Source organism: Phyllostomus discolor, chromosome 2, assembly GCF_004126475.2.
Source record: "Phyllostomus discolor isolate MPI-MPIP mPhyDis1 chromosome 2, mPhyDis1.pri.v3, whole genome shotgun sequence".
Classification (NCBI taxonomy): Eukaryota; Metazoa; Chordata; class Mammalia; order Chiroptera; family Phyllostomidae; genus Phyllostomus; species Phyllostomus discolor.
In genome coordinates, this window is record NC_040904.2 from 151,940,179 (window position 1) to 152,012,267 (window position 72,089).

The following is a 72,089-nucleotide window of genomic DNA, read 5'->3' on the forward strand; positions in this document are numbered from 1 at the left end:
AAACAAGCCACATGTTTGATATCTGGTTTCCTAGGCAAGAATTTCAGATGTTGCTCAATAAAAACTGGTTATACAAAATTAGTGGATTTTCCTCTAAGTGGAAACTCTTTCCTCTTTCTAACCCTCTGAGTTGAAATTACAGTTATGGCAATGCCCCTGCGGGGCCTATCCTTGTTGTATAGTTTAGTGAAGAGGGGTTATCCATTTTAGGAAATGCACTGCACTTAGAATATTTTCACAGAATTATTTTAAATGCTATACATTTAAAGTATTTTCAGAGAGCAAATACTCCAATGCTGAGCCATCCAGTGCAGCCATACCTGTCTCCAAGATTTGGTCCAAGAAGAGAGAATTCCAGCCCATCCTCAGTTTTTCTGTGTCCTCCTCTCATCAACAAAGGTATATATGAAGCTTCTTTTCTGTGGCAGGACTTTACCAGAGTCTGGAGGTGCGAAGTACCAGTAAGTAAAATAAACAGGTCCCCTAATCTTCTGAAGCTTGCAGGTTAGTGAGGGAACCAGACAATAAGACAAGCAAGTAACTGAGCCAGCAATGCAGTTACAGAGTGTGATATTTCCCATGAAGAACAGAGGCAAAGTAATGAGCTGCAGAATGATAGTGGAGGGAAGGGTGTCTCCTTTAGGTTCTTTAACAGCTGGGAAAGGTGTCTCTGGGAAGAAAGTTGAACTGATCCTGATGAAGAAGAACAAGCCAGACACATGCAGAGCCAGAACTAGAGCCTTCTGACCTCGGGCCGACAGGTGTGGAAGCCCTAAGGCAGCTACACCTACGCATGCTTTCTAAGCTATTAAGAGGAAAGAGATAAAGGGAAGACTTCTAGACACATGAAGCAAACAAATCAACAAAACTAAAAGAAAAAATAGACAAATCCAAAATCCTAGTTGGAAATTATAACATGTAAATTACCATAAAACTTAGCAACTTAAACCAGCAAGCATGTTTTGTATTGCAGCATCTCTAAGGCAGTATTCTGAAGCAATTCGGCTGGGTGGCTCTAGCTCGGGGTTCTCACGAGGTTGCCGCCAAGATGTCAACTGGGACTACAATCATCTGTAGGCTTGACGGGGGTGGGGGAATCCACTTGCACTCTCACGGCTCCATTCCACACTGGCTATAAGCAAGAGGCTTGAGCTTCTCCCATGTGAGCTTTTTCACAGGGCTTCTTCAGTGCCTTTAGGACACGCAGTTTGTCTTCCAGAGCAAAGAATCTAAAGGAGAGAGGAAGCCTCAATGCCTTTTCCATTCAGTCTCAGGAGCCACACACCGTCACTTCCAGCATATCCTACTTATTAGAAGTGAGGACACTGATCCCAGCCCACACTCAATGGGAGGGAAAGGAGGACTATCAAAGAACTTGTGCCCTTTAAAAAAAAAACAAAACAGCACAGATGTGCTCATTTAAATACATCCTTGTGAGATGCCTAAGTGGTAAGACAAAGTAAGCAGTGGGAAATGCTAGTTTAAAGTGAAAGGAAAGAGGCCTGGGCTAGAGATACAAATGTGAAAGTCATCAGTATAAGTGGGGAAGACATAAATTTGAAAGTAACCAACACAAGTGGTATTATAGACTGGGTAACTGAATGAAATCATTTAGGGAGAACGTGTACCAGAGGAAAGAAGGTCCAGCATGGAGCTTTGGGGGGCCACTCTAACCTTCAGTGCCCAGGTAAAGGTGGAAGAGCCAGTGAAAGACAGAGCAAAGGAATAGCCAGCAAGGTAAGAGGAAACCAGAAATGTGTGTTACCATGGAAGCCAATGGAGACTGCTTCAGTGATAATCATAATTAGTAAAACGAGAATAATGACTGACAGCCTGTATTGAGCACTATTGTCTTTGGCATTGTTCTAAGTACTTCATACATATTAACCTTTAGTCTTAATAATAGAGGGTAGGAGCTTTTTTATTTCATATTTGTAGTTAGGAAAATTGAGATACAAAGATATTATTTTTTCCAAAGTTTCACAGAGAATTCAGTGGGAAGCTGGGAGAAGGAAGTGGTTGCTGGGTTCATCCAAACCCTAATTAAATCCAACTGTCGGCCTTTTCAGTGCCTGCACTCCCACAGCCAAAAGGTTTTAGATCGTCTCTGTTCCTATCTTACTCAACCTGACAAGCATGGAGCAAATATCTGCCCGGAGCCAGGCACTGTCTGAGGCACTGGAGATGTGGTGGAGAATGCAATATTTAAAAGTCCCTGAACTTTGGAGTTTACCTTCTAATGGAAGAAGTAGAGATTATAAAATAAATAAATAAAATATATAGTACATGAAATAGTGGTAAATGCTAAAGTGAAGGAAAATAAGGTTAGGACAGGAGAAAAAAAGTCTTGGGTAATGGGGGGCAGTGGGGAGGCAATTTTAGGTAGGATAGTCAGGGAAGACCTAAACATAAAGATAACATTTCAATAAGACCTTTCAGTGAGGGTTGAGCCATGCAGATATCTGAGGAAAAGTTTTCCAGGAAGAGGTAAAGATCATTTTAAAAGCCCCAAGGCAAGAATGTGCTTGGCATGTGAGTGAATAAAGAGCAAGGAGGCCAGGATGTTCCAAAGAAGACGGCAGAAAAGAATAGGGTCACATAGGTAGGGTCTGATAGTTATAGAGTGAACTTTGACTTTTATTCTGAATGAGCTGGAAAGATGTTAGAATGTTGTAAGCAGAGAATTTACATAACCTGGCTCAGGTGTTAAGTAGATCACTCTGGCTGCTGTGTTAACAGTTGACCATTACAGGAAAGCAAGAACAGACGTGGAGCGAAAAAATAAACAAACAAACAAGTAGAGACCATTTAGGAAGCTATTGTAAAATCCAGGCAATAACAATGATAGCTTGGCCAGATTATTAACAGCAAAGGTAAAAGTGCTTAGACGATGGTAATACAAAGGGAGAACCAACAGGATTAGCTGAAGAATTGCATGTGAGATGTGAAAGAAAGGTAAAAAGAAGTCAAAGATGACTTTAAGGTTTAAGGTCTGAAAAACTTGGAGAATGAAGTTGCAGTTAATTGAGATGAGAAAGACTGCAGGAGAAGCAGGTTTGGGAGGGTGAAAATGATGAATTGAGTTTTGGATATATTAAGTTTGAAGTATCCTCATGGGAAAGTTGGACAGACTCCTAGAAAGCCTTGTACACAAATACATCAGGAGTTCAAGGAAGAAGACCAGGGTAAGACATTAAATTGGAAGTAATCAGACCACATGTATAAAATTTAAGACCATGAGACTGGATGATAGCACCAAGAGAGCAAAAGTGACAAGAAAAGGAAAAATTTCACAGCTGACCCCTGATCCTCTCCAAGGTCTAAGTTTAGGGCAAGAACCAATAGCCACAAAAGGAGCCCGGCAGCAGCTCCCAGAGAAGTAGGTGGAGAACCAGCCGAGTGTGAAGTCGTGCCTGCCGGGTGAGGGAAGGGTTCCAGCAGAGCTACTGAGAGGTCAAACAAGAGCATTGACCTTTTGATTTAACAACATAGAGACATTGGTTGATCTCATTAAGAAGAGTTTTCTAGGAGCCTGGAATAAAAGCCTAACTGGAACAGATCCAAGAGAGAATGGGACGAGTACCATAGGAGACACCAAGTACAGCCTGTTCTTTCAGGGAAATTTGCTATAAAAGGAAGAAGAGAAGTGAAGTTGTAAGTAGAGAAGTGAGGCCAAGAGAAGTTTGAGTTGTGGCTGTGTTGTTGCTGTTTGCCACAGGAAAAAAATGATGCATATTTGTAGGCTGCTGGAGACGATCTAGTGGGGGGAAACACTGACATTGCAAGAGGGCAGGGCAGAGTTGCTGAGGCAGTGAGAAGGTGGAAGAAGGTGGGAGCTAGAGCATACATGGAGGGGCTGACCTTACTGTCATGGGCCCCAGGGTTAATGGATGGGGGTTGGACACAGGTCTGAGTGATGGGTCGATTCAGCTGAGTGCACTCATGGAAGTTGTCTTCAGATGGACAGTTTCCTGTAAAACTGGAAAGTAAAGTAGAAAGTGGGGTCATCCATTAGAATGAGGATGAGAAGGTGTGAGAGGTTGGAGAAGAGAAGACAAAGGATAAAATACTTGAGACTGGTAGTAGATACACGAGAGCACAGGTGGCAAACACAAGGCCCATGGGCCGAATCCAGCTCTCCACCTTGTTTTATCCGGTCCGGCCTGCATTTTGTTCCTACCTGGCAGCAGTGCTGAGCTCTTGCTTAACTGTTAAGGAATAGTTACATTTATATAGTCCTAAAGTTACATTTGGCCCTTTGAAGGTAACTAAGAAGCCGATGTGGCCCCCGGTGAAAATGAGTTTGATGCCCCTGCACTAGAGGAATGTAATATAACTTTGGGACAGCATTAAGGACCCACCATTGTTAGTGACCACAAATTTAAAGTGAAGTCAGTCCGTATGGCTCTGCCTTTTTCTCCAAACCCTTTTAGCTTTACCAGTACTGGGTACAGAATAGACTGAAGAGCAGTTTTAGTGGGATGATGGGAAAAGAAGCCAAACTGTGACAACCTGGAAAGGAAATAGGAGGCAAGAAAGTGGAAATCTCAGATTTAGACAATTTGTTCCAGAAGTCTCAGTGTAAAACATGGCTTAGAAATGATGCAGTATTTGGAGGGGAATGTGGGACTGAGAAATGCAAGATCTTTCTTTAAAGGCAGGAAACACTAGAGCATGTCTGTACATTAATGCACTTGCCAGGGAGAGAAGGAGTTGACCATGTAGAAGAGAGAGGAGCTTGTGGGAGAGGTGAAGTCCTTCAGGAGGTGAGAAGAATATAGAACACAGACCACAGGGCAGGAACTGACCAACCTGCAGGTATGAGCAGGTTGGTAGGGAAGATTGGCAGGAAGATTAGATGTTCTGCTCTTGAGGGCTTCTATTTACTTAGTGATAATAAGATAAGGTCGTTTGCTGAGAGGAGGGCAGGTGTAGGAAGTTGGAGGTAAGAAGAAAAGGTATGAAATAATCTTTTGAAAAATTTGTATTGGATTTATTGGAGTGAAATGGACCTATTTGAGTATTAGTATTATTTCAAGTGTACAATTCTATACACAAATGATGTATTATAGAGTTGCACGCATAAAATAATCTTAAATATGGGTAAGTGCATTTCCTACGGCAGCACAGTGGGATCCGTTGCCATTGCCGAGTGCCCATTTAAGGTTGTTATCTAGAATTTACAGTTAAAGCAGTCGATTTAAAATTAAAGTTAAAGGAGTCAGTCTAGCCCTATGATTTTCTTCCACAAACAGCTACACAACAGTGTAGAGTTGGGTTCACCAGGGAAACTTTCAAGTCTGCGGAGCTTCATCCATGAAAAATATCCTATCTCTAGAGCCAAGGTAGGGTGGCAGAAAGGTGACACTGTATGTGTTACTCTGGCTGCTGATCCCTTTAAATGAGTTTCTATTTTAAGAGCCTGATGTCAATAGTGCTTGATTTAATCAGCTTCTTACAGAGTAAAAGGAAATTGGAAATCTTCATGAGAAGGGAGACAGTTCTCATTAGAAACTTAAACTAATGGGCTAAAGGCATCACAGGGCAAAGGAGGATGAATGGCTTATCTATTTCAAAGGACAGTTTATGACCTTGCAGGACAAATTCTTTGGCTTGGACCCTGTTTACTGGGTCTTATTAGGCTATGCTGGTTGCTTATCTCAGGATCTCTCCTTCATCCCAAGCTCTCATTTGTAGCACTGGCCTGCAGAATCATCCCTGAGGTCAACCCTGATCACAGTACAAGGACATTTAGGAGCTCTAGTTCCAGATCCGATGGACTCTAACCTCCTTACTCAGGCATGTTTGGCCTTTTATATATGGCTGGTAATATGGTTCATTTCCTACCACTCTGCCTATACCAGGCTGCTGTAGACCCCTGGTGACTCATACTTCCAAGCACATCTCTACCTCAAATGTCCTTCATTGTCTTGTCCACCTGGGAAGCCTCTATTTTTCCCTCCAGGCTCCTCAAACATTACCTCTTAAAACTGTCTCTAGTTCCCTTCATCCTTAGCTTCCCCATCAGCACTGAATATCTGGCTCTATATGCCTTACCTCCATTGTGCTATCATTTATGTATTTGTCTATCACAATATTCTTTGAGAAGCTGTGTCAAGTTTATCTCTGTAGGCCCACCACTTAGCTCAATGCCTTACACATCATAAGTACTTTGTTTAATAAACAACATAAGATCCAACTTGTAGGGGGGAAATAATGGTTTTAGGAACAGAACTCCTACATCTTCTCTAAAATCAAGCCCTACACTTGTTTCAAGATCTGTAGCATTTGGGAGGTGAGTATCATGAACTAGCTAAGTTTGGAGTTCTGGTCAGAGAAACCTGAATTTGAATCTCAGTTCTGTCACTTATTAATTGAGTACCTCTTTGTGCCTCAGTTTCCTCATATGTTTAATGACAAAAATAAGAGAATCACCTTCATAGTGATACTATAAAAATTAGATGAGGCAGTGCATGCAGTGCGGTTAGCTCAATGTTTTCAGTGCTTGGCACACATGGGTAATAAACATTAGTTATCATAATCACTATCATGAACTGCAATGATCTGAAAGCTCTATTCTTGCTAACTTGCCTATTCCTGAACACTTGTCTTGAAATCTTAAGTATTTTATTTTCTTATTAAATGCATCTCTGCCTTATATCCCCCTTCCCCTACACCTTCCAAACAACCACTCAACCCCAAGATATTTGGTCTTCTAGGGGCAGGCCCCTGGCACCTGGCTAACTGAGCTCTAACCACTGCTTCCTTGAGGTTCCCGATTACACATTGCACTGTGTGCTTCTGCAGTCACCTTCATCTCTGGAGGTGCCCCCCCCACCCCGATTCCAGCCTCTTCTGGGCTTCTGTCCCTCACTGTCAGTGCACGGGTCTCAGCCTGCCTTTCCTCCTCCATTGACTGCGAATATGTGCCAATATCACCAATACCTGCCCCACCCCAGCTTTTCCAGGTCCCTCTGTCTGTACACGGAAGTGTCACGATCAGCTTCCTTTCCCAGGTCTGGCCATAACATACATTTTACATTTGCGTGCACAATTTTGCCAAACAGCACTGATCAGTCTTATGACTGCACACAAGAGTGTGCTGACCCAGTTAAATTCTTTTTCTACAAGGATCCCAGATATTCTCCTTCAGTATCTGAAAGGTCTTCGATTTACCAGATGGCTGACAGTTCTAACCAAATCACACATATTAAATTACACTACAATTTGTTAGTTTCAACCAAAGCTATCTAAATGGCCAATCAATTCACCCCAGCCAGAACTGTGGAGAGAAAGCATTCCACCTCTGGTGGATGGTCATTAAATATGCTATGGCTTTGGCTTTTTAGTCAAATGAATTTCCCAACCAGAAACTTCATCCCTATGCAATTCTCCACCCAGCTACAAAATAATTTGAGGAAATTAGTGGGTTTGTAACAGATGCAAATATGTGGAAATAAGGAGAATCCCATATTCTAAATTGTTTCCCAAACCACATATTGAGAAATAACCACTCTGTTTAACCTAAGGTCTTGGTCAATTGAAACAACAAATTTAGCAGAGAGAAGAGAGCAAGAGTGAGAGAGTGACAGCGAGAGAGAGAGAGAGAGAGAGAGAGAGAGAGAGAGAGAGAGCGCGCGCGCGCGCACGCGCGAGCAAGTCACCCCTGGGACCAATCATTCCTGGCTAAACAAATTAGCCTTAAAACAGAGCTACCATAAGTCAATTAAACAAGGCACTTACTTCCATATCATCAAATGGATAAAAAACTTTACCTGCAAGACTATTTTTCATTCATTTTTACTCTCATAGACTTTTACTATATTGTGTAAGTTTGTCTGGACTTATAAGAAATCATTTCATACATAATGATTATGGTCTATTTATACAATTATATTTCAGAAAGAAAGACATAGTTCTAGACCCAGGGGCTTTCGTAATGTGAAATACAATCTTTTGAGTACCGAAGATACATTTCCTGCAAAACCAACAGCAGGTGATGCCTTCTATTTATTTTCTAATCAGAGAAGTCATGAGACAATAAACTACTCCACTCCTCATATTAGTGGTTAGTTAATCTGATGTGGGAGAAGAGGTGAGGGCTGGAGGGAGAAAAATCTGTTTACAACATTTTGAGTGATGGTTCATTCAACAATGACAATCCCTTTCCCCCTTTCCTCTGCATTATAAAAGCAGCAGAGATGAAATGGGACTGAATTATTCTTCTCTAACTGGCAAAGGCTTCCAGGCAGGCAATCCGGAAGAAGTGGAGGGAGGAAGAGCCCAGCTCTCCTAGGGCTTCAGTTTAAAGCCTGTGGGGACTGGAGTGGAGACTCACTGCACATCTGTATTCCAGCAACCCACTCCCACATGAAGCTTGGGAATCCCAAGTGCCTGTTACTAAATATAGTGCCTGCTTTTCAGACTGACAGGAGAGCTCCTGCTGTGTCCCTGGAGCTAAATCTGCTTCACACACTCCTAATATGGTAAGCCCTGCAGCCTATCAGCCGGTGAGCCTAGAGGGAGCCAGCACTGTGCAACACAGGCCCTAAGGTTAACCCTTTTGTGGAAGGCAAGATGGAAGCTAGACTGACCGCTGGTCACTGCAGATTCTCTGGTTACTACAATGACAAGTCAAGTCAACGTGATCTGAAAGCCAGGATCCAGTGCCCATTCCAAATAGCACTGTTTGTGGACAATAAGCACTAGATCAAGGATGCAGGGCAAAACAAACTACCTACACCCCGTGGGTCACTGAAATAAAACAGGAAAAAAATAATAAAAGGAAAAGCATTCTCAGAAGGGTGGGAACATCAGTAGAAAACAGGACATCAGGGGGACTGACAATTGCATGCCACCCCCTCCCACCGCCTGCCTTGTCGGCTCTGTCACGGCAGCTGCTGCCCCAGCAAAAAGGACAACAGGTGTCCATGTTGGCTTTTTACAGCAGAACCAAGCAGTGAGCAGGGAATGGCTCCTGAGGCCACTTGATATTCTTCCTGGCCTGCTTGAGAGCCCACCACCCCGAGAACTGGCCATTTGGTGTTGCAGAGTGTTTCCCAAGAGCCCAAGGTCTGTGGCTCTTGCAGGAACAGTAAGGAAGAGCCAGCCAGGACTAGATAATAAATTATAGGGAAGCCCCTAATAATGCTAGAGAGGGGACTGAGATATTAAAAGTATCTTCCTCTTTTTCCTTGGGAAAAAAAGAAAAACCACTCATTGTAGCAGCTTCCCACCAACAGGGCTGGTGGGACTGGCAGGTTCCTTTTGGAGAGGAGGTGATGTATCAACACAAAGTCAAGTTTTTAGCAGTCTTCATCATGCTACCTGTTGCTAGGCTTCTCGGTGTGCCATTGGCTGCCAGAATTTGGTAGGTGGGTTAGAAGTCTACGGCAGGCTAGAGAGGGTAAGGATGCTTTTGAACAGCATCAAGTATTTATTCCTTAGGGATCAAATGTGGGAAGCCTTGGATGTAGGCTGGCTCTGCTCCTCCCTGTTTTGCGGTGATGACAGTGGTAGCAGGTGGCCAAGAGCGTGTGCGGATTTGCCTTTTGGAACGCTGCATCATAGAAACTGCTTTTCTCATTTTATTTTGCCAAGGCCAGAGTCCCCCAAGAAGCGCATTGTAGGAGATCTGTAAGTTAGATATTGGTTGGGCTTTTCTGACAAAAGGCATGGACAAAACTCTGCTGGCTACCATCTCCCTCCCAGTGATAGAACGGTTGTGTGCATGAAGTGAATTTCCCGACTCTCCAGTCCCACCCAGATGTGTGTCTGTTCCAACTATCACTCGCCTCTCTGAGGAGGGCCAAGAACCCCACCCTATGTGCTCAGGGTGGCTTTCAAATAGGATAGTTTGATGGGGCCCTGCAAAGTCTCAGGCTGCGGACAGGTCTTCTTCTGCCATGCTCCAGGCAGCTGTGGAGGAAAGTCCCACTCCTGACACAGGTGAGACCTTTTCTGACACAGGCCAGACCCTCTGTACTGACTTTTTGCCTAGGTAATGAAAGAAGAGAGAAGTCACTTACTGCTTCAGCTTGGTGTCTTTTGGGTTCTCAAGCCACTGGCTGTGCTCTGCCACCTCTGTACCTGCTCCCCTCCCCTTGAGCCCCAAGTCTGGCCCTTTCAAGCCACATCTTCTAACCCCCTCTGTGCCCTCTTGGGAGGGGTGGGTGAGCAGGACCTTCTGCTGTCTTCACCGCCCTCAGACCCCCTCCCTGGTTTGCTTTTTAAGCTTTCTTGTTGCATAAACTCACAAGTGAGCTGCTCAGTGCCCCTTAGAACCTTTGGTATCGATTCAGACAAAACTGTCTTAATAAATGTTTCCAGATACAAAAACCAACTTAGGTGTTTGAGGGGCAGAAACAAATAAACCTACAATTAACTCTTTCTTTCCCTTGTGATTTTTAAATGCAATAATCCTAATTCTCCTTCATCAACATGGCTCCTCTAGCTACTACAAAAAGTGTCAGAAAATGTAGAAAAAAAGGATAAAAAATAACATATAAGATCTCAACTTGTACCAACTGATATACCTATACACTCTATTACAAAGGGAATAAATGATGTCCAAGGGACAGAAAAGAAACACTAGGGGAAAATTTAAAAAGCATTACTTCATTTTAAATAAAATAGAGATGAAAAGTTCTCTATTAGAATTCATATTACTGCCCATATTTGCAACCTAAATGAGAAGAAATGGAGGAAGGTAGAGAATTCCCTTGAGTTCTTACTTCAGTGGTCACAGTTAACTTCACTAATTCACAAACAAAAGCTACGACGTAACTCCAGCCCACCTGCCCTGCCCCACCCCACCCCAGTGTGGGGAGATACTTTAGAGCAAAAGTTAATCCTGCTTTGATGCTTTGCGTCTCAGTAGTGTTAGGTCCTAAGAGAAAGTGGACCATGACCTTCACATGCTCATATTCACAAATGAGTTACATTAGAAGTTAATATTAACCAATAGGATTCACTTCATTCAACAATTACATTTTGAATTCTGCAACATGCCCTTCTCTGTTCTTGCTGAAGAAGATACTGTGGTGACCAAGACCAGTCCCCACCCTTTGGAGCTTTGAGTGGAGCAAACAGACCCAAACAAAAACAGAACAAAACTGATCGTCATCAAAGCCATGAAGGAAAGGAATAGGGTGAGATGGTGGGTAAGAGAACCTGTGTGAGGGGCACTACTTTAGTAAGTGTGGCCTGAGGAGAAAGACCTCTCTGAGAAGAGGATATTTTGAGTGAAGAGAGGCCGAGACTTGCAAAAGCTCCAACAGAAGAACCGGTTCCAGAAGTTGGAGGCATGGAAACAACCCCGAGCACAGCTTGAACCTCGTAAAACAGGGGGAGAGGGAACTGAGATTGGCCAGCAAGGAGGGATCACGATATTTATTCTAATTTCAGTAGGAAAGCATGCAAGGGATGTTAGCAGGGAAAGAATGTGATCTGATTTCCAGGTGAAATGTCAACAGTTTCTAAACAGAGCTCTAACAATAACTGCGGCTTTATCTTCCAAGAGATGCCGATGCGGATCTCTGGATACCTGCTGGGTGTCTGCACATCATCTTAGCAACTCAGGAGGCTCTCACAGCATCAGCCTCTTGAAGTTTGAAAATGTCTGCATCACCAGGGACCTGCGTTGATCCACATCCCAGAATATGCCAGGTAGGAATGCTCTTTTCTTTCATCTCTGGGTCAGGGACCAGCAGGATCTTCCTCTCTGTTTATACCCAAGAAAGTAACTAACTCCTGCCACCAACCTAGATGATGAGCTACCCACGGAGTTACAGAGGAGTGGGACCCTGGCCCTGATGCCACGTTCCCCACTCCAGGCTCGCACAGAGAGAGCTGGGCAAGGGAAGACAAGTCTGAGGTTCCGTGTCAGACCTCAGGCCCAGAAACAGACTGTTGCTAGTAAAACAGCCCACAAGGAACACGATTTCAGCAGCTGTGCTTTGGATGGATTCTCTTCCTTCTGCTTTTGGCTACCATGCCGATAGCTTTTTTAGATTCTGGCATCCTTAGCACATAAATGAAAATATCTACCCTGGATTCTTACCTGATCACTTTGGGTGGGGATGGAGGTAAAAAGAAAGGAGGTCAATTATATTTAATATGGAATGAGCTGAAAATATATTTTTGTAGTGGAGACCCTCTCTTCAAGGTTGACCACCCAAACTTTTCAGACTTACAAATAGAGGTGACATGATTCCCATGCCATAGAAGGGCCTCAAGGACCTCAATAAAATATCACTTAATATTGATGAGGGTTTTGGTTTTTTTTTTTTTTCATGCATGCCTTCCTTAGTCTCTGGCTCCAAAGAGGGTTAGTTGGAGAGACTTATGAAGGGCTGTCCAATGAGTAAGAGCCTAAATCCCAGGTCTAATTAGTAATGCTATTCAGCTTAAGATGAGCTGACATGCCCTTTGCAGGGCTTTGCATTGGTAAAGCACATGGATCGATAATAGTTTAAAGGTGGTTTCTCTCTGTTCACACATGCAACACAACAAAAGGAGAAGTTTTGTCTAGGAAGCACCAGAAAGATGTGTTTCTTCAAAGTGGGTAAAGGTGTAGGCAACAACCATTTTCACAGGAAACATCATCTGATCCATTACATTTTTTAAACACAGATTTATTGGGTAGGATTGTGTGAATGTATGCCTTTGGAGAAGTTCTCGAGGGTTGTCTTTTTTATGGGAAAAAAAATTCCTCTCAGCCAAGGGCAAGGAAACTATTTTAGTCAATAAAGAAATGGCTACGGCCTGTAATGTAACCCATGAAATAATTGTAGCCAGAGCCAGCCAATGCAATCATTGCAAAGGCTTAGGCCAGCACTAGCCTGTGACAAGGGGCCCCCTAGATAGCTGTGCTTTCATCTTCACAGCTCCTACTGCGGGAAAATACCATCGGATGACTTTCAAGCCCTAAATTTCTTTATGATTTATTAGGAAGGAATGAGAAAATTATAGACAGCCCTAAAAATTGAATAGAAGAGGAAATTCTTCTCAGTTTACTTAGAAAGGAAATAATTAAATTCTTTTGAAATGATCTTTTATCTTAAAGCACAAAAAAAGGGGACTTGGGGAAGGAAGAGACCAGAGCTAGGACACAAGTGGTCAGACCAAGTCTCTATAGGCCGATTGATAAAAATGGGTTAGATTAAAAGCCGGGATTGAATTAGGTCACCTTAGCACTTTGATCAGAGAGACCATTGACCACGTGTGACATTGCTCAATATTTGGCTGTTACAGCTGAAGGAAGGAAGAAGAATGCATTGCTGTAGTAGCCACTGTGGACTCACATCCAGACAAAGCACCTGATGAGCGGCGGAGTGTTAGGCATGGTCATTGTGCCCAAGACCCTGCATTTCCCTTCCTCAGGTTCCTCTCTCTGCCTCTCTCCACCCTGTTCTGTACCCGGGGGCAAGCTGTCTGTGCTTGTGGACAGCTAGCTGCCTCCTGCTTGGGTTAGAGACCCAAGCCTGCTTGCTTGGGAATTTCTCTGCTCTGTCCCTTCACCTCTCCTTATCGCCAACAGGCAGCATCCTGCCTGGTCACTGCCTCCAGGACTCCAGATCTCAGTGGGCTCTGAAAACAAATCACCTTCTCCTTGCCTTTCAGCCCTGGGAGTGATAATGGCTCTTTGCTCCTGCTAATCTCTGGATGATGCTTCACTGTGCTGTTCATTCCCTTCCCTCACCCACACCACTCCCAATAGCCGGTTCACTGCTTTCTCTTCACTTAAACCACTTGAGTGGAACTGGATTTCCTGCCAGGACACTGGCCCACACCATCCTGAATACATGTTCATGAAAAGACTGCAACTCTATTCTAAAGCAAATGGTTGTGTTACACCATTGGTACCTCATCTGGTGTCAATGCCTTCACGTGAAAAACAATGTGACATTAGTACAGAACCCAGATTCACAGTACATTTTTGTCTCTAGGCATTTTCAGCTGGAGGCTCATGGTTTTTAAATGCATGTCACAGGAGTCTGGGCCAGTGCCCTGAGACAGCGGCTGGAAGATCCACATTACTGGGGACCCAGCAGGAAGGGGCAGGGTAGCAGTGGTTAGCTGCAGCAAGCTTCCCTATTGGTGTCGGGAGAGCTTATGGCTCTAAGAATAGCCTCCAATTTATTTTTTTTTATTTTTTTAAAGATTTTATTTATTTATTTTTAGAGAGGGAAGGGAGGGAGGGAGAGAGAGAGAGAGGGAGACATCAATGTGCGGTTGCTGGGGGTTATGGCCTGCAACCCAGGAATGTACCCTGGCTGGGAATCGAACCTGGGACACTTTGGTTCCCAGTCCGCGCTCAATCCACTGAGCTACACCAGCCAGGGTTGAATAGCCTCCAATTTATAAAGGAATCAAAATATTTTATTTTCTTCCTGGGTATGAGTAGGTGGCCAAGATGAGAAGAAGACAGCAGAGAGAAAGAGGAGAAGAAAGCAGGTGGGGAAAGAGAGGATGGGGGGAAGGGAAAAAATGGGAAAGAAGGGGAAGGGGAGGGAAAAAGAGAGAGCCACTAATTCTTTCTTCAATTTTAGCCATGGCTAAATAAAGTCTCTTATTGAAAATTGAATAATATTACTTGCAGAATTACTGCCAAGATTTTTGTCTCGAGAAGGAGGCCAGCCTACACAGACACTGAATTTACAGCCTGGGGCTCAGAGGCCTCTCCCAGGCCCCCTCTCTAAAACACCCCTGGTCCTCCCTAATCCCCTGCCCCACGGTGTGTTCTATTTTTTCTCTTGGTATGGAACACTACCTGTCACACTCCATGACAGGACTTAGGTGTCTGTCTGTTGCTGGCTGTGCCGTCTGGCCTGTGTGCTCCACGAGGCCAGGTGTGCTGTTGTTCGGTCAGCAGGACGCAGTAGAGGGTGGGCATGGAGACCAAAGGGACAGGATACACGTGGGCATCCAGCAACCTGCAGTGGCCAGAGGAATGAGTGGCAGTGACCGAATGAACAGCTGTGATTACATTTTGTCTCAGAAAGTCTGAATTGAGGACACTTTCTAATTCAAAAACCAATCTCCAAAAATTCCTCTCTGAGAAAACCCGATTCAGGGCTTGATTCACATGTTGTTCGTGGCAGAGAATGAAGTGTCTCTTTTCTCGTCATCAGTGCTTATTTTCTTCCTATGAAAATAAGAAAGAAAGGACTCCAGATGGAGAGCCCCACATTGTTGGCGGATTTAGAAAAACTCCCCTGGAATTCGTATGGGTGATGCAGTTTGGTGCAGACTGACAAGTGAGTAATCTTCCATCTTATCGCTTTAATTTCAGGCTTCAGAGATGCCCAGCTCTGTTGTTCAAAGTGTTTTATTAAAAATTGGTGAGGAGAGAAAAGAAGTCTCTGAGGGCCTGTCTGATTTCATTACCTCTGACAGAGCACACAGACGGAGCAGAGCCCCAGAGGGCCGAGGAGGGCCGCCCTTTGAGGTGCTGGGTGATGCGCAGGCCTCTGGAGCCATGGATACTGAATCCAGATGTCCTCGTCTGCTGGCATCTCGCACAGATCCTGGACGCTCAGTGTGTAACCTGGCGTCGACTTCTCAATCATCAAACCCCCAGCATTCTAGTTGGAAGATGGACACCCACAGATCCCCAAATTTTCATTGGTTTCAGTAATGTAACTTCTACTGTTGCTCCTCTCATTAGCAAAACTCTGTTCTCTAGTGGTTCTCTCTGTAAGTTCTATTCCCCTGTGGCTTTCATGGATAGCCTGAATCCAGCATTCTGCAAAGAGCGGGTGCTACCATTGAGATTGCAATCCAGACAACAGTTGAATCCTCCAAGGTCCGGATACAGATCGCACAAGATCCTTAAAGGCAGGGACTCACCAGATGCCACCGACTAAAATGGAAGAAGAGACTGGCTTGTATGTTCCGTAAGAAGAAGCCCTCCGTCACGTAAAGATAGCCACAGAGCCAAGCAGGCTGCCTTCTCCCACACATATTTTTCTGGTTGCTAAGGGAGGTCTCCAGCCTCAAAAGTGGCCCTGATGAAAGATGCCCTGTGAAGCTTGGGGAAGGTGTCGGATGAACACAGGAAGTGAAGAGCCCCGGACGGGCCACCAGGATCCCCACTCCAGATCACTCTCCTCCTCCACCATGGACTTTCTCAGCCCTAGAGACAGGTTACTATCAACTGAGAGCTTTTTAAAAGTACTGGTGCCTGGGCAACCCTCCAGAACAATTAAAATAGGATCAGATTAGAATCTCTATTGCCACCCCAAATTTTAGCAGAATGTGTAAGGTTATAAAAAGTTTGGGAAAACCTTAAGTGCAGAAAATTCAAAGTTAATGCAGAGAGTGAGTGTCTTCAGTCCCCCTCACCACCCTCTCCCTCTCAGAGGGCGGGCGTGGCATCGCCTAAACCAAGGGTTCATGGCCAGAGAGGAAGGCAGAGCTAGGACAACACAGGAGTGGGAGGGCCAGCCCCAGAGCTCCGTCCCAATTTCATTGCTGCCTGGGACACCCCTGCACAGCCAGCCAGGGCAGAGAGACTGCCCAGTTTACCTAAGTCCCCAAGCCCCTGTCTTTGATTCTTTGTCAGGGTCACAGGCCACCACCAAAGATAAAAGGATTCCTCCCTCCCACTACCAATCCCTTCCGACTTTATCTACAATTCTGTCCCTGCTTAACCTACTTCCTGTGATCACAGGAGAAAGGAGGGTAGGTAGCTTTTTATTTCTGATACAGTCATTTCCAACTCCAGATAATCCGACTTAAGATTTTTCAAATTTACAATGGTGTGAAAGCGACACATATTCAGTAGTAACTGTCCTTGGGATTTGGGATTTTGTTTTTTCCCCTGGACTGCGTGATGCTCGCTCGTGGTCATCGGGAGGGTAAACAACCCACACTCCACCGTTCACTGGGCTGCCAGCACTCGTTGAAGGTCGTGCTTTGTGTTTTCTCATCGCATTGTGTCTACAAAACACTCATTTCTGTCTCCTGCTTCTGGGGAGAAGAGGAAGGCAATTACCCTTGAGAAGAAACTCAAGATAATTGCTCAACTGTAGGCTAATGTAAGTGTCCTGAGCACATTTAAGGTAGGCTATGCTGTTCAGTGAGTTAGGTGTATTAAATGCATTTTCAATTTTCAATATTCACAGTTTATAAGGGTTTATCAGGATGTAACCCCATCACAAGTCGACATAAGCATTATATAAGTTACCATAAGCAATATCACTATGTTAAGGGGCCATAGTAGACTTGACAATGTTGACCTAAATAACGTCCAAACCTGTAAAAAATTTTATAGGCTTGTATATGAGCCAAACTAATGACAGTTGGAGGGAAGTGATATCTGAAATGCTCCAGAGAATGAAAGTGCTGCAGTTTGTTTTATGCCTTTGGAATCAGGAGTGAATTAAGGAAGATCACATGAAGGTGGGAGAAAGTAAAGTGGGGTTGGATTACAACATAGTTAAGATTATGGGTTCTCTTGAAGGCAGTTTTTCTTCTGAGGGGCCTAAAAGAGGCATTTCAAAGGTGTGTTAATCTAGAGGCACAGAAACAATGGACAGGGCCTGCTTAAGTCAGAGAGGAACTTTTTACCGAAGAAATTATATACGTAGGACATGACTACCCACCATGACCTGCCCAGTGAGGAATGGATCATCAGAGCAGCCTGTGAGGCTGCTTCCTGCAGAGCCCCTTTCCACCACAGCAACGACCCGACTTCCCTTCACAGCACCACTGTCCCATCCGGTGGGCTTGCGCAGTGCACTCTCTGTGCAGCTGTAGACAGTGACCCTGAGGAGGCCATGACTAGACAAGCAAGCCACAGGCACGGAAGTGCAAGTGACTGAATTAATACACACACATGCACGCATGTGTGCACACACGGCCCATAAGCCACCATCATGGCAAGGAAAGGAAAACAGCACCACCAACAAAACCAGGAGAAGGACCCATTTTAACCTAGGCAGTGATCACACAGTTCTTTGAAAACTGTGATTTCAGTGGCTTCTTCTTCAGGCCTAGAAATTATGCTTCCCTTTGAAAAAGCTGATGTAGCAGTTAAATGACACATTCAGTACTAGAATTCAGTGTTCTGTTTCACTGTAGGATAGTAACAGAGACTGGATACATGTCCCAGTGTCTAATTCTCAAGTTACATAATTAGTAACTCCACATTGTGGAAAAAATAACAAACAAAAGAGACAGTCCTGCTACAAGACAGTGTCTCATAAGGAGTCAAAGCTGAAGTTATTCTGCAGGTTAATACATTTTTGTTTCAGTTCCAAGACTTCTTTAACCCCAAGTTGTTATTATTTGCTTGTTTCTTTGCTTTTATCATCGCCATTATTATTATTACAATGTGATCACTGTCAAGAGAATGTTGCTCTAGCAAGTTGAAGGTTAGAGAGTGGGAGGGAGAAAGTGTGAAACTGGCATCATCTCAAAACTGTAGCAACTTGTATCTTCTGAGAAGCCCTTCAGAAAGGAGGTGTTTTCTGTCCTAATTTTCATGAGGCCCCAGTGCATGTCACTCACAGTTCACTCTGGTGAATAACCCTGCAGTGGGCAGGACAGACCGAAAAAGAGAGGAAAGACAGTTACATCAGCCAGAAGGCACTATGTCTGTAATGGGATGCATCGACCAATTCCATTCACTTCTCCTTTTGGTTCTTCAGTTATATAATGATTCTTTCTCATCCATGGGCTCAATATATCTTTTCCCGGAACATGTAATCTTACAGTCCACTCAATAAGGCCGTACTTTAGGTCTCTCATCTTCCTGAAAGTTTGGTTCCAGCCTCCTGACCACTTCAGAAGACCCACAGGAGTCTGCTCACAATAGGTCATACTTAGGGACTGACTGACTTGGGCAGCAACTGGAGCCAGAGACTTCAACATCTTGTTTTCCTGAACAAAGAGAAGTTCCTCCTTCAGTGAAAGGCATCTCTGACAGAGCTAACCAGTGAGGTTGATCCAGTGCTTTCTGAGGGGGCTTTTTATCTCCTCTCTGGAAAGCACCGAGGGGCTTTCCGCCCGTGGTAGTGTCGCGCCCTGCTTTTCTTCTCCTCCCACTCTGGACACACACATCTGCTGCCAGCCTGCCCGTTGGCGGCCGGGGTGTCCTTTCGCTTGAGCACACAGGGAAGATGAGAATAGTATCATCATCTACTGACGTGTCTTTTCAAGTTTGAGAGCCGCGTTGGCAACTGCAACCACAACAAACAGTCCACATCGAGGGCTCTCGGCTCTGCCTCAGACATGGGACTTCAGGCCAATTCAAATATTTCCAAAACACCTCTCAGAGCCAAATGCTCAGCTCCATGCACTTAAGGGGCAAACACTCAGGTCCTCATCTCGGGGAGCTGTTCTGAAATGGCCCTGCCCATTAGTGTGGATGACATAAGAAGATAACACTTCATTGATTTCTAGTTACTTCTAAGTCTAGCCCCTGAGATTTTTGGCTATGCACAAAGGTTAATACTCTATACCAGTTATGTCACTGGGTATAGTCTGCTACTAAAGTAATTAAAATTTAATAGAACCAAACAATGCACAAATTGCTTTTATATCCATTACACCTGATGTAATTGCGAGAAATGGACAAATGTGAAAATCACATGATTTTTAAGAGATTAAAATGGTCTGTCCATGCCAAGGCACAACTGGAACTCTCCCTGGGTGCCCTTGAGTGAGCTGCACTTTCCAGAAGAAATTTCCAAACATCTATACTTACAATAACGTCCCTCCTAGATGTTCCAAAAACAGTTTCAATTTTTATTAATTTGTCTTCTTGATGTCATAAGTACCCCTGTACTTGTAATACTGGGTGCCACATATTTTTAGTTTATAGTCAGCACAGTTAGTGCTCACTACAACTTTTGGTGCACACCCAGGGCTCTCGAACTTAAAAGAGGTCCTGGGCCCTCCTGAACTCTACTTAAAATACTATATTGGAAAAAAGCCCAGGCAGGGTTGCAAAAGTTGTGGTATGATTTCTTGGCATTTAACAATTGAACACTTTGACCTCTCCCACACAATGTAATATAACTGTGCTACTCACAAGAAATTAATAATTTGGTACACACCAGAACACATACACAAATATACCGTATATGGGCTGGGTTTCAATCTCACCCTTAGATCTCCTTATCTCAGCCTAGAAGTTCATTTGAAAATCATGTTTAATATCTAAATGGAAGATGCCTCATGATGTTGGTACCATAGGGGAGGAAACAATAATTTTCCTTCTATCCTTCTAAGCCCTTCGCTGGGGCTCCTATAACAAAAGACAGCTTAATAAGAGGAAAACAAACAGTTTACTAGCATGTGTATCTCATTTGTACATGGGAGGTACCTAAGCCAGGGAAATGAGTAACTCAGGGAGGTGGTTTAGAATATACCATTAGCCCTGGCTGGTGTGGCTCAGTGAATTGAGTGCCAGCCTGCAAACCAAAAGGTTGCAGGTTTGATTCCCAGTCAGGGCACATGCCTGGGTTGCCGGCCAGGCCCCCAATGTGGGGCTCATGAGAGGCAACCACACATTAATGTTTCTCTCCCTCTCTTTCTCTTTTCCTTCCCCTCTCTCTAAGAAATAAATTCTACATTGGTGCCTTCTCTGTCAATGAGCCTCTTGTGAAATTATAATAGTTATTCTTCTGTTCCTTGTATACAAAGGGAGACATCCTCACACATGAAGATTTCCTTTAAAAATATAAATATCTTTTACAAAGGAGTAACTTTTTAAAAAAGATTTTATTTATTTATTTTTAGAGAGGGAAGGGAGGGAGAAAGAGAGAGAGAAACATCAATGTGCGGTTGCTGGGGGTCATGGCCTGCAACCCAAGTATGTGCTCTGACTGGGAATCAAACCTGTGATGCTTGGTTCACAGCCCACGCTCAATCCACTGAGCTACGCCAGCCAGGGCACAAAGGGGTAACTTTTATTGTGTTTTCAGAACCTCTCTTATATAGGCTATTTCACATAATAAACAGCTCAAAATAATCCTATGCCAAAAGGCATATTTGTGGTGGCGTATTCTGGTCTTCTACAATACTAAATGCCCTTCTGGCCTTGGGATGAGAGGCCTGGAGGTGAATGCTAATAAAGCAGCCCTCAAAAATTAGCACAGATCCGAAGGAAATGTGGTCCTGAGCCCACAGAATGTCCCTAGAATCAAGGGCAAGGGCCCTGCAGAAAGAGCTGGGTCCTCCTCCCACCTGGCATCGGTGCTCACAGCCTGGGAGGAGCTGGGGAAAACCCTGCAACCTGGAAACAATTTCACAGGCAGAGACATTTCTGAAACTGCCTGCAAGGCCGTGAGAGCCTTGGCATCGGGCTCTTTTCCACAGCAGCTTTCAGGGGAGCAATAGGAAAGGCTCAAACAGGATCAGCCTCCCAAAGCTGTCTAGCCTCCCACCTGCTGCTGGGGCGTCCTGTGGCAAAGGGAGGGAACCACTGGCCTGTGATAAACTGCCTCCCGACCCCACTGGGAGGAAACTTGTTAACAGAAAAATCCAATCTTCCTGTGGGGCTGTTAGTCACCAAGCCCAACTCTGAACAAGATGCTGGTGGTGAGTTTTAGGAAAGTCTTAAAGCACAAGAATAGAAAGTGTTCTTACATACATACCATAGATATCATATATCTTACATTTATATATCATGTATCACATATGTCAGCATTTGAAATCTCTGCCCTCATAGGCCTTCCCCTTGAGGCTAACTGAAGTTGCAGTCAGGAGCTCCCTACCACACTCAGATGAGGAAATTTCACATGGCAGCAGGTGGTGAAGAAAACACAGGAACCCCTGTGAAGTCCTTCTCTTGATCACCCCCTCCTTGTGAGCAGGGGTTGGTGCTGATTTCAAGGGACATCCTTCCTTAGTTGTGACCCTAGCCCCTCCCCCACAATGCTGCGCTCACCAGGGTCTGGGGAACTTCATTAGGTAAAGCTTTGGGTCAATGGTACTTCTGATTCTTAACACTGCATTTATCCTAAGGATTAAAGAGTGGAGGGGGTGCAAAGTAAGGGATACTTGGAGTTTAAGTATTGTCTCAGACCGGCTGCACCAGGCAGCCTTGAAAAGCCTGAAAACCACAGGTCACATCGGCCACGCAGCCTGCCTGTGCGCGGTCACTCGCAGACCAGCTCACAGTGGTGAGCAGCAAATAAAGTCGGCTCGTGACAGCTGTCACTGAGCACTCATCATGTGCCAGACATGGTGCTAAGTGCTTTTTACACATGAAATTATTTAATCCTCTCAACTCCTGAGAGATTTATAATATTACTTTCCTCCTTTTGGCAAGAAAAGAAATTGAGGCTTAGGAGGGGCGAGGTCTCATCCAAGGTCAGGCAGTCAGTGTTGCGGAACGCGGTGTGCAGAACCATGCTGTCTCACTCCAGGAAGGGAACACAGGCTTCTGAAATTCTCAGTCATTTGGAACTGAACAGAGCCTAAAATGTTGCCTCAATTTTTATTTCTTGTTTTATAATTCCACTAAGACTGCAAACTCCCTGAGGTAAAAACTGGACTTCCTAATTCTTAGTGTTCTTCAAAGTGCCTAGCATGGTCATGTGCACAAACAGGCAATTTAAAAATAAGTGCATTAATAAATATAAAAGAGGATAGGTAAGTTACTAATTATCAAGTAAGCTGAAGAAAAAGTGAGCCTACCAAAATAAAAATAGATGAGGCTTTACTTTCCCTAGTTCCCAGGATGTGGGTCATTCCTGAAAGACGAACTCCAAGTCTACCTTGAGTTCTAAAGGACGAGAATATCATGGTCAGCTTAATTAACTTTCTGAAATAGCTACATTGTGAGTGAAGAAAGTGGTGGAAGCCTCCCACAACGTCCCAAATATGCCGGTGGGAAATGATTCCAGCAAAGCTCTAATGTAAATCAAGCTCAGCTACCATAAGCCCCAGAGTCTCACAGCTTCAGAGACACATCCTTTCATCTTTTTCACTCTTTCCTGAGGGCTTATAAGTTCTGCAGTGGCCGGAGGGCAGAGTCACAGAAGCACAGCCCTGGTGCACGTGTGAGCAGAGGAGGGCTGAGCACAATCCCCATCGAGCAAGATAAGCCGCAAAATCCTTTAAGCAAATACCGGGGCAGAATCGCCAGGGACCAAGGTCCTGGAATGTCTGTAGAATGCAATCTGCAAGAAGAGAGAAGCACTCAAACATCACAGCCTAAAAGACAGCCCAGTGAAGAGGACGCATTGCTTCCCTCCCCAGAGGGCTGCAGTGTGTACGCTGTGCCTTCTGAGCAGCGTGCTTGCACACACGCACGTGCCCATACACAGTGTCTGTACACAAGCACACACAACCACCCTGACTGTACTCAGCGCCCGTGGCTCTTCTTTATCAAAGCACACAGCTGTGATTCTCCTAGAAAGCACTGGACTCCAGGTCACCATCCCCACTCCTGGGGGCAGTTCCACACAAGACAGTAGAAATTGAGGAAGGTTATGTTACCAATATGTTAAAATGTGTAAAATCCCCTCTTTCTCTGGCCCTGTAGTAATTTAGCAGTACCTGTTACCCAAATTTTGTTCTTCCTCCTTCATGTACACAAGTAGGGTGTGTCACCCTTTAAGACACCTTTCTTTCCAACACTGGTCTGGCACGTCTGGATGTAATCTACGGCCAAGGGCAGAGCCCAGCCTTTGGGTGTGGTATCCCTCCCAGACGTGGGTCTGGGCCTGCAGTGCATGCACATCTGTGCTCGTGGCCCATGGAAGGCAGGGCCACCTTCCCAAATGCTTCCTGAGTGGGGCCCATGGGTCCTCTCCTCGGGAGATGTCACAGCCTGCCACCACGCTCCAGTTTCTCCCACTGTAACGGGATACGTCGCCACTAGGAGCCTGATGCTGGGTTGGCTGTTCAGAAAATGAAAACATTTGCTTCCAACTCCAGTTACCATCTGTTTGCACCCTCTACCCCTATCCATATGCCAGCTTGAAACCACCACTGTAGCCTTTGGGTCTTCCTAGACTTGCACAACAGATTAGTCACCAGCTTCCTCTTGGAATCTTTTGATTGCAGGCATAGTCCATTTTTTAAAGGGCTGCACATTGAATGTCACTTCCAGGCTTCCATGGTGGGGACCAAGAAAAAGAAAGGAAGGATCAGAAATTAAAATGTGAGAAATCTGGCCCTGACATTGGGCATTGTCCCTCAAAGCAAAAGGTTGCCAGTTCAATTCCCAGGCAGGGCACATGCTTAAGCTGCAGGTTTGGTTTCCCATCAGGGCACATACAGGAGGCAGCCTACCAATATTTCTCTGTCACGTCAATGCTTCTCTTCCTCTTTCTCTGCCTCCCTTCCCCTCTTTCAAATTAATTAATTAATTAATTAGAGTGTGAGAACTCTGTAAACCTAAAAAATTCATTCCACCTTTCAGAATATAACTGGGTAGACTGGAGGAAAACTTATTTATGCTATCAAAGACAGCAAATAGAAAAATAAAGTAGGATTCTTAAAATACTTCTGGAAAACAATGACATACCAGAACAGAAAGAACTCTACGTAAGAAGGGATAAAACATGTGGACATTTTAAAACTTCTGGGGATGTGTAATATTTAACAACACTATCTCTAAAAAGAAATGAGAGGCTAAGAAATGCAGTAATGATGTTGGTTGGGATATTCGTAAAACAAGCTAAAAAGCCTAGCTGAAAAGCAGGTGTCAAACAGAAATACTCAGTTCTGACTAGTAGGCACATTAGCAGTCAGAATCACTGAAGGCATTTGTATTCAGTGATGGTATAAGGTAAAAGCCCCTGGTTGCCCCGCCAGTTGCCCAGGCTTGTCATTCATCATTTCTTGGTAACCAAGAAAATGATCAGAACACAGGGTGCCCTAGCAGAAAACACACTGTGATCTCAATACCCTAAGTCACCAGGGAGGTCTAGATTGGATGGTGAGGTGATGGGAGAGAGGGACTAATCTAGCCAACCCATCAAGAGTAGCTGAACAGATGCAGAGAGGGTATGAAGCAATCAGACAGATTCAGCCACCCTAGTGCAGAGGGGTCCACGGTGGGAATGCAGGACTCTGGTAACAATTGGATGTTGCAGGGAGTGGCACCCTGTTTCTAGGCACGTAGAGGAACAAAGGCGTCTAGAATTTGTAGCTGTTACTGTTAATAACAATAACACAACTGCCAGGCTCTGTGCTAAGAGCTTCATAAATTTTATTTCACTGAATCCCTACAACCAGCCAGTGAGACAGGTACTATTTTTATCCCTCATTTTTAGATGGAAAAACTGAAGTTCAGAAATGGTAACCGCGCTGGTAATTGCCAGAATGGGGATACAGACAAAACCCAGGATTTTTCACCATGTAGAGTCTGATTCCGCAATATTCACCCCACCTCTTCCTCACTGGATACCTACACCTCTAGTGCAGTAGGGATGGCCTATATTGACCTTAGTCATTATAGTAATTCATTGGCCACTGGTGGTTCAGAAGCTTTGAGATGGACCAGTCAGCTCCCAATTAATAATTATTAATGTAAGTGCAGCATATTCTGAAATTGGTCTAAGCAACTGATTGGGAAGGACTGGGGTTCCACAGATCAGGGAGAAAAATTCTCTCTCTCTCTCTCTCTCCCCCTCTGTCCCTCCCTCCCTCCCCCCTTTTCCCCAGAAGTAAATAGAAGACTATGACACTGATTGTTACGAGAAGCCACCATACTATCAAGTAAAGAATTCACTTTGGGGTGAAGTCTTCTTTGTCGATGGCAGTATGGAGAGATCGAAGGAACCTGGCTTGTTAATGACATAATTAAACAGAAGGATCAACAAACCTAGAGGCTGCCCTGCCTCTGGGCTTCATTTTATGTGAGCCAATAAGTGTCCTCGCTTTTTAAATAACTTTGAGTTGAGTAACCATTCTCTGCAACTGCAAACATCCTAACCAATAGTCACCCCATGAGTTCTCCTCAGAGAAGAAAGGAAAGAGCAGTCAGAGCCCTTATGGACGATCTCACTAATGGGAGGGAGGCCATATGATGAGCCCTGCTTATAGATGAGAAGAGTTAAGTAACTCATCCTAGGTTACATTTACCTAGTAAATGACAAGACTTGAATTTGCACCTAGGAGGGTCTGACATCAAAGCTTGTGTGCTTTCCAAGGTGCACAGTGGAAATCTGGGCCAGCAATAAAAGGCACACAACCATAATCCAGTTCCCTGCAGAAGTGAGGCAAGAGCCCACTGAGGATAAAGCCTGGTAAGTATCTGTTTTAACAGCAGAATGCCAGTCACAGAAGGAGCTTATATGCCGGGCAGGGAGAGCCCTTGTATGTGAAAGCCAATGTGGCAAGAGGAGGCAGACACTGCGATTCACAGGCTGATCCCTGGCACACCGGACACTGGGTGGAAGGCCAAAGCATCACTTTCAGACACTGGTGTGTGTGAGGCTACAGATAACTTTTCCTGCCCCAGACAGGGCTGGCTCAGTGCAGAGTGTAGTAGCTCAAGTGGAAACAAAAGAAAGAAGCTGGAAAAAAAGGGGGTAGGGGGGTGGGGAGAATCTGCAGATATCAGGAACAAGACCGTTACAAAAGTTACAAATTGACTCTCTGCCAGATTTTTGGTTTATCTGGAAGTGTCATCTCTCTCTGGCCAATGCTACGCTATACCCCCGTTTCTGACATCTGTTCCCAGTGCCTTTTTATGAATGACATAGCCTTCCTGAAATTAGTTATCATTTTTTCTTGAGTTCTTACTCAAAAGTGATATTTGCCTCTGAAAATTCAAAGTCCTGTGGTACGCGGTACCTTTCCCAGTCTCCACCGGTTCCAGAGCGGGGGCAGACACAGCTCTGTTGAATCCCGTACTACATCGGGCAGGGAGCACCGTTCACTCGGCTTCCTGGGCGGGGCAACGTGCAACCTGAACAACGGTGCCCGGTGGTTCTCTACCCGGTTCTCCACCACCTCATGTACTAGTTTGTTGAAGACTATTTTCATAACAGTGTTTTTGCCTATTTTTACTATCACTTATGAGATAGATTGGCTGATGATTGCCTCATTTGCTCAAGTAGCCCGTGTAAGGGAAAATGTTCTGACGTTGATTCAACAAGTATGTGGGCTGGAATTCTTACTAACTAGTTGGCCACAGCCAAGTCAACTGACTCAACCAGTTTAACCATCTATAAAATGAGGAGAATACTATTTCTCTCATTAATGGAGGGATATGTATTAAATTAGATTAAAATGTTAAGGTAAATTTTTATTATTATTATTTTTATTGTTAATATTATCAAAGTCCCTAGCATGGTGTCTGCAATGGAAAACATCCTCAATAAACATTAATTCTCCTCTGAAACTTCTATACCAAATCTCAGTCCCTTCTATTTGCAGGGGACAAATCTGGTCCAGCAGAAGCTATATTCTAAGTGACGGTTACCCTTCTCTGAATGCTTTTCAACTGGTCGGGAGCATTTTGCAAAGTGTGCCCCTTTGAGAAATTCTGGGTTGAGAGAAATGGGAGAGAAGCTTTTTGGTCAAACTTCTGAAAAGTATTGCATTTTATAAATTCATCTGTGTTCCTTGTAAAGCACTCAGAGATGCATGTTTAAAAGATAAATATTCACCTCAGGCACATGGGGTTCAAGTCATATTTCTATCTTGCTTTGTATTCTTCACTGTACTTGCTGTCACCCAAACCTTGGTGATGTGGAGAAGGGAGACATGATGATTTAAAAATCTGCCCTGGAACTCCTGCCAATGCCTTCCTCTCTGTCCGTCGGAGGTGGAGGGGTCCCAAAGTTCCAAGAGAGCTGTTAAGTCAAATGACTACGAGAAATCTAGAACATTTTCCTCTAAAGAGCAAAAGTAAATTAAACAGTAGCCAAATAGGAAACAAAATATTCATTGTATTGAAAAATATGACTTTAAATATACTTTGAACCATGCAAGAAAATTAATCAAATTGCTTTGGAATCCTATCTTCTTGCATTGCTTTGTTTCATAATAGACATTATAACATAAATTAATCATGTACCATATAAAATGGATTTAAAAACATGACTTTTGATTACTTCCAAAATTCAAATGAGTCTTTAATAGAAGAAAATCTGCCACTACTAAAAATATTCCAAAAAATGTGCTATGTGTTCTTAATTCCAAAAAGACAGTCCAAAAATATTTTAGAAGAGGCAACATTGCTGAAATAAATGGTTTTCCAATGTGACCACTCAGTTAAATGCATAAGTTTTGTTAAGATAATCTTAAATTCAAGCACAACTTATACATATTTAGTTTGCAGTGCATTAAATTTTCCAATATGCATCTTTGTTCATTGAAAAATGTTTCAGTACAACTTTTAAAAATTATTTATGAGAGGTTGTGTATTCTGTAGCAAAAAAAAAAATTACCTAACTTGGAAATGCATGGTACTGGGCAAACATTTTAAACTAAGCAAATCATTATAAAAATTACTTTACTTCTGTAACTCCATTAATCATTAATTCCCTTGAGTATCTTACTTTAAAAAGAAGCATTCCTTAAAAGGGTACTTCCTTAAAAGGGTATTCAAAAGTTATTCCTGATGAAATGCCATAAGAAGTCATAAAACTATTAAGCAGTAAGGATGGGAAGGAAAGGAAGGAAGGGGGAAGAAAGGAAGGAAAACAAAAACTTCTGGGTGACAAACATTTCCAAATTTCAGCCAATAAATTGTAATTTCAAATAGTATTCACTGCAATAATCCTACTAAATTAAAATATATCAGACCCTTAGATTTTTTTCTCAACCTTGATTGATGGTAAATTAAGATGTGTATCTCTTTTGAGCGATTATATTTGGAGTTTGAATTTAGTGGCCAATTCACCCAGACTAACCAATTGCTTCAAGTTAACACTGATATTTTTCCACAGGGTCTCAACAGGCAACTTCAAATAATTTACCAGCTAATTCAGTCAAAAGAAGCAGGGAGGTAATGAACACTAGCTCAGGTACTGTAATCTCAGAAAAAGCCACAAGGGTGTATCATAAATAATAGCACCCTGTCTTTTTATTTTGTTGATGTTTTCCTTTGCTGTGAAAAAACTTTTAATTTAATGTAGTACTATTTTTTAAATATTTTCTTTTGTTTCCCTTGCCTGGGGAGATACATCAGTAAAAATATTGCTATGAGCATTGTCTGAGATTTTGCTGCCTTTGTTTTCTTCTATGATTTGATTGTATTGGGTCTAACAGTTAAGTGTTTAACCCATTTTTAATTTATTCTTGTGTGTGGTGTAAGAAGGTGATCTAGTTTCATTTTTCCATATGTACCTGGCCAATTTTCCCAACACCATTTATTGAATAAACTATCTTTAGCTAATTGTATGTACTTGCTTCCTCTGTCCAATGTTAATTGACTGTAAAGGTGTGTGTGGGTTTATTTCTGGGCTCTCTATTCTGTCCACTGATCTATGTATCTGTTTCTGTGCCAGTACCAGGCTGTTTTGATTACTATGCTTTTATTGTATAGGTTCATATTAGGTACTGTGATTCCTCCAACTTTGTTCTTCTTTCTCAGGATCGCTTTGCTATGAGAGACCTTTGGTGCTTCCATGTAAATTTTTGAAATATTTGTTTTAGTTCTGTGAAATATGTCATTGGAATCTTGGTAACTTCATTGAATCTATACATTACTTTGGGTAGTATGGATATTTTAATGATGTTAATTCGTCCTATCCACGAACATGGTATGTGCTTCCACTTATTTGTATCTTCTTCAATTCCTTTCTTCAGTGTCTTATAATTTTCTAAGTATAGGTCTTTTACATCCTTGGTTCGATTTATTCCCAGGTATTTTATTCTTTTTGAAACAGTTGTTCATAGGACTGTCTTCTTGATTTCCCTTTCTGTTAGTTCATTATTGGCATATAAAAATGCAACTGATTTCTGGATATTAATTTTGCATCCTGCTACTTTGCTGAATTCATTGATCAGTTCTAGTAGTTTTTTGGTGGAATCCAAAGGAAAACATCAACAAAATAAAAAGACGACCCATAGGATGGGAGAACATTTTCATTGATACATCTGATAAGGGGTAAATACCCAAAATTTATAAAGACCTCACAAAACTCAACACTAAAAAAAAATAGTAACTCAATTAAAAATGGGCAAAGGACCTGAATAGTCACTTCTCAAAAGAGGACATATGGATGGCCAATAGACACATGGAAAGATGTGCAACATCACTAATCATCAGAGAAATGCAAATTAAAACTACAATGAGATATCACCTCATACCTGCCAGAATGGCTATCATCAATAAATCAACAAACAACAAGTGCTGGTGAGGATGTGAAGAAGGGGGAACCTTTTTGCACTGTTGTTGGGAATGCAGACTGGTGCAGCCACTGCAGAGAGCAGTATAGAGATACCTAAAAATATTAAAAATGGAACTGCCTTTTGATCCAGCAGTCCCATTTCTGCGAATACATCTGAAGGAACCCCAAATGTTAATTTGAAAGAACATATGCACCCCTATGTTCATTGCAGCCTTATTTACATTTACCGAAATAAGGAAAGAGCCCAAGTGTCCATCAGTAGATGAGTGGATAAAAAAACTATGGGGCATTTACACAATGGAATGCTGCTCGGCCATAAAAAGAAGTAAATTTTACCCTTTGTGACAATATGGATGGACCTGGAGAATATTTTGCTAAGTGCAATAACCCAGTCAGAGAAAGACAAATACCATAGGACTTCACTCATATCTGTAATCTAATGAACAAACTGAACTAACAAGAAGAATAGAGACAGAATCATAGACAGAGAACACGCTGACAGCGCTGGGGTGGGGTGGAGGGATCCAGTCAAAAGGAAAAAGGACTCGTGGACATGGACAACAGTGGAGTAATCTTAAAGCGGGGAGGGAGTATTATGGGACAAAATGATAATGGAAAAACTACAATAAAAATCAAAAAATATACTGAATAAATAGTAATAATTATTAAATAAATAAATAATAGCACCTTGGGAGAGTAATAGGGAAGGGCTGGCTTAGAAAGTTATTTGCATCATAGCATGTGCTCCTTCATTGCTCTGCTGAGGCTCGTTTGGTCTTCATTCTCTGTGACAAATGTTTCTCATGATGGACCAGGAAAGGCACTGGGGCATATTTCAAGAAATAGAAGGCAATTATTAACAGTGGGAGAGCTTCATGCTGAAGTCAAAGGCCAATAACACAGAGATTTCTACTTACTAGAGAACAAATCAGGAGGCTCAATTCTTGTTACAAAAACAAAAGATGCTCCTCCTATTGTATCACTTCAAAGATGTAAATTACTTGAGAAACATAAGGCTGACTGTGGAATGCTGGTCTTACAGTGAAACTGCCACCAGGGAAAATAGAAACAGAAAAGCTTAAGTATATTCCCTTAAGTTCCCCAGTGTTTTTCCTTATGCCCAAGGCATGTCTAGTGGAAACAACCTTAAGAGATAGTGCTGGTTTGAAAATTACCTTTTTCTTTTAGGAACATCGAGAAAAAATCTTAACATATTTTAGTCCTTCCACCTTCACTTGCTTTCCAAGCACAATTTATTTTGGAAATACGTATTTTACCTATCTCCTGATTAGCTAAATTATTTAATTTCACTAATCTGAAAGTTACTTAAATTATTGGTTCAATATTTCAGCAATTTTAAAATGCTATTGCCCAATTTATTTATTTAATCTTTGATTCCACATGTATTTATTGAGTTCCTTCCGGGGTCTGGGGATACAGCGATGAGAAGACTGAATGATCTTCACTCTCATGAAGTTTACTTTGTGGTTATGGAGGGGAAGGGTTACAATAATGAAAAAGAAAAATAGCAGATGGTACTGAAGTTACTGACAATCAAAATAGGGCAGTAGCTAGAGAAAGACAGGTGGCTGTTCTAGACTGGTTAGAGAAGGCCTCTCTTAAGAGGCAATGGTTGAGCTGAGAATTGAATGACATGAAGAAGCCAGCCATGCAAGATCTGGGGGGAAAAAGCATTTGGAGCAGAGGGAACAGCCAATGCAAAAGCCCTAAAGCAGAATGAGTGTGGTCTGTTATGGAAGAGGAAGAAGGCGAGCTTAGGAACCTGGGATGGAGTGAGTTCAGAGCAGGCATGGGATCATCCCCACTGCAGAAGTCCCGGTCACAGAACTGTACTACTCGTGACTGAATTAGCAAACACTAAGGCAGTATATTTTGATCTGACTTCTGGCCCCTTCTAATTAGTTGTTTTTCTAATCTATCCCCTTCTAACATAATCTGCACTTCACCATTAATTAACCTAAAATATTATGTTAATTGGTCCAACTTTCATGTTCAAAAACCATCTTATATTCCACCTGCCTATACAGCAAAGTTCAAATGATTTAGCCTGACATTCACAGACACCAACAGATCGATACAGCTTAACATCTCTCGGCTCCTCTAATACTCTCCTCTAGCCAGACCTTTTCTCCAGCACTGCTTTTATCTTCTTGATTTTGGAAAGCCTGCTATTCCCCAATATCCAGCTTGAGCTTTTCCCTCCTCTGAACAAATTTATTTCAAGTTCTATCAGTTAGAAATCTCTCTGTAACTAGCAAGAGAAAATCCAACGCTAAGTAGCTTAAATAAAAAGAGAAAGTTCCTGGCTTCAGTAAATTAAATGTTGAAAGGAAAACAAACTTGAAGTTGAGTTTTATCTAGAGGTCAAGTATGTCATTTACTTTGAGATTACCGCAACCCTGTACGGCCCCATGTGTTGGCTTCGTTCTCGGGCTGGCTTTTTTCCAGGATGGCAGAAACAGTACTGTGTTGAATAGTGTTCCCTCAAAAGTCATGCCTACTTGCAACCTGTGAATGTGACTTTATTTGGAAATAGGGTCTTCATAGATACAGTCAGGTCAAGATGAGGTCATATGGGGTTTAGAATAGGCCCTAATCCAAAGACTGGAGTTTTTATAAGAAGAAATAAATTTAGGCACAGAGACACAGGTAGAAGGCCATGTGAAAACAGTAGCCGAGATGAGTGATACAGCAAGAAACCAAGAAATTTCAAGGATTGCTGGTAACCACCAGAAGCTAAGAAGAGGCAAGGGAGAATTCTTTCCTAAAGACTTCAGAAGGGCAGTGCCCTGTCAATGCCTTGACTTTGGACTTCTAGCCTCCAGAACTGTGAGAGAACAAATTCCCACTGTTTTAAGCCACCCAGTGTGTGATGATTTGTTACAGCAGCCCTAGGAAACTAACACAGGCCCCCTATGTTCACTTGTTATGCAGGGGCATAAAGGACAGTATATCTGGTACTTCCCATGGGAAAGAGAAGCTGCTTTTCAGAAGCCTCGGCAACTTTTTCTCACATTTCCTATGCCCACGTCTGACTCAGTCATTGCATCCAGCCCCACCTGGAGCTAAGAGAAAGTCTCTCTTGTTTAAACTATAAGGCAAAATGGTGGAAAGGAGATCCCACCCAAGAGAAACAGACTACTATTTTTTTTTAAATATTTTATTTATTTATTTTTAGGGAGGGAAGGGAGGCAGATAGAGACAGAAAGAGAGAGAGAGAGAGAGGGAGAGAGAGAAACATCAATGTGCGGTTGCTGGGGGTTATGGCCTGCAACCCATGAATGTACCCTGGCTGGGAATCGAACCTGGGACACTTTGGTTCCCAGCCTGCACTCAATCCACTGAGCTATGCCAGCCAGGGCTGAGAAACAGACTACTATTATCAGAAAAAGAGGGAAATAAATGCTAGGAAAACAACAACTCTACTGATAGCAGTTTAGATGATGCTGGTTAGTACTTACAGAAAACCTAGCTCCAACCAGCCTAAACTTTGAAAAAGCGTATTGTCTCGAATGGTAAAAATCCAGAGGCAGATTGAGCTCTAGGCACAGAACAAACAGGCCTGCAGCTCAGCCTCTCCCCTGTTCTCCAGCCTCAGCTTTCCTCCACGGGCCAGTCTCATCTTCATGCCAGCATCCCTCATGACTTCAATATGGCTGCCAAAAGCAACAACATCCTTTCAGTGTCGGGAGAGAATGAAACTCTCATTCCCAGTTATGAATCAAAGGCCCTTCCTTTTAGGCTGGTTGGATTGATTTGGGTCGAGTGCTTACCTCCAAAGCAGTGTCAGTGGCTGGGGAAATGCCATCCTCTGATTGACTTAAGCCTGGTTCCCCAAACAAATCATGGGGGAGGGAAGGGATGAGAGGATAGGATAACCATGATGGATTTAGCATGGGACTAGTCAGGATTCTCCCTTGGAGCTTAAGATGGAGTGTGCTTTCCCTGAGACGTATGTGGGAAGAATTTCCAAAAAACGTGAAAAGAAGGGTGAATGGAGGCTGGAGGGGCAAACAGCGCTGTCCACCACACATCCTTCCAAGCGCAGATTAGATCCTGCCCCCTTCAGAAGCAAACCTTTCTGCATTTCTTTAGCATTGTTGCTCCTACTAACAGTTTACACTTACCTTATATTTTAATAATATTTTACATACATATTTCTAATCTCTTGATCTAAATCCTTAAAATCAGAGTATATGTTACCCTTCTCTGTGTATTGTAATATAACTACTATATTGCCTTGCTTAAAATATTTTATGCCCAATAAACATCTGTTCTAGAAAAAAACACCCAACCTTTAAATTTAACACTAGAGATAGAGATCCAGCTCACATTCAATTCTTCCTTATCCTAATAGAAATCTGCTCTGTTTATCACCTCCCAGTAGTCTTTCTCACAGACATATTGGTGATTCTCAGCCTTTGGATTCATCTTAATAAAAGCATTACATTTTCAAACCTAGTTAAATAATGAGAAAAACTGATAATACATGATGGTTAATATTTTGAGTAAGAATCTAGACAACATACAAAACCTAAAATGGAATACTAGTTGCACAGTGGAAGCTGGATAATGTAAAGGAAGGAAAACTCTTCAATTGCACAAAAATGTCTTAGTCGCTTTTTTCATTTTAATAATGTTAATCACAATTGTGCTTATCCATTCAAACTACTGATTTTTTTAGCTGCTAATATTCCAGATATAATCTAGAAGTCACACATGCAAGTTATAAAAGTTTCACTGTTCAACGCTACACAGTTGATTCTTGAGCAACTTGGGGATTAGGAAACAGACCTCTGAGCAGTGGAAATCCAAGTACAGATTCTAACTCCCTAAAAACTTAAGTTGTCCCTGGATATCCACAGGGAATCGGACCCCCCCCCCCACCACCACCACCACTACACACACACACACACACACACACACACACAAATACCAAAATCCTCCTAGCCATGGATCAAAAATAGTACAGGTATTTATTGAAAAAAAAATTCATGTGTAAGTGAACCTGGGTAGTTCAAACTCATGTTATTCAAGGATCAACTGTATAATTAGATTTGTACTGCCTTTTTCAAAAAGACTTTTGTTAAAGTACAGTTGACATACAATTTTGTATTAGTTTCACGTGTACAACATAGTGATCTGACATTTATGTACCTTATGATGTGATCACCACAGTAAGTCTAGTAACCATCTGTCACCCTGAAAACTTATTACGATATTACCGACTGTACTCCACATGGCTTATTTATTTTGTACATGGGAGTTTGTACTTCTTACTCCCTTTTGCTTCTTGATAGTTGCATAGGGGAGGCCAGCTGGGGGTGGATGAAAAAAGTGAAGGGGAATAATAGGTACAAACTTCCAATTGTATTAGCTTTTAAAATGGCTACACTATATTCAGTAGTAGAATTTTTTAAATGATTTTTATCTACTATCTCAGTGATCTACATAGATTTTTCATTATTAATTGATTAAGAGGATTGTGCCACTTTGAAGATGTCTTGAGGCCATCTGAGATTTTCTCTACAAATGAATTTCAGTATTTTTGATGGTTATTACTGTTACTATTAATAAATCATGTAATATCTTGGCCTAGATACATAACTCAAAACACTAAAAGTGGTCAATATTGTGTTTCAAGGAGAATTCATGTTTCAAAGAATGGAGGTAAATACTTAAATCCTTTATTAAAAAGTAGAAAGAGTTCAGAGTAAAAACCTCTTGATGAAATTGCCTTATTTCCCCTCCAAGGGATAAATAAAGGGCCACAGGAGAATTGGATACACACACTCCCAGCAACCTTCTCTGGGTTGGGTGAGACGATGAAGCCCACTGGAGTGCTGGAACAGCATTGCCATTCACCTGCTGCCTTGAGTAAGCTTTGTTCTCATTTTAGAAGAGAATTTGAACCAAGGAGAACTTGAGCTCTAATGGTGATTCAAATTTCCAGGAATATTTAGTGTCTGCTGGCCATATTCAGGTCACTAAACAAAATAAGGAAAAATACTGCCAGAGGACGCAAAATTCAAATTTTAGTTCTAAGCATTTCTAGGTTCATCCTTTGCTTTCCAATTAGGTATGTATTTAACTCTTCTGTAGGTCCGCTTTAAGAACTATCAGGAACCCAGGGCAGAGGTGGGTGGAGGCAGGTGGAGAGAGGGCATTTCAAAGACAACAGCATAAAAATGGTTTTGACTTGGCTTGATGGAAAGTATTTTCCTGGCATAAAATAAAGAAAAAGATTTCCAGTATCCCAAAGAGAGATTTGGGACTGGAGGCTGAGGTCACCGACAGCTCATATACACAAAAGCCTACTCCTCAGCTTGCAGGCACAGGGAAGCAGTTGAATGTCATGGCGGAGGTAACCAGCACCCTTGCCGGGTCCAAATACCAGCTCCACTCCTCACTGGGTGACCTTGAGAAGCTACCTCACCTTTCCAAGCTTCAATTTTTATATATGTAAAATGACAGTGATAACAGTCCTTATGCTGCAGGGTGGCAGTGAAGATTAAATCATCTAATTCATGTGAAGCAGCCAGCGAAGGGTCTGGAACATATTAAACGGTCCATGAACGTGAGCTACTATTACAATTACTGTGGGGAAGCCAGCCTGGTTGGGCCCGCTCCTGGCCCTCCGGCCCAGAGCTGTCAGCCTGCTTTGCAATTATCTAGAGACAGCAGAGGCTGCTTCATTCATTTCTCACCTCCTTGCTGTCATTTCTTTTTCTAGAATGGTTTATGTCAAAAGAGAGGAAAATAATATGTATCTATTTACATAACATTATACTTATTTTCTTTCTTCCCTCAGAAATGCTCTGGTATTATCACATTAATCACATTTTGAGGTTGACACCCACTAGAGCTAAGGAAACTCAACAGTTTCTGTTCCTTGATATCACCCTGGGTTCTCAGCCATCAGTGGAACAGCTGCACTACTTTTAAAGGAAGCTGGGAACACTCACGCCAGACGTCGGGCACTAGCTGGCTGCAATCTTGATTGTTTACTGAATGCTAATATTCTCTACGTGCTGTGTGGTTTAGCTTTCTAATGCCAACACTCATTTACTGCCGAGAATTATAAATCTTCAGGGAGGAGAGTCATTTCTGCTCAATCCAAGATCGAGTTTCTTTTATTTCAGTTGTCTGCTGAGCTTTATAACACTGCACTCTCACATACCATATTTCTGAATACATAAAGTGAAAGATAATCATTTAAAAATCTTACTGCTCAAGGAGTATTCGAACATTGCACAATCTTCTAACAATGGCATGATATTTGAAATATGTTGCTATGTCTGAAACACACATTGGATATGCCCTGTACTTTTAGATGTCCATTGAATTTGAGATGCTACAGACACTGTTATTTCTCTCGCATACAAATGTCTTCTAAAAGGTAGGTGTAAAGCGCAGTGCCCTTCTCTCCTCCCCTTCTCTCTGGGCTGCATCTCAACAATTCTAACAGTGTCTGCATGACAAATGAAAACTTCATGACTTAACACACTTTTTCAAATAATAGAAAACAGCTATTTAATATTATTCAAACGAACAGCTCTTGCCTCTTATTTGAATATCTTGGTGGATTCTGTTTAGAGCATGTATTTACACATAACCCTCAAATGGAAGAAAAACATTACAAACAAAAGATCACCAAATTGTGGTGCCTTTAAAAAATGTTATATTCTGTTGAACAGTCACTCTCCACTGAGAAAAAATTTTTTCAAGTTTTTAAGCCAGTGCTGATTACTACTGCTTATAATTATTATTCTTTTTTAAAAAATGCTTTTCTGTTCGATTCCCAGTCAGGGTACATCCCTGGGTTGCAGGCCATGACCCCCAGCAACCACACATTGATGTTTCTCTGTCTCTCTCTATCTCCCTCCCTTCTCTTTCTAAAAATAAATAAATAAAATCTTTTAAAAAAATGCTTTTCTGCTTTACTTCTTTCCTCTGGGCATACATATGGTATATGCTCATTATAAGAATTTAAACGGTGCAGAAAAGCACAAATAAGATAGCAGAAGTCACCTGAAACCTCACTCTTTAAAGATAACACCACTTACATTTTGCCGAATAGAGGTATTTCTATGAATATGTACATGCAGACATAATTCTACATAATTTCCTAGAACCTGTCTTTTCCAGTCAGCAATGTTTAGACATTTTTCCACATCAATAAAAATAGCTCACATCCGTGACTCTCATTACGTCCTCCTTCCCCTTCCGGAGAAGAATATAATGGGTAAGTGGAATGATGTGGAAACCAGTGAAAGGGATGCAAGACACTGATCGCCATCATCATAGTTCCTAGTGACATATGTAGCAGCCACCATGCTGGTGTGTCATAATTTTTCTAAACCTATTTGTGATAACACTTTATCCTAAGCCTGACTCTTGTTTGTGGTCTGACTTACCTTAAAGTTGAGAAAACAAATTCTGACTGTGTTGGTCCTGGTTAATTCTGAATGTTTGCTTGATGCCTTTGAGATATGTATACAGGGTGGGGCAAAGGTGGGCTTACAGTTGTTCATGTGGAAATAATACAATCATTAATAAATACTAATACAAGAATAAACTCTGTTTCACATACTCACAACAACTGTAAATCTACTTTTGCCACATGCTGTATAGTGAGTCTACAGTTTCTTAATAATGAGTAAAGCTACCTACATAAAAAATCTTTATTAGAATATGAAGAATTATTCTTAACTCATCTCCCTATTTAGCAAGCCATTTAAGATTTACTTGCTAATGGAAAATTGCTGGTCTGTGTGCCAGTTTTTGTTTCGGTAAGTCTAACAAATTACCCAGGAGCATGCAGTCTTATCCCCACAGAAAGTCTCTTTTCCACAAGTCAGTGCACTTGGCCATGCGCCACTATATTAGTTTTCAAAAGTCAACACTTATGAACATGTTAAGAAGTTTACCAAAATGATAGGACCAACCTGACCAATTAGATCAAAATATATTTCCAGAATGAAAGACAAAGAGACCAATTTGAAATATTAGCATTTCAACTCTCTGTGTTTAGGAAGATGTCTTCTTTTGGAGAATACTGTGCAGGCACAGTCGATCACACACCCGTTTGTTCAGCCGGTAGGCTGTGACGGCGTTCCGTCATCCTGCAGGCACTATGCGGTTTGACTCATGGTCCCAGTACACGCTGATGGCTCGGGGCTGGGCAAGTTCATGTTTTCAGGCCTTGGCTGGTGTCTTTGAGCAAAGTTTATTCTCCTTTCACAGCCAAGCTGCCTTCCAGATGAGCCCAGAAGCTGAGGAGCAGCTCTAAACACATCTGACTTGAACTGAGAACAGAGGGTGACCCTGCGTAACCTTGAGGAATCTCATACACCTCAGAGTTGTCATATTGACATCCACATCAATCTCAGAGTACCGAGGAATGCTAAATAACACGTATGAAAGACTGGCACACCGTAGACCTTTAAAAAGTGTTACGTGGACTGTCGTATTTGGTGTCAAAGCAGAAAAAGAAAATCCTTTCTACTTATTCCCCTTCATGCGTCTTGCCAGAAAAAGAAAAACCAAAAGCAGTAAGTAAATCCATTGAGATCTGTGTAACCCTTAACTACCAGAGACTTAAAAGTTAATTTTTTCCTAAAAAGCCAGGCTCCTCTTTTTCTTTTCCTAACATATTGAAAAACAATATGGGGAGAAACATAAGCCAGACACCTTCACTTAGGTGTCTGCTTGGCAGTGGCTGATGTTCGGTTCCTGATTCTCAGCTCTCCCCTAGCTCTGAATCCTGTGTCAAGGTCTAAGGAGAGTAATTGCTGGACTTTAATCACAGGGAGGGTCTTATAGATCAGTGGAAGAGGAACTGAAATCTGAGACTTGGTTTTGTCTTGTCTTTACCAATAATCAGAAAGTCACTTCACCTAGTGGTGAGGGTTACTGTGACTTTGTCATTCAGGAACAGATATTAAAACTGCTGGAAACAATGACGAATCAACTAATGATGGTGTCCAAGCGTCTCCCTCTTTCCACAGGGAATGGGAGAAGCATGAGCAGTGGAGTCCTCTTGTTATCTCCCTGCCACAGACTTCTCCATGTCCCTCTTTCTCCATGTGTTTCTGGCTTTTTCAGTTTTCATTCCACCATCTTTAAGTAAAATCCTTTCCTAATCTTGCCCCTCTCCTTCCAGCAGAGTATGTTGTAGAGATAAATGCTTTTCGTCTTTAGAATTGTGCGATCTTGAAGGAGGAAGAACCCTTTAGATCATTTACTCCAACTCTCTCATTCCTCAGATAAAGGAAGAGTATGAGAACCAGAGTTAAAATCAGGTCCTGGAACCTCCAGCAAATTTTCCAGTTTGCTATATCTGTGAACTAGATGTTTAAGTTACCCATAGTTAGTTCTTAAATTAGGTGATCTCTGTATATGTTGTTTCTCTAGTGAAGAAAAGAACAGAGCAAAGAACATCTCCATCTCTCCTATGAGCTATGAGGTCTGGTCTGGGGCTGTCTGTCCAGCCTCAAGGAGTTATACCCACTCCAGCAGCTGGACGCTTTCATTGATGGCTTGTCCATAGCCGATTAAAAAGTGGCAAAGTTCAATCAAGTGGCTGATCGTCCCAGTACCCTCGTCCCCTTCTCACCCAACAAAATCTAAACTTAAGATCTTCGCTTTCAAGGCAAGAAATGTCTACGATTCCTGCCTTTCAGGGACTAGGAGTGGGAGAGCGTATGTGGCAATAAAGTCTCTATTTCGGTGTTTGGACAACAAGCATCTTTGTCCAATATATTCTCCTCATCAAACATTAGCATTTATTTCATTTGAATCCTCATGCCAATTTTGGGGGCTTTAGCATTGTATATTTAAGAATGGCATTATTTTAAAATTATGGTTTTTGTTTAAAAATATCATTTATCTTTATCTGTATTTACTTTTTGCAGTAAATTGTGACTTTTTTTATCCTTATGATAGTAACACAAATTCACTTTGGGAAGATAAATGTCACATTTTAATGAAAACCACCTTGCAGTGTGGATGGGCGTAGTGATCCTACAAGGAGAACAGACAGGCATGCACTTTGACATTTCTCATTCTTCTCAGCCACTGCTCAAGATTTACCTTTGTTTTTTAATATTGCAGAAATTACCCCATAAATCCCATCAGGAAGATGAACTAAACACCTTGGGAGTTCACCGACCCTCACAAACTAAATCCAGAAAAAACTTCCTGACACAAGAAAAATGTGCAGTTAAGTGTGAGATGAAATAAAGCAAATGACAGTGGGCTGGGTGGTGTTTTGTGCTCCCAGGAAGAAAGGGGCCCTGTGAGCACAGCACGCAACACAGAAGGCCGTCTCTTCCATCTGCGGCAGAGTATTGAGCCCAAGGCTGAAACCTTGGGCGGAGCAGGATCCTGAGAATTTTGTCTCTGTGCCATGGATCAGGTAAAAGTGAGCTACATAACCAAACCAGGCTTTTGTAATGTATGAACTCAAGTAATGGATATTTATGGACATATATCTTTGGCGGGGGGGGGGGGGGGGCCCCCCCCAACATTTGAACCTTGTTCCTAATTTGGGGAAGTTCTTATCCCATGAGAAATGGCAAAAAGCAAGGCCTGTCATCCTCTGCAGAAGCAGAACAGAGCAGATATCAGCCTTGCCACCCTCCAAAAGCCAGAGTACAGATGTTCTACCCTGGCTTGGCCAACCATGTGCTCCCACTCATGTCGAGAGACTGGAGCAGTCAATGCAAATAGGAATTCATTTTAGGAATTCATTTCAGATGCAGGAACTACAGCACGTACTGCCTAGCAGCAGCAAAGGAAGCTGGAGACACACAGTGGCTTGTACTGGTGGCTGGTGTTACACCACCCATCCCCACCCCCCCTACCCCTGCCCCAGCTGGCAAAAGCAAGCATCTTCCCAGGCTCAGGCCACTGCGGTATTGGGCTGGAAGTCTCCATGCCTCACATCTTTCCTGTTTCTGCCTGGTTCCCCAGGCTGGTTCTCTAGAAGCTCTTGCTGCTTGAAGTGTGCTCTGGGAACTTGTCGGGAATGCAGAACCTGGGCCTTCCAGACCTATGTGGCAAAGTATCAAAGTGTAGTACCGTAATGGACAGTTCTTGAATGCATAGATATAAAAAAAAAAGTTGAAAATTGATCTTGATGAAGTTCTCTGAAATGTATCTCTTCAGAACATATGTACATGAACAGCCCTTTATCCAATGGGTGTACTCTTGAAAAAACACATTAAGTATTATATATAATGAATTGCTTTTCATTGCATTTCATTGATATTAAAGGGACTCATAGTGAATGCTTCTGTAAATGCACTATGCCCTTTCAAGGTGGATAATCACCCGTTCGTATAGGTGGTGTTGATTTGCATTCTTTAAAGCAGCTCACACCCGCAGTGAAGATTATTGCAATCAAACGAGTTGTCACTGAGATGACCCTTGGAATCCTCCCCATGACTCTAGTTATTTTTGGTCCTTGTCTGTCTTTTTACTGGTTCCCTAAAATGCTAGCTCCACATGATCTTGGTGTGTATCAGCACATACCTAAGCCACCAAAATAGATCCACAAAACACTTCTTTTAAAAAGTCAGCCAAATGCAACGGTGCCAAAGCATTGCACTGTATTTGGCATCATGCCAGCTTCAAGAGCCCTCAACAGCCACCTCAAACCCATGGTGGGAATGTGACTGTAGCAATGAATTCTAGGCTTTACATGACCCTCATTCCCCCTTCTCTAGCTCAAGTCCTCTCCCTATCTCGCCTCTCTCCTCCAAGAGAGCATTGTTAGCCCATGGACTGGGCCTATGAGCCATGGTTTGATGACCACTGGTACTTTGCTAGATGAAGCAAAGGATAAGGGAGGGCCCTAATGAAGAAGGACATGTCAGCTGTGGCTAAGAGTTCCAATGGCAAGTAGACATCTCAGTGGAAGAGCTGAGGCAGAACAATTCCTACTGAAATGCCATACAGTCGTGAGCACAGAAATGTCCTAGGGCAAGAAGCAGCAAAAAATTGCAAGCAGCTGGGGTTTTGCCGTAATTGCTACAATCTTTGTTGAGTTTATTTTCTCAGAATTAGCTCTATCCCCTTCCTGTTCCCCCTCTTTAAAAGTTTGTATAATAGTTCCTTAATCATAAGAGAATCTTGGGCTCTGGCCTGCATTCCCTGACACCATTTGAGGGGTAATTATTTGGAATATCTGTTTAATTCTTAGCTCATCACTTCTCCTCTAAGATAAAACTATCCCAAAGGGCAGACCCCATTATGAGTTCTACCAAGACCTCGTTAATTGGTTTTAAAAATATATATTTAAGGGGCTGCTGACATGCTACTCTTTATTATGGATTGTTAGCAGCCAGCAGGAGGAGTGTGGCCCTGGAGATACGTGAGTAACCCCGAGTCCACGGCTGACACGGAGCAGGAGTCCTTCAGCACCCCAGGATCTGGCCTGCAACACAACTCTGTACTGTCTCACGTGGCTATCAGGTACCAATTTCTCTGTATTGTCACTGGTGAATGGAAAATGTTGGCAAAAACAAAGAAATAAACGAATACCCAAGAACTAAATTCTGCCTTTTACCCAGTTTAGCTGTAAGTGACAGAAAACTCAAAATAACAGTGTTTGAACAAGACAGAAATAAATTCTCTTCCCTCCTTGGTGAAATCAGAAGATGTAACAGGTGTGGGGCTCTCACGGCAGGTCCACAAAGCCCTCAGAGTCCAGACTCCTCCAGTTTCCCTCTCTGTCACCATCACCAGAGTGCCAGTCCTCTCCCTGTGCCCATCTTCCAGTTCCCAAACAAAGGAAGGGACAAAGGAGCAGAGAACTCAAGAGTGCACAGTAGTTATATCTCAGGGAAGGTGTTTTTTGCTGACATCTCATGTGTTAGAATTTAGTCACCAAATCATACTGTGCCACAGAGAGGCTGGGAATGCTCGTCTCCCTGAAGCTATGGAAAAACGTCTTCTGGGGGATGACAATCCCTACCTGCCATCCCAAAAACCAAGAGTTCCAACAGGCTGGGTCCCTGCTCTGGGGCTGCTCCAACTTCTCTTCTTCAGGGAAGTACTTCAGTCAGACCGGGGAGAAACCCTGCATGCACAAGGTGTGATCGGCTACAAGGAGAGGTGACCACTGCCACTGGAAATGGAATTTGCAAAAGTCAAAGCCCCAGGGGACTCCTGGGTTTAACATCTTCTTCCTGTGAACCCCAGGAAGGGCCTGACCCTTGTGACTTCCTGCCCCTCAAACCTTGCATTTATAAACTGTGACGGACCGTAGGCATATGTTCTTGTTTTGGGGCAAAATATTTGAACTTTTTATAGGTAAGTTATATAAGTCCTATGAATAAATATACATTCTTTTCCCCACTTTCCCAATCTCTAAAATGTTTCAAAATTCTCCTGGGGTCTCCTTCTTCATCTAAATATAACTTGCATTCATGTTGTACTATATATTTTAGAAGTGTTCTGCACATAAGGGATACAACATATTTTTCTTCCTTATTTTTTTATTGAGATATAATTGACATACAGTATTATATTAGTCTCAGATGTATAACGTAACAATTTAGCATTTGCATATGTTGTGAAATGATCACCATGCTAACTCTAATTAACATCACTCACACATTGTGACAGTTCTTTTTCTTGTAATGAGAGCTTTTACAGTCTACTCTTTTTATTTATTTATTTATTTATTTATTTATTTATTTATTTATGATAATCAATTTGGGGTTTTAAAAAACTCTCAGGTCTCATCTTTACTCTGACCGTAAGGCACAGTAAGTAAGCAAATACAACCAAGACATTTGGACAGCATTAAATTCATATTGCTCTGGTGAGGTAAGGTGAAGAGGTGAAAAGATTTCATTTACTCAGATAAATGAAACTGCCAGTGAAACAAATTGTGATTTGAATTATCTGATGGTTTGTTTACAGTGAGTAAACAATTGTCTGCCTTTCATTCCTATTTTTTAATTTAAGCAATTTCTAGTCCCAGAGAGTGCAACCTACAAATGATGTAAACTAGAGATCGGGTGCACAGCTACACTAGGTGAGCAATGAGCTTCGTCTTCGCTAGGCTTGCCTCTAAAACATATGCAAAATGGTGAGTTCTAGATTGGGAGGATTTTGGAGGAAATTATCTATTCCGACCTCTATAAGCTGACACTAAAACAGTAACTGCTAGTAGTCATTGATTCAAGTGCCTCATCTTAATTATATGTAGTGATGTTCCTTCAGGTCATGTTTTTATGTCTAATAAATAAATAGTTAATAGCTGAATCCACCTTCTGTAAAATAGTACACAAATTTTTATTTATTAAAAACTAAGCCTCCATTATAGCATAAACTATATATTACTACCTTTAGCTTAAGCTAGAATATCTAAAGTATACAGACATAATTGCAAAGTAGTTTTGAGACTAATTTCCAATATTTCTCCCTCAAGAAGTTTGTAACTCTTTTCATCATCTTTACTATCTATTTATCTATTATCTGACTAAAAAACAAAAGGAGGAAAAAAGGCCGTTTCATTCCACACATGCAGCAAGCTTTTCCACATATACAGCCAAAGTATTCAGGATTCTTTGTGGTTGATTGAACACGCCCAACACACTCTCTCCCTCCCTCTCTCTCTCTCTCTCTTTTCCTCTCTCTCTCTCTCACACACACACACACACACACTCCCTGCCTTTCAGAGGCACAGTTCTCAAAGCCCTCAGGCTGAGTTGTACTTGCCGCCCAAAGGTCTAAGCTCTTGAACTCTCCTCCTAAGGCATGAGTCTCTCTCTTTCCTCCTTGTTGCACTCCACTAAAGTAAGTCGTGGCATCTCTTTGATAACTTGGCCTTACAATGAAAATGGTAGAGAAGCAGATGGATAACAGCATGGGAAGACCTTAATTAATTCACTTTCTCCCACCAGGCACTAGACATGCTGTAGATGGTAGCACACGAATATGAGGAGAGAGGTGTAACATCCGTATTCCCAAGAGGGCGTGGTGCAGGAGAAATCATTTGTCTGGGTTTCAGCAACCTGGGTTCCATTTCTCCTTCTTCTGCCACGAACACTGATAACCTGAGGTGGGCCCCTGATGATAACGTGTGTGGCACATATTCTTTGCAAACTACTTTCAAATCCATCAGTACATTTAATTTCCTGCCTTAGCTTTGGTTTGTCCCACGTCCACACCACTCCCAACATACCATCATCGTCCCCATTTCCTTCACTTTGCCATCACTCAAAGAAGAAGGTAATAGTATATTTAACCACTTGGTTCTCCCTGAATGTTTCTGTAATTCCAAGCAACACCAGTGACAACTGCCTGCTCTACAGCTCCTCCCCCCGACCACCACAATGAGCAGTATAACTGTGAGTGCACAGTCTGCATCCTCAGGTAAACACCCTGCGTTAATAGGCATTGGCCTAAGAATGCAGATAAGTTACATTTTAGCCAAAATGGACCATAGTTTGAACAGTAAATCTTTTGGGGGAAAATTAAAGTCATAATAGAATTAACTAGAATTTATATAGCACCTACTATGAGCTACTCATAGCAGTATTTAACATTACTTCCTCTAAAACAATATTCTAATGAGGTAAGCATCACCACCCACATTTTCAGGTGAGAGCTTGAGCTTCCATACTTTGCTTTAAGTCACCCAGATGTGCAGCCAGAATTCAAACTTGGCTCCCCTGACACCTCTACCCCAAACTGAGCACTTAAATGCCTCTTCTGTTTTATTTTCTATGCTATGATTTGATAACATAATTGTTCTTTCTTCTTTCTAAGTAATCACTCTCATCTCCATCTGAGAAACAGATTTTGTTTAAATGGAAAGTGGCTACAAGCAAATGGCTCTGTTTTGAAACAAGAGTGAGATGAGGCCTCTGCAGGTCACGCCTGCGTCTATTGTTGCTGGGTGTGTCTGACCATGGCAGACAGAGTAGAAATTGTGGTCAGCTGTGTCTTTATGAAATCTCTAAAACCGTGATTTTCAGCCACTAGTGTGTTGCAAGAATTTTTAAAACATATAATATATGATTATTTAGCCAGGCATACTGAGCTGTATTCCTTTAGACTGTCAAATAAAAAAATGGCACATCAGTAGATGAATAGGTAAAACAACTATGAGACATTTATACAATAGAATAATATGCAGCCATTAAAAGGGGGGGAAAGATAGAAAATTTTACCATGTGGCAGCATGGAGGGAACTAGAGAATATTATGCTAAGTGAAACAAGCCAGAGAAAGACAAATACCATATGATTTCACTCATGTGTGGAATCTAATGAACAAACTGAACTAACAAGCAAAATAAAGACAGACTCATAGATATTGAGTAGGATGACAGCTAAGAACAGGGGGAGGGTAGAGGATGGAGGGGTCAAGCAAAAAGGAAAAAGGACTCATGGACATGGACAACAGGAGTGATTGCAGGGGAGAGGGGCTATAAGGGGGATAAATGGTAATGGGAAAAATGCAATAAACAGGTGTTTCTTAATTTTAAAAAATGATGATAGCCAACACAACAATAACCATCCAGAGTGAATGAATCAAAATTATAGCTATTTTTTGTCAGATTGGCAAAAAATATATTTTTGGGTGTGCAGTAGAATTATAGTAATTAGTTTATGAGTGCCAAGAGATGAAAAATGTTGAAGATCGCTGCTCAAGAAGAGTCAGTGTCTGCCCTACAGGACTGTGGACAGAAAGGAGGAAGTTTACGCAGTGGCTATATGCCAATTATTCAGCGTCCTCCCTCCCCGCAAGGAGTCCTGTTTGTTTTTCACAGGTTCCAGCTGATCCATCCCTACAGAGATGGCAAGTGTCTTGTGAAAATAGTGTGTACTTTGGACGCAAACAACTCTGGATTCAACACCCACTTCTGTAAAGAGGAAGATGCTACCCTTGCCTCTCCCAGTCATTTGGAAATTAAGTAAAATAACAAGGAGAGTACATTGCATATGGCTTGTGTCTGACAAATGTCCATGGTTTTGGGTCCCCTCTATTGATGATTCTGCTTCCCTCCATCTTCCTGGTGTAGAGAGTGGGACCCTCTGAGACCTCTGAGGGTAAAAGTCACCCTCACTCAAGCCTGTGAGGCTTCTGAATCAGCCTCCTGCCCCTTCCTGTCACTACTCAGGGCCCCCTCCCATCCTCAGGCCCATTCACCTCTCCACATCGTCTCTATGCAGTCCTCAACACACTTACATCTTCAGGAAAGTTTGTGTTCTTACAAACTAGCAGGGAGCCCTAAACTCTTACAGTGTTTAGTCTGAATTGCACTTTCCACTGCTTGATTATACATGCCAGCATATCCTTTTTGCTTCCCTCTCTCCAAGACCACCTGTGCCCCCAACCTGGTGGACTTAACACAACACTAAGAATGTAGTACATGGAGACACTTCATATGGCCTCACTCACATTGATGAGTTTTCCACAGTTGTACAATACAACAGCCCTCATTCAGTATCTGATAAAAATGTATGGACTGGACTTGAAAATTAACCTGAGTCTGATTTCCATGCCTCCAGTCTGCTGTATAGGGCTTCTGGAAGCCAAACATTGGGAGCTGCAGCAGAATTTAGGGAAAAGACGCGGTGGTAGTGAGCCTCCAAGATGGTCCTGAATGATCCCAACCCCCTGATACCCACATCCCTCTATAGTCCCCTCCCACATTGCATCAGGGTTGGTCTGTGCTATGGTCTGAATGTCTGTGTCCTCCCCCACCCCAAATTCATATGTTGAAACCTAGCCCCCAAGGTGATGGCATTAGGGGGGTAGGGCCTTTGGGAAGTGCTTAGGTTAGGAAGATGGAGTCCTCGTGAACAGAATTGGTATTCTAATAAAAGAGAGCTCACAGAGATTTCTCCCCTCTTTCACCATGTGAGGGTACTGGAGGTGCCATTTATAAACCCAGAAAAGATTCTTCGCCAGAATGTGGTTTTGCCAATACCTGGATCTTGGGCTTTCCAGCCTCCAGCACTGTGAGAAGAAAATTTCTATTGTTTATAAGCCACCTAGTCTGTGGTTTTGTTTTTTTATAGCAGCCCAATGGACTAAGACAGTTTGCACAAGCAATAGAAAATTAAGAGGAGTGACAGGATATTTCTCTGGAGGCAAGATTGTGAAAGTCATCGTGGCTTCTCTCTTGCTCTCTCTTGGAAAACTTGCTCTGGGGGAAGCCAGGGGCCACATCTTGAGGACACTCAAGCAGGCCACTGGAGAGGCCCACATAGAGAGAAACTGAGGCCTCCAGCCAATAGCCAGGAGAGGGCGGCCTCTGGGAAGCAGGTCCCCTGATCCCAGCGATGCCTTCGAAGGACTGCAGCCCCAGCCAGCATCCTGACTGCAGCTTCAGAGAGGAGACCCTGAGCCAGGTTCCTGATGCTCAGAAACTGTGTGAAAAGCAAATGTTGTCTTATACTGACATGCTACAGAGCAAATTTTTGTGCAACATTAGATAACTAATACAAACTCTCTATTCCTATATAACTAACATAACCTCTTTCTCCTGTAGAAGTGCCCACCACTCCCAAATATATTCCTGAAACCCATCTGAGGTAACCTAACTTTTTACAGTAAAAAACAAATCATATGGGTAGGGGCGTCTGTGAGGGGACTAAATGGTAATGGAAAAATACAATAAAAATGTAAAAAAAGAAAACAAATTATATGTACTTTAAAATCATTTGACTATCATTTTATTACCAAATGACATACCCAACAAAGTCAAATAACCTTTCTTTAACAAGAATACCAGGCTTGACTATATTATGATTGAGAGCAAAACATAAAGCACATTTGCTTTTTTCTTTAGAGAACCAAAGGTTTTAATGGAATACATTCAAAGAACTTGAAGAAAGTTGCAACTGGTGTTTTGAAAGTCATATACCCTTAACCACAATACAGAAAATAAAACCATAAACCGCTCTATTGGGATACTTTTGTCATCCAAAGGGAGTGTTTCTCACAGTAGACGGACGCAGCATACGCGGCACGAGCACATTCCACTTCCGTTGACTGTCCCCCGTGAGCCAGGCACTCGGACAGGAGAACAGGAGTATGGAACACATTTCCTCCAGAATCCAGAGTCTACATCGTCCAGAATCGGCCATTAGGTCACAATTTTGCATTCTGCTTTATCACGTGATATATCAAATATAAACTATTTTAACAAAAAATATTAATTTGTAACTACTTGCTACATCAAGATCCTTGAAGCAAATGCTTAGAAATGAGGCAAATTCCAAGGAACTTTATAAAGTCAGGCTTGATTTTTTACGTTAGAAAAACATAACAGGCAGTCCTGGCTACATGATTTGTAAGGTTCTGTGTAAAATGAAACCGAAAGTCCCTTGACTGAAAATTATTAAGAATGTCAGGAGGACGGCAGACCATAGACTGAGTGCAGGGCCTTTCTGAGCAGGGGGCCAATGAAATAGCGTGGGTCACACACCCAAGAAGCTGGGCTCATGACGGGACACCTTCTGTAGCTTGTAAAGAGTTTCTCAGGTGTTAAGTACCAAAAGCCAAAGCTAGGCAGGACCAGAAGGCACCAGGGCACGGGTTATGCGTGACACACAGATCATTGATTGACTGAACAGTAACAGCTATTTCTATTGTCCTTTATAGTTCACAAGGCACTTCTGCCAGTCCCAGTATCTTGCTGAAGCAAAGCAATGATTCCATGAGAAATTAATGTGTGCTCTCTCTTGTATAGAAAGCAAACCGGGGTCCAAAGAAGTCACGTGACGTCTTCAAAGCTGCTCATCTCATGCAGGACTCAGGTGCTGGTCATTTGACCTCAAATCCATTTTCCCCCCCACAAAATCAACAGCCTGGTGCTGGGAGTTGTGTTACAAAGAGGTACAGAATTTTACATGTGCAGCTCTGCAGTTCGCTAGTGAAAGCTGGAAGGTGACAGGTGGCAGACAGCATCCAGTGGTTGTTTGTTTTTACATCTGTGGTTTTGATACTTGAGAGCCCACAGCAGGCCAGACTCCATATTTCTAATCTCTGCTCACCACCCCTCCCCGACACCCGCCCACAATAGCTTCAGATCTCAGTTCCCACCGGTATCTGAAAGGAACACATAAAACTCCAGCCAGCCCAGCCATCTCCTGCTCAGGTTTGCCTTGCTATAATATCCAGGAATCTGAAGCAAATGTTTGCTACACAAAGTCTTTTTTAATCAAAGGCATGTAGTTTTACCTTTAATAGCAGTTTAAAGAACTCTTAAAAATTACAGACGTCACCCTGCTGGGTAGCTCAGTTGGTTAGAGCACTGTCCTGACACACCAAGGCTTTGTGTCCAATGCCTGGTCAGGGCACACACAGGAAACAACCAATGAATGATGCATCAGTGAGTGGAGCAATAAACTGATGCTTCTCGTTCTCTCTCTCCCCCTCCCTCTCTCTGCCTCTTTCTCAAATGAAAAAAAAAATGTTTTTAAAGCAATCTATTTTAAAAAGTACAAATAATATCTTAACTGATCTGTTATCTTTTCCAGAGGGGTAGATGGTAGCTAGTATGGAATTTGCAAGCCTGACTTTTCACTTGAATAAAATAAATTTAATAATCATTCTTAAGTTCATGTATTGTCTCTGCTCTTGCACTAAAACCATGAAAATTTGTGTTTTCATGACAAATTTTAATTATGAGAAATCAAGAAGCAAATACTGAAACAAAAACTATATTGTTCTTTGTTAGTACCACTCTCCAACTGACACTGTTTATGAATTACTAGCTTTTAATTGGTAAATATATAAATTTGATTAAAGTGCTTCTGCAACCCTGATTTATCATTTTTTCTCCTTACTTCATGTTTCACAGTACAAGAAGTCCAATGTTGAGTATAACATATTTTCCTTGAATTCCAGCTTTATTCCTGACTCCCTGTAAGGCACTGGCTCATGTTCTTACTTCCTCTATATTCTGGTTTGCTCAGCTCTAAAATCCTGAGCACACAGGATTTTCTTGTAAGCTTGCCTGGCTTACAAGGATGCTTGGGAAATTTTGGCTGTAGGAGCGCAACCCTTTAAAAGGACAAAGTATCATCATATGTATGATTACAACTTGCTTGACAATTTCATTGTGCTGCAATATAGCAAATACCTATTTCAAAATAATGGCAACAGAAATTGTACAGTTTTGGGAATAGGTATTCTGAGCTCCAGCAAGAGTTAGAATGTCTTTAAAAACAATGTAAACATTCAAGTGCTAAGATAAAATTCAAATCCAAGGTCCATTCACAGCTTATGCTAAAAGATTATTGTAATAATGTGTATTGTATGTAATAATTTGTGTTATTATCAACCTTTTTTATTACTATTATCCTATTTCCTGTATTAATTTCTTATAGCACTTGGATGACAGCTGTGAAACATTGGAAGTGACCAGTGGGAAAGTTTCACAAAAGGATGAAAAAATACAGCAAAAAATGAAGGAAAGGATGGGAAGGGATGTGCTGAGAGCTCAGGATGGAGAGAGAAAAAGAGGAATCCTTTTGGGAGACTTCCTGCAGAAATTTGTTTACTCCTGTTTGGGGTTCTTGTCCATTCTGTGTGGCTGCTTCTTTTTCTTCTTTCCTGCACTCCCCCCCACCACACCCCTTGAGCCATAATCCTGAGAGGGATGTTCCCTAGAGACAAAAGAAGGAGAGGTCAAGGTCCAAGCCTTTGAATGAGATGCTTTTCTAAGGAATGATGACACTCCTCCCCCGGCCCTAGCTGTCTCTCAATGTTCTGAGTTTACTTGACTTTCTCTAGGCAATTTTCTTAACTTAATTTTTAGAGCCATTCTAGGTCCACAGCAAAATTGAGAAGAAAGTACATAGACTTCCCATACACCTCCGGCTCCCACAGTGCACAGCCTCCCCCATTATCAGCACCCCACATCAGAATGATAAACTCTAATCTTTTTTAAAAAAATATTTTCCCTGGCTTGTCCCCAATTGGTTGCTGCCTCCCGATTCACCCTGTGTTTTATTTCCTCCCTATTTCCCTTCATTTGTTTTACTTGTGCTCCTCCTACACTTCATTTTGTTTACCTTCTGAGCCATCACATCCTCAATTAGCTGAGGTTATCTCTGGGTGTTGGCTTCCCTCTAGACAACACTCGCTTTCTTCTGACCCTGCTTTAATAGAGAATTTCAATTAATTATTTATACATTTTTTTCTCCCAAAGGGGTGATCACTCAGATTTGCTAATGTTCCTGCCTGTCTTCCACTGTGACAGAGTTTCATCAGCTGGAAGTCAGCTGCCAGGGAGCACTCAAGCACCCTGGTCTTTACCTAGCGACGCCCGGCTCCTCCCGGCCACCACCCCGCCGGCCTCTGCCCTCACCCATCCCTGGCTGCTTTCCTAACTCCTTCCTGGATCACTAGGCCTCCTCAGTTAGCACAAGCCTAAGGGCGAAAACAGTGCCCTGAACTCCATTCCACCCCAGGACACTCAACATTATGAAGATAAGCTCAGCCTTCATCCTATGGTGATGTTACCTGATGGCTTTTAATTTCATTTCCTGCCAATGACTTCTTCTGTAAACCCGTGTCCATACCCAAGCTGCGGGAGCGGGCCTGGAAGCAATCCTAGAAGAAACTGTGTGGAGATAAAGTAACACTTTCCTCAGATATCCTCCTGGAGGGATTATGTCTCAGTAGCTTTTGGTAGTATGTGGTCTGATGGAATTTCTTCTGCTTCCTCCTTAAAACAAAACAAAACTAAACTAAACTAATCTAAACTAAACCCACTGTCTTGATTTTCAAGCATACACACACCATTTTACATGGGCTCAGAAAATTTTTCATGGGATCTTTTTAAAAATAGCTGCCTTTTGTTCTAAGGGTTTAAAGCACTTACAAGATAGGATCCTGTTCAATGATGGAAAAGAAATGCCAGGATCATGGAAACTGGGACCCAGAGGGGCTAAGTTACTTGTCGCATAAGGAGGACTGGTGGGAAAGTGGGGTTAGTTGCTGAGCTGCTGGTGCCCTGTCCGTGTGTGCCCAAGGCTCAGGCCCACTAGGGATGAGAGTGGCTTCTGCAGAAGACAGTGGCTTTTGAACCAGAGACTCCTAGTATCCCCTCTTATAATAGCACCCTCTGTGGGGTTTTTTTCCTTCATACATTGTCACAGTTGCAATTAAAAATGTATGTTTTTGCAGGTTGTATGGAGTAATTTGCAGCAGACCAGCCTAGCTGTTGAGGCAGCGAGGACTAGAGAGGCTGAGACTGGAGTGTGCAGGCCCTCAGAGCAGGGAGCTGACTCCTGCAGCCACTCCATTCAGGGCATTCCCCCATTCTGGTCCTGGCAGAGGCTCAGAATCTAGAGACAGAGAAATTAGAGAATTTCTAAAAGAGACACAGGGGCCTCAAACACGTGGCCAGATTCCCCTTCACGTCATTTCCTGAGTTGGGAGTGAGCGAGGAGTGGAGACTGAAAAACAGACGCAGAAAGCCTCTGAACATCCTCTCAGAGTTCTCAGCAGTTTCACAAGAGGAAAACCAAAGTTTAGGACCTGCTGAGGGGAGTCACCCAGCCTCATATCACCCTGGAAATTGAATTGAGATGGAACAAGACCTACACGCAAAAGGCAAAGCCATAACGCTCCTACAAGAAAAGAGGAGAAGACCTTCATGGCCTGAAGGTAAAATTTCTTGTTTTTTTCCCAGTTAAAGAAATACAATCTAATTTGCTTCAAAAAACATTTCAGCATTCTGAAGGAAGGATGGAGGTTATCTGGGGGGAGAAGGGGAAAATTGAACTGGGAGTGGGGGGTGAACATGGGGCTTCTGCTTCTGGGTTGCAGCACCCAGGTGTGTTCACTATGTGAAAGCTCATCGAGCTTCACGCCAGCGACACGTGCACTGGTTGTGTTATGCTTCAGTGAAAAGGTTTTCACTTCTAAAGTTGTGGCTGACCTGTGTAAGGACCTCAAAGCAGTAGCTATTAGGTTTTTGGGGGGTTTTTTTGACAATGAAGAGTTTTACAGTTTGTTGTAAAACAACCAGATTTAACTGAAAATAATCAGAACACTTCTCACACCGGCCCATGTCCTGTTCCCACAGCTAAGAATGTCAGCAGAATGTCATGTCACTGTACAGAAAAACAAGACAATGTGAGGCAGTGTCAACAGGGTTCACTTCTCCCGGGGCCCTTCCAAAAGTGCCACCCCCACCGCTTCACGACACCAGTCATGGACCACCAGAGTTTGCCTGGCTTGCTTTGTTCTTGTCACAAACTGGAGATACATGCAGTCAGGAACTCGGCCTTTCTCACCAATAACACTACCTTACAAGTCAATTACAAACACATATTTTTACTCCAGGAACATTTTCCACTATCCTCTCACATGAATATATGAGAGGAGGCCATGAAGGTCGTGGAGTAAGGACGAGAAGCGTCTTTTTATTTTAAAAGTATTTAGAAATATGAACAACTTTGAATGAATTTCTGGGTGCTTGTAACACCCATAAACACATTGTGAAAACCGCCTGCAATTTCCAGAGCATTTCAAAAACTGCAATGGAAATCATTTCCTGGCTGAGGAATTAAACTCAGTGACTGCAACAGGCACCTTCTCACCTGGGAGGTGGGTCAGTGACGGCATCTGTCCTACCTGTGCTCACGTGGAGGCAGATAAAAATTTTATTATTTATTCTCTTCCTCATCCTCTTTATCTGTTTCTCATATTCTTCATCTTTCTCCACCTTTTTTCTTGAAAACGTTAGATGGTACTTTATAGCATCATTTTTCTTTCAATTGTACTTAGAAACATCCTTCTCATTCATGTCTTTCAACTTTGTTGCCTTATCATGAGGTGGCTTTTTACTATCACTCAATTTATGCCTTGTATTTTATTTTTCTATCACTGTGTAGCCAATTATTACAAGCTTAGCAACTTAAATTGGCATCCATTTATTAGCGCACAGTTCTGTCAGTCAGCACAGTGTGATACAGAGTTCTCTCTCAGGGACTCCCAAGGCTGAAATTGAGTTATTAGCCACATTCCAAGTAGACATCTCTTCCACACTCATTCAGGTTGTTGGCAGGATCAGCTCCTTGTGGATATAGGACTGAGGACCCTATTTCCTTGACAGCTCTTGGCCAGGGCCCTCTCTCAGTTCTTTAAGGTTCCATCAATTCCTTCTCACATGACCTTCTACACCTTCAAGTCAAATCCCCTTCATTCTTCAAATCTCAGGCTTCCTCTTCCACCACCAGCTGGAAAAAGCTCTCTGCTTAGAAAGGCTTTGTTGATTAAATCGTAAGTACCTGGATAATCACTTAAGTCCAGCTCTGCCTTGAATACCACACATTCACATGAGTAAGTGATGTCTCACCACATTTATAGATTCCAGGGATTAGGATGAAATATCTCTGTGGGGGCTTGTTGGAAATTCTGCACACCGTAACATGTCACCAGCTCTTTGGCCACATCTCCAATGCAAATGCCTAGCTTTGTGGATTTGCTTTTTTGGCAGAGGTCTAGTAGAGGAAGAGGAAGCCAGATGGTGTATGAGGGCATCAGGAATATTGTGATTTTTCTTCTGGCCTCCCTGAGCTTGTCTCCAATCCTTTATTTGTGATCACAGTGCACATTTCTCTTTTTTGTATTTCTCTTTTCCACACATTGTATTCCACCTCCTGCAGCACTTGGAAAACACAGAGCTCACAGTGGTCTCTGAATTTTTCTCTGTATGTCCCTCTCAGCATGTCTTCACAAAGAAGGTAGGAGCAAGCATCTCACTTTTTATTTTTGATTTTTATTTTTTACAGAAAAATGTATTGATTGATTTTAGAGAGAGAGGAAGAAAGAGAGGAAAAGGAGGGGGAGAGGCACAGTGGGGAGACAGGAGGAGGGAGGGAGGGATGAAGAGAGAGAAACATTGATTTGTTGCTCCACTTACTGGTGCATTCAGTGGTTGCTTCCTGTATGTGCCCTGCCTGGGGATTGAACCCACACCTAGCATATTGGGCATCTCACCTTTTAGATTCTTGGGGTTACCTGTAGCTTTTCTGACTGAATTGTTTGCTAGTCTAGGCAGCAGAGGGCATAACATTTGACCAGTCTAACATGAGCTGCCTCCACAGGAACTGCCTCAAGCAAAGATTTCTTAAGACACAAAAAGTAATAACCATATAGGGGAAAAAATATCGATCAATTGAACTACATTAAAATTAAGAACTTTAGTACTTCAAAAATGATTAAGAGGGACTTCTGGCCAAGATGGAGGTATAGGTAGACACACTGTGCCTCCTCGCACAAACAAGAGAAGGACAACAACAATTAAAAACAAAAAACAACCAGAACTGACAGAAAATCAAACTGTATGGAAGTCTGACAACCAAGGAGTTAAAATAGACACACTCATCCAGACTGGTAGGAGGGGTGGAGTCAGGCAGCTGGGCGAAGAGGACTTGTGGCAAGGTGGTGGCTGGAGGCCTGGGGCAGGCAAGGTGGCAGCTGGCAGTTTGGGTGGTCCCATATTCACATGCAGATAAACTGGGAGAAACAACTAGGGAGCAAAACAGACTGCACAACCCAGTGCTCCAGCAAGGGGAAACAAAGCTTCAAACCATCTATTGAAAGCACCTGTGGGGGTTGAGGCAGTAGGAAAAGCTCCCAGCCTCACAGGAGAGCTCACTGGAGAGACCCACAAGGTCCTACAACGTACACAAGCCCACCTACATGGGTGTCAGCACCAGAAGGGCCCACTTTGCTTGTGGGTAGCGGGGGAAGTGACTGAAATCTGGCAGAGAGCAGAGCAAGCACCACTGTTCCCTCTCGGACCCCTCCCCCACATACAGCATCACAACCCAGCGACATGGGTTTCCCTGACCTGGTGGACACCTAAGGCTCTGCCCCTCATATGTAACAGGCACATCAAGACAAAAAAAGAATGGCCCAAACAAAAAAAAACAGATCAAAGCTCCAGAAAAAATACAACTAAGCAATGAAGAGATAACCGACCTATCAGATGCACAGTTCAAAACACTGGTAATCAGGATGCTACAGAATTGGTTGAACTTGATCGCAAATTAGGTGAAAAAAATGAAGGCTATGCTAAGTGAAATAAAGGAAAATGTACATGGGAAGTGATGGGAAGGAAACTGGGACTCAAATCAACAGTGTGGGCCAGAAGGAAGAAGAAACACCCAACCAGAACAGAATGAAAAAACAAGAATTCAAAAAAAAAATGAAGAGAGGCTTAGGAACCTCCAGGACATTTTTAAACATTCCAGCATCAAATTATAGGGGTTCCAGAAGGAGAAGAGGAAGAGCAAGAAATTGAGAACTTATTTGAACAAATAATGAAGGAGAACTCCCCCAATTTGGCAAAGGAAATAGACTTCCAGGAAGTCCAAGAAGCTCAGAGAGTCTCAAAGAAATTGAACCCAAGGAGGAACACACCTAGGCATATCATAATTACATTAGCGAAGATTAAAATTAAAGAGAGAATCCTAGAAGCAGCAAGAGAAAAGGAGACAGTTACCTACAAAGGAGTTCTCGTAAGATTTTCAGCTGATTTCTCCAAAGAGAACTTACAGGCAAGAAGGGGCTGGAAAGAAGTATTCCAAGTCATGAAAGGCAAGAAACTACATCCAAGATTACTTATCCAGCAAAGCTTTCATTTAGAATGGAAAGGCAGATAAAGTGCTTCTCAGATAAGATCAAGTTAAAGGAGTTTATTATCACCAAGCCCTTATTATATGAAATGTTAAAGGGACTTATGTAGGAAAAAGAAGATAAAGAATATGAACAGTAAAATGACAGCAAACTCACAATTATTAACAACCATACCTAAAACAAAAACAAACGAAAGCAAACTAAGCAAACAACTAGAACAGGAACAGAACCACAGAAATGGAGATCACATGGAGGGTTAGCAACAGGGGAGTGAGAGGGGGAGAAAGGAGGACAAGGTACAGAGAATAAGTAGCATAGATGGTAGATAGAAAATAGACACAGGGAGGGTAAGAATAGTATGGGAAATGTAGAAGCTAAAGAACTTATGACACATGGGCATGAACTAAAGGGGGGAATGTGGGTGGGAGGGGGTGTGCAGGGCAGAAGAAAGTGAAGGGGGGAGATGGGACAACTGTAATAGCATAATTAATAAAATATATTTTTAAAAAAGCATTAAGAGAGTAAAAAGATAAGCCACAGAGTGAGAGGAGAGAGTTTCAACACATATATCCAACAAAGGACTCTTATCTGGAATATACAAAACGCTCCTTCAGTAAGAAAAAGAAAGAGAACTCAAAGAAAAATGAGTGAACGTGAGAAGAGACACTTCACAACAAAAGTATCCAAGCAGAAAAAAGATGTGTGAAAAGGCATTCAACTTCATCAGTTTTTGGAAAATGCAGATTGCTCTCATAAAACAGATCAAAAAAGATATACTCCAACATGACTACAATGGAAAAGACAATTTAGAGTAGCCAGAACTCGTCCTCTGCTGACCAGTGTATCAACTGTGACAACTACTGTGGAAATCTGTTTGACAGTATCTACTACAACTCAACATGTCCATGTCTTATACACAGCCACTCCACCCCTACATGTAAACGCAACAGAAGTGCACACGCATATCCAACAAATGGCAGGTATTACAATGCCGGCTTCAGTAGTATTCGTAATATTCCCAAGGAAACAACCCAAATGTCCAGCAACAGTAGAGTGGACACAAAAATCACAGATACTCATACAGTGGAGTAATATGCAGGAATGAGAATGAATAAACTATAATTATACAGAAAAAAGTGGATGACTCTTGGCATAAACATAATATTGCACTTAAAAGGCCAGTGAAATTAAGAACAAACTGACAGTACCCAGTGGGGCAGGGGGAGGGAAATAATGGAAAGAAGGGAAAGGGTCGTCAAAGAAAATGTATAAAGGACCCATAGACAAAGACAAAGGGGGGAAGGATTGAGGGTGGGAGGTGGGGGTGGGTGGGGCAGGGGGAAGTGGTGGTGGGAAAATGGAGACAACTGTACTTGAACAATAATTTTAAAAATGTTAAAAAGATAAAAATGAAAACTTAACAGAAAAATAAATAAACATAAAAAGCCAGTCACAAAAGAGGACATGCCATGATTCTTTTTTTGTAAAGTTTAAAACTGGGCAAAAGTAGCCAGTGGCTTCAGAAGTCAGACAACTGTCTACCCTGGCGGTGGGTGGTTGGGAGTTGCAGGGGCACCAGGGGGCACCTGGGGGGCTGGCAAGATTCTGATTCTTGATCTGGGTGCAAGTTATACATGTGTGTCATCTTGTGAAAATTCATTGAGTTGGACAATTGATCACTTGTGCACTATCTGTATGCTCTTTATGCTCAACAAAATCTTCCACTGTGCACCTGACGCCTTTCCTCCCCGGGAGCGTGGAACCACCCCCAGTTCCCTCACTACAATATCAGCAGCCCCTGCACAGAGCCTAACGCATTGGTGCTTCTTGGGTGGCTAATTAATGAAATGTGCAGAGTTTCCTTAACACAACAAATGCTTTTTTCTTTTTATATCTCCTCATCAGTGGGATAACAGTTACCTGTGTTACCAATATCACTAGATATTGCAAGGCAGGTATTCCAGGTAGACAAGCTTGCAGAAGAGAAAATGCGGAGCAAAATGCAATGCAATGAGGGAATGGAAATTTAAGTTCCCTGAGGGCCAGAACTTCTGTGTTGCTCGCTCACTGTCCCAGGCACTGTTCTGTTAACTTTACCTGTGTAAGTCATTGAACCCTCACAACCACCAATGAGTTACCTCACACATGATGTAACTGATAGAAAATAGGCTTAGAGAGGGTCATTGACACAAGGAGGGGATAAAACTGCCAGGATTCAAACCCTGAATGTGAGCCTAATCACAACACTGTGTCATTCATTACCTGGGAACATAGTAACCCTAGAAAAATATTTCTGGGAGGAATCCATATGGACCTCTCTTTCATCCCTTATTTTTCTCCTCTCTGCTTCACATTCGTAATTCCATACTTATAGATGGGTCTCAGTGAGGTTGGAGGTGGAGGAGCTGGGGGACAAAGGGCAGGAGAGCCTTTCCACTCAGCCTTCCAGTTTAGAAAGGGTCTCAAATGAAGACTTTTGACACCATTCCTAACCTGAATGAACCTATACACCCTGTGCATTCACTTGTCAGACTGGAAGGAGTCATTCATCACACAACCTTAAATTTGGGTCCCTTGTTCTATAGTGCATCCCATGTAAACACTGCTTATAAATGCTGTAATCTTTGAAAAGCAAGATAGCTATATCGCACTTATGTAAATGCATGTGTTAAAATTACTAGTTTTGCATAAATGTTAAAAAACGCACCACAATGTTTGTAACTCTGTTTCAGCATTTCACTTCAGAACATGCCAGGAATATTAAAAAACAAAAAATGGAAGTAACTCGGGTGCTTTGACTTCGGAGAGACCCTGGAGAATGCACAAGCGGTTTCTGTGTGCAGCCACGTTTCATCTCCTGCCAACCCCGGGTGCAACCACCGCTACACAGGGGGAGACAAAAGGGGAGCCCTCCGGCTAATTCGAATCACTGAAACCCACAGAAAACTGAAAGGCTCATTTAGTTTCAACTCTTTAGCCTGCAAGGCTTGTTACTAGGGTGGATTTTAAATAGCAACACAACGCTTGCTTTTGCTTTCACATCCTTCGTTCCCCAACTCCAGCCTCTAGTAGAGGTTCTCAAGAGGTTTTCCTGACACAGAAACAATAACTACACCTTCCACTTACACAAGCTTTCCAGCAGTTTACAAAACCTTTCTGTTCAGTCCCCTTCAGTCCTCTCAAAAGCCCTGTCCACAGCAATTACTCCTCCTGTTTGACATTCATAGGGACTGAGTCCACCTCCCAAAGTAGAAGTGACTTGTCCCCAGTCTCAGGTCCCAGAACCTCAGAACTACTGAACAGACGAGCATGGATCTCACGCCCCAGGATGGGGAGAAGAATCAAAACACAGTCCGCAGACTGAGATCTTTAGTGCGGCCTTAAGACTGCTTGGCTCATTGGTACCTTTAACTTCAAATGCAAGAAAAATACCAAAAAAAGTAATTTTTTAAAATTTCAGTTTGGCAATTTTACCATTTTCATCTACTGAAAAAAAAACCTAATTCATTTCAACATTTTTAGTATGCACTCTAAGTCTGTGGAACTGTCCATGCGAAGCAGGCGAAAGAATTAATTTTCATTTATTGCAGAAATCAAAAGGGAAAAAACACACTCCACTGGGGATGAAAACCTTATTTCAAAAGGGAAAGAAATGAATATAACATAAAAGGGAAAATATTTCCAATTTGTAAGGAAAAATATTTTTTTCACTAGAAAAATTTCCTCATGCTCTCATTCTGTCTGGCTTAGCCTACCCATGGCATTCCAAGAAATCTGTCTCTTAGCACCACAGCTGTGAAATACATGTGCCTGAGGAGATGCAGGCAGTTCTAACCTCCTCCCAATGTCATTAGCTTCCTCACGTTTACTGATTTCACTCTGGGCAGTGTCTTGTTACTGGCTCTCACACTGTACTGTCTAAACCATTTCATAATTCTATTTTATAAAGTAACATTTTAATCCAAAGACAGTTAACATAACTGGGAAAATGGTAACAGTCAGAATATACTATCACAAAACCACATTGCCATGTTTGAACAATTTATTAGGTACACTATTACACCAGAAGAATGGGCTGGTTTAAGAGGAAACTTAACTACAGTTGACCCTGAATGACTGGGGAATTAGGGGTGCCAACCTGCGCAGTTGAAAATCCATGTGTAACTTTTGACCCCTCAAAACTTCACTAATAATAAATAGCCTGCTATTGACTGGAAGTCTTACCAGTAACATAACAATTGATTAACACATATTTTATATGTTATATGTATTATATACTGTATTCTTACAATGAAGTAAGCCACAGGAAAGAAAATGTTATCAAGAAAATTACAATGAGGCCCTGGCTGGTCTGGCTCAGTGGATTGAGTGTGGGTCTTCGAACCAAAGAGTCACTGGTTGGATTCCCAGTCAGAGCACAGGCCTGGGTTGCAGGCCAGGTTCCCAGTAGGGGGTGCACAAGAGGCAAACACACATCGATGTTTCTCTCCCTCTCCCTCTCTTTCTCCTTCCCTTCCTCTATCTCTAAAAATAAACAGATAAAATCTTTTAAAAAATATTAAAAAGAAAGTCATAAGGAAAATACATTTACAGTATTTATTGAAAAAGTCTGCACAGAAGCAGACCCATATAGTTCAAATCAGTGTTATTCAAGGGTCAACTATACAGACTTTATATAAGAAATTTGCATCTCCTAGATTAGGAGTCCAAAAACCTTTTTTATAAAAGGCTGGATAGCTAACGTCTTAAAGTTTTGCAGGCTTGACTATCTCTATCACCACTACTCAACTCTGCCGTTCCAGGAAGAGCAGCCATAGACAGCAGTCAATATGCAAATGAATGGATATAGTTGTGTTTTAACAAAACATTGCAGAAGTCCCTCCTTATCCTCAAGAGATATATTGCAAGACCCCCAGTGGATGCCTGAAACCACAAATACTTCCAAGTCTTACATGTACTGTGTTTTTGCCTATGTATACAAACACCTTATGGCTTCTCTTTGACATCTCTTAATTGCCAGCATCACTACTCTTGCACTTTGGGGCCATTATTAAGTAAAATGAGGGTTGCCTGAACACAAGTACTGCGATACTGTGACAGTTAATCTGATAACAGAAACAATTATAAAGTGACCAAGAGGTGGGCAGTGAGTACAACATGGATATGCTGAACAAAGGGATGATTCATGTTCCAGGCAGGGCAGAGCAGGACGGTGAGAAAGCTCATCACACTACTCAGAACAATACACAATTTAAAACTTATAAACTGTTTACTTCCATAATTTTCTATTTAATATTTTTGGACAGCAGTGGTTGATTGTGGTTGACTGTGGCTAACTGAAACTGAGAAAGGTGAAACCATGGATAAGGTGAGCTTTGGGGTTGGGCTGACCTCATTTCAAATCTTAGACATTCCACTTCCTCTCTGTGACCTTGGGTGAGCCACCACTTTGAGACTATTTCTATGTGAAATGGAGATTTGATATTTGCCTCATAGCCTGTTGTTGGGAATGAAAGAGATACTGCACATACATACCTAGCACAATGCTGGCACTGATTTGCTCAATAAATATTTGCCACTTTACAACAATAATTGTCATCATAATCGTCATCCTCACAGGAGGATAGGACAGTAGCAACTCTGCATCTTCTAATAGGAGAATACAAAAGCAGGAAAGACTCCTTGAAGGGAAACCCATCATAAGGACTCATTTTAAAAGCAGCTGATGGTGTGAGTATACACTGGGAATGAATTTATTACATGAGTTGGGATGAGTCTAAAGAGATATTTTTTCAGTAATTTAGATCCCTAGGAATTTGGTTTATCTGTGAAACAGGATTTATCCTAGAGAATATACATTTATAGGAAAGAAGATAGAATTCTGGAAAAACTTGATGATGATTCTACATTAAAAATATATATAGGAGACCTTATGTGACTTGGATAAAGATTGTAATATATTAACAGTTCCAGGAAAAGCAGAAAAAATATTTGTAGCTGAGTGATACAAAAAATGAAATAGTGCTATGCCAAGGAAGAAGGGATTGAGTAAATCAGCTGCCAAGTGCTTTTCCATTTGGGACAAACAAGGTTTATAGCAGGCAGCCAGAACAGCCAAAACTTGATGTACATGAATCTCATAAAATTATCAGAATATGTTCTGGACTGTAGTAGGCACCTGAGACTTTTTTTGTTTGACATTATTTACTGCAGAGAACTACCCCTCCCCAGTTCCAGGCGATTCTCTTGAATCTATTAATCAAGGGGCCCTATGTTCCACACCACAGGGGTGGACTTGTGATCCAGATGTTCAATCAGAATACCCCGTTTTCTGGGCCATAGTGACTGATCCAGAGGAAGACACATGACCCAAGCATGGCCAATCAGGGGTTTCTGGAAGGATTGATGGGGATGTTGAAAGTTAGTCTCTCCTTTTGAGATGGCTGGCTGTCAGTCCAATATAAGCTCACTTGGAGTCTTCTTGTTGCCACCTAGAACAAAACTAAGAATTAATCCCAAATCTAGACTAGAAGAATCCAAAGAGAAGAAGGGCAGGAAGGAGAGAGGGACAGAGACACAGACAGAGAGAGATGCTCCTGTTGACATTATTTGATTGCTTGCACTGCTTGGGTCAGTCATGTCTGAACCTGCCACTTCTTAGGACTTTTCAGTTTTGTGAGCCAATTGGTTACTTTTTTTGCTGCTTTCAGTGTGACTTGCAATTATTTCTCTTTACAATCAAAAGAGTCAATTAAGAAGAGTTTAAAATAAATGAAGAATCTAATCAAGTAATAATAGCTATTTTTGGTAAACTGAATGGAAGTCCATAACTTACTCTACCCCCAAAAAAGATAAGAAATATTTTAAGATGTTACACAGATTTGGGTAAGGGTGTAATTTGGGGTTAAAATGTCTAGGGGACACAGTCTGCCAAGTCAGTCCCAACAAAGGACAGGAGCATGGCCCCCCCTTGAATATGGCAGATGGAACTATGCTCAGCATGTCTGTCTGTGGCATGGGTAGAATCCTTCTAGAAGTTTGTAGCAGTAACTATATCACAGCCCCAAGTCTATCAACCCAGTGACCTCAGCACAGCTGACCATAATCATGAAGTAAATTGGACCCATAGTATTCATACTATTTAGTTATAGGGTTAGAAAAAGAAGTTACAGTTTGTGTGTTTGAACTGTTAGATACGTTTAAGAAAAGCTGACATAGTATAACAGAATCTAAGGAATTTAGCTTTGTGATTTTAATTTGAAATTTATACTTCATTTTATTCTTATTATCTTAAGTTGCAAAGTTCTGGTAATTTCATAATGTTTATAAACCATCTTTGAATGTTTTAATTTCGTATGTTTTTAAGGGTGAATTTTTAGATTTATAAGTATTTTTATTTTGCTGGTTAAGGTTTAAGTCAGCCTTGTCAGGCATCTGAATTGCTGATGTATGAAATTATAAATGTTTTAAACATTTTGGGGAATTTAATTTGTGGCTTATTAATATGACTAATTGTAGAGAAGATTTCAATCTGCTAATTCACTTAATTTAAATAATTCACTTATTTAAGTTAATCAAATAAATGAAAAGCGGTGTTACTTTTAATAAAAATTATTTACAATGAAAATCAAAATTGCAAAGTGACCTGGCTGGTGTAGCTCAGTGGATTGAGCATGGGCTGTGAACCAAAGCATTGCAGGTTTGATTCCCAGGGCACATGCCTGGGTTGCAGGCCACAGCCCCCAGCAACCGCACATTGATGTTTCTCTCTCTCTCTCTCCCTCCCTTCCCTCTCTAAAAAATAAAATTAAAAAAAATCTTTAAAAAAATCTTTAAAAAAATTGCAAAGTAAACATGAAGGCCTAAGACAATTATTGTTTCAAATTGGTAGTTTGTTAATTAAGTATTATTTTAATACTCAAATACAGGGTCCAGCAAAAATAATGCCCCCTTTTTATTACAAAATCTTTTATTAAAAAATCATAGTGTGTAATTCTGTAACATAACAATAGCACACTCAAGCATACCATATGACGTTTTAGGTGAAACGTTCAAATTAAAACTATAAACTGTTACACCCATATTATTACCCTACCAACCAGACTCAAGCAGGCCTTACTTCTGCTGGACCCTCTGCATTGTATTTCCCAGTGCATTACATATTTCCTTTCTTGCATTTAAGCCCTTACTTTCCAAACATTGAAAAGTACATCAACATGCATTGTAAGGATAATTATAAATGCAAAAGCCCAGGATGCAACAGTACTTTCTGTAGAAAATGAGAAATGTGTGGCTTGTAGGGGGCCTGAAGTAAGGCAACTATATAAAAATATTCATAGTAAACAATAATGAACCAACAGGACCAGCTACCAGGAACAACACAAAAGCAAAGAATCAACAGCTGAGGTGGTAATAACCAAATATTTATCCATTCACTTATTTATTCTTTTATCCAACAAACATTTAATAAATATCTACTACATATAAGCCTCTGTCCTAGCAGTTCTAAGATATAGATGAAGAAAGAAAACTATCGATTATAGTTTGAATGTGAAAGAGACAAAAACAGAGTAAATAAAGTAATTGGAAGTGGAGGAGAGAGGCAGCAGAAGATTGCTTTGGTAGAGGACAGACCAGGTTGTCTTGTCTCAGATTCCTTAGTTTTGCCTAATGTCAGGAAGCACAGGAAATAAGGAGCAGGACCATCTTAAGACATCTACAGAAGGACAAGAAAACCACAAAATTAAAAAAAAAAAAGAAATGAGAATAACACATGCGGTTATAATAGACTCCAAACACAAAGGAAGGCCGGCTGGAGGGGAAAGGAACGGGGCCCAAGACCAGCAGAGGAGGCAGTCGGCACAGTCATCCGTGAAAAGGAAGGGGGTGTTCAAACGAAGTCTTACAGGACTAATTAAAACGATACAAATAGGAGTGGAGCACAGTGTAAAGTGGGAACAGGCAGTACGAATAACAAGAAGGAAAAAAAGAACTCTGAAGGGGTAAGTCTGTGAGATTTTGAGAAGAACAAGACAACATCAGAATGCCTTGTTCCCAAAGACTGGAGTTGAACTCCTCCTATCAATCTGGAGAGGAAGGAGACCCATGGTGCAGTGCCAGCTCAGGAAGACAGGAGTACAATCGTGCTGAGAGGGAAAAGGGTGAGCAGGTTCCCGAGGCCTCACTGCCCGCGAAAGCACAAGGCTTTGGAAGTCCTGCTGATGACAGCTCTGGCCGAGCCTTCCAATGACCAGAAGCAGGCAGCCAGAAAAATGGAATAAGTAATTTAAATGATGATTTGGGTGCATGGGTAAATGTAATTTTGTTCTATTTAAAAAATATTCTTAATACATAAGTTAAACAAATTCATTCTAGAAAAATTAGAAAAGGCAGATAACCAAATTAAATATGAGAAAAGTCACTACCCTAAGTAGTGATATTTCTGAGAGAGGAAGGGCCAGTGACTTTTCTAATTAGTTATCCAAAGGTTTTTGCAGGAATTGCCAACCCATCCCCACCCTGTCCTGAAACTTGGTAGTGATGGTCCATACATGAGAAAGGCGATAAACTAGATGCCAGGTTCCAAGCAAGAAAAAGGCTTTTAATCAGCTAATTTTAAATATTTTCTTCAAGTACCTACAAGGTGAGGAGATCCGCAAAGGGTTTATCTCAAATACTGATCAGACTCTGATAAGCACCTGCTTGTGAGGGAACAATCCAAGAGCCTGGAGAGAACCATCCTACAACTAGAGAGAACAGCATCATGTGCTCACATAATCCCTATTCCCACCAGCCAGACTGGAAAATTTCAATTCATGGATCACTGGAAAGAGTCCTCAGAAGGCTCAGGCCTCAGTACTGGGGCAAAATTAACCTTAAATACTGCCCTGGTCCTGCCTAACAAATCTTAAAGGTATGATCTAAAAGAATCAAACTGCTTCTAAGTAACCTAGCTGCATTCCAAAACAAAGCTCAATAATACTTATGGGAATAAAATAATCCAACACTCAATATGGAAAAATAAAAAATAATTGTCAGGAAAGCAAAGAAGCAGACAAAATATAGCCATGACGAGAAAAAAAATTCATCATTGAAAACCAAACCAGAACTGAGGCAGATGTTAGAGTATGTAGACAAGGATACTAAAACAGCTATTATAGCTGTATATTTTGTGTTTAAAAAGTTAAGTAAAGACATGGAAGATATTATAAATACAAATCAAACTTCTAGAAATGAAAAATATGTTTGAAATGAAAAATACTGACTGGAATTAACACCACATTAAATATTGTAGAAGAAAAGATTAGTGAACCTGAAAATAGCAATAGAAACTATCCAAAATGAAATATATAAAATATTCTACGGAAAGCAAAATAATATCTCTTGAAGTTAGACTGTGATACATTAAAGATATATATTATAAATCCCAAAGCAACACATATATATGTCATAGTTAATAAATCAACAAAAAGAGAAAAATGAAATCATAAAAATAATTCAGTTAATTCAAAAAAGGCAGAAAAAAGGAACAGATAATGGAGTAAACAGAAAGTAGATAGCAAGATGATAAATTTAAACCTTAACATATCAATAATCATATTAAATATTATTTAGACACCCTCACTGAAATTGTTAAGATTGGGCAAAAAAGTACAATCCAACTTCTTCTTGTAAGAATGCACTGTACATATAAAAGAAACAAATAAGTTAAACATTAGGGGACAAAAGATCTGCCATGCTGTTGTGGACTGAAGTGTATCTCCCTAATACTCCTACATTGACTCTTTAATTCCCAAAGAGGCTTTTGGAGATTGGGTCTTTAAGGAGGTAACTGAGGTTAAATGAGGTCATAAGGATGGAGCCCTGATGCCAAAGGACTGCTGTCCAGAAAAAGAAGAGATACCAGAAATCTCTCTGCAAGCACATAGAGGAAGGACCCTGTGAAGACACAGCAAGAAGATGGCCATCTGTAAGCCAAGGAGAGAAGTCGCACCAGTCACAACTCTGCTGGTACATTTTCTTAACTTAAAAAAAAAAAAAAAAAAAAAGATGCCAGGATTAATCACAAGGAAGCTAAAGTGGCTATTTTAATCTCAGACAAATGAACAGCACCAGAGACAAAGTTTATTTCATAATTTATGAGCCAACAACATGATTGTTTATTTAGAAGAACTGATAGCGCCTACAAAAAAGCTAGAACTAATAAATGAGTTTAGCAAGGTTACAGAATACATGAGCAATATTCTCAAATCAACTTTATTTCTTACATACTATCTACAAATATTTGTAAATAAAACCAGGTAATTAGGATCAAAATTATGAAATACTTAGGGATAACTCTAAAAAATATATGTAAGCCTTATTGACTGGAAATTAGAATACTGTTGAGAAAAATTAAAGAAGACCTAAATAAATAGGAGAAATATACTTTGTCAATGAGTCAGAAGACTCCATATTTTTTTAACATTTTATTTATTTATTTTTAGAGAGAAGGGAAGTCAAGGAAAAGAAAGGGAAGCATTGATGTGTAAGAAAAACACAGATCTGTTGCCTCTCATGTATGCCCCAGCCAGGGACCTGGCCTGCAACCCAAGCATGTGCCTCAACCAACTGAACCATGCTGGTCAGGACAATAAAATGTGAAGATCTTAAAACAAAAGAGCATATATATCATATTTGTATAGTTGAGAGATTAATAATAAATTGAACACTTCTGTCCTTTCCACTTAGCTTAAGAAATAGAACATTACCAATACTTTTGATGGCACCTATGTACAACTCTCCACTGCCAAGCGAAGGAGTTACCAAAGTTTGAATTTCACTTATGCTTTTCTCCCAGGTGTATATGTATCTCCAAATAATGTATTGCTTGATTTTACCCATTTTCAACTTTTGTATAAATTCAATCACGTGATATGTATGCTTCAATAACTCGTTGCAATGCCAGTTCTATTATCTATCAGATCTCCACATGTAAGTCTATTTCTAGATTATCTGGTCTGTTCTGTCTCTGGGTTAATGCCACAGTCTTTAACATCATTGCTTTATAATAAGTCTTAATGTTCATTAGGACAAATCTCTACATCTGTTTCTTCAGGAGTCTCTCGGCCATACTTGGCAATTTGCTCTTCCATTTCTTTCCCTAGATTAACTTTTTTTTCTCTTTTTATATTTCTTTCTTTTTCTAATTATACTTTATTGATTATTCTATTATAGTTGTCCCAATTTTTCCCCCTTTGCACCCTGCCACCTAGCACCTCCCAGTCCCTCAGGCAATACCCACACCATTGTTCATGTCCATAGGTCGTGTTGTAGGTTCTTTGGCTACTCCATTTCCTATGCTGTACTTTACATCCCCCTGGCTATTCTGTAACTAACTATTTGTACTTCTTAACACCTTACCTCTTTGCCCATTCCCCTACACCTCCTCCCATCCGGAAACCATCAAACACTCTCTGTATCCATGATTTTGTCTCTGTTCTTCTTGTTTGCTTAGTTTGTTTTTTAGATTCAATTGTTGACATGTATGTATTTATTACCATTTTATTGTTCATAGTTTTGATCTTTCTTCTTCTTTTTCTTAAATAAGTCCCTTTAGTGGTTCATATAATAATGGTTTGGTGATGATGAACACCTTTAGTTTTTTCTTGTCTGGGAACCTCTTTATCTGACCTTCAGTTCTAAATGATAGCTGTGCTGGGTAGAACAATCTTGACTATAGACCCCTGCTTTTCATGACTTTGAATATTTCTTGCCAATCCCTTCTAGCCTGCAAAGTTTCTTTTGAGAAATCAGTTAACAGTCTTATGGTAACTCCCCTGCAGGTAGCTAACTGCTTTTCTTTGGCTGCATTTAACATTCTCTTTTGTCTTTAATCTTTGGCATTTTAATTATGATGTGTCTTCAAGTGGGCCTCTTTGCATCCACCTTGTTTGGAATTCTCTGTGCTTCCTGGACTTGTATGTCTATTTCCTTCACAAATTAGGGAAGTTTTCCTTCATTATTTCTTCAAATAGATTTTGAATTTCCTGCTCTTTCTCTTCTTCCAGTACTCCTATGATGTGAATATTGAAATGCTTGAAATTGACCCAGAGGCTACTTACACTATTCTTATTTTTTGTATTCTTTTTCCTTCTTGTTGTTCTGATCAGTTGTT

The 72,089-nt window shown here is 41.6% G+C and overlaps 1 long non-coding RNA gene across 1 annotated transcript; it reads left to right on the forward strand.

The window, feature by feature from the left end:
• The first annotated feature begins 10,839 nt into the window (after nucleotides 1–10,839).
• On the forward strand, nucleotides 10,840–16,229 carry LOC118499028. The gene is made up of 2 exons (XR_004901527.1): nucleotides 10,840–11,667; nucleotides 15,296–16,229. It is a non-coding gene; the product is annotated as an uncharacterized LOC118499028 (long non-coding RNA).
• Nucleotides 16,230–72,089: the final 55,860 nt, after the last annotated feature.